At 44.6% G+C, this 70729-nt stretch overlaps 3 protein-coding genes and 2 pseudogenes across 11 annotated transcripts in view; 4 read left to right on the top strand and 1 right to left on the bottom strand.

Annotated features, from left to right (window-relative positions):
* The first annotated feature begins 9579 nt into the window (after positions 1–9579).
* LOC136465792 (probable ubiquitin-conjugating enzyme E2 23) lies at positions 9580–14484 on the top strand (annotated as a pseudogene).
* Positions 14485–19432: 4948 nt separating this feature from the next.
* LOC136465791 (pentatricopeptide repeat-containing protein At5g65560-like) lies at positions 19433–25816 on the top strand (annotated as a pseudogene).
* A 5881-nt stretch (positions 25817–31697) lies between these two features.
* LOC136463662 (uncharacterized) lies at positions 31698–35591 on the top strand. Its single transcript, XM_066462641.1, has 4 exons — positions 31698–31992; positions 32458–32686; positions 32781–32864; positions 34270–35591. Exons 2-4 carry the CDS (start codon positions 32506–32508, stop codon positions 35028–35030), a joined length of 1026 nt encoding a protein of 341 aa, XP_066318738.1. The 5' UTR covers positions 31698–31992; positions 32458–32505; the 3' UTR covers positions 35031–35591.
* An 8589-nt stretch (positions 35592–44180) lies between these two features.
* Positions 44181–48887, top strand: LOC136463661 (uncharacterized). Of its 4 annotated transcripts, XM_066462638.1 has the most exons (5): positions 44181–44356; positions 44565–44973; positions 46483–47124; positions 47304–48088; positions 48312–48887. In XM_066462638.1, the coding sequence occupies exons 3-5, from the start codon at positions 46561–46563 to the stop codon at positions 48418–48420; spliced, it is 1458 nt and encodes a 485-aa protein (XP_066318735.1). In that variant the 5' UTR covers positions 44181–44356; positions 44565–44973; positions 46483–46560; the 3' UTR covers positions 48421–48887. The 4 variants fall into 4 exon arrangements, with proteins under 4 accessions (XP_066318735.1, XP_066318736.1, XP_066318733.1 ...); XM_066462639.1 differs by lacking the exon at positions 44565–44973 and having other exon boundaries at positions 46558–47124; XM_066462636.1 differs by lacking the exon at positions 44565–44973.
* A 10993-nt stretch (positions 48888–59880) lies between these two features.
* LOC136467224 (protein PHYLLO, chloroplastic-like) overlaps positions 59881–70729 on the bottom strand; it is a 15371-nt gene continuing 4522 nt past the window's right edge. For 2 of the 6 annotated variants that reach the window (XM_066465827.1, XM_066465829.1), the window contains exons 4-27: positions 69954–70070; positions 69544–69648; positions 69306–69362; positions 68706–68774; positions 68321–68431; positions 68063–68257; positions 67696–67794; positions 66782–67348; positions 66427–66651; positions 65777–66079; positions 65395–65462; positions 65047–65205; positions 64664–64789; positions 64448–64579; positions 64259–64367; positions 63320–63472; positions 62955–63218; positions 62677–62844; positions 62145–62288; positions 61597–62058; positions 60904–61197; positions 60672–60829; positions 60421–60528; positions 59881–60206 (exon numbers count right to left, since the gene is read on the bottom strand). In XM_066465827.1, coding sequence (XP_066321924.1) covers positions 59951–60206; positions 60421–60528; positions 60672–60829; positions 60904–61197; positions 61597–62058; positions 62145–62288; positions 62677–62844; positions 62955–63218; positions 63320–63472; positions 64259–64367; positions 64448–64579; positions 64664–64789; positions 65047–65205; positions 65395–65462; positions 65777–66079; positions 66427–66651; positions 66782–67348; positions 67696–67794; positions 68063–68257; positions 68321–68431; positions 68706–68774; positions 69306–69362; positions 69544–69648; positions 69954–70070 — 4449 coding nt within the window. In that variant the 3' untranslated portion in view covers positions 59881–59950. Of the gene's footprint in view, positions 60207–60420; positions 60529–60671; positions 60830–60903; positions 61198–61596; positions 62059–62144; positions 62289–62676; positions 62845–62954; positions 63219–63319; positions 63473–64258; positions 64368–64447; positions 64580–64663; positions 64790–65046; positions 65206–65394; positions 65463–65776; positions 66080–66426; positions 66652–66781; positions 67349–67695; positions 67795–68062; positions 68258–68320; positions 68432–68705; positions 68775–69305; positions 69363–69432; positions 69494–69543; positions 69649–69953; positions 70071–70729 lie in introns of those variants that run through there. The other 4 variants (XM_066465828.1, XM_066465830.1, XM_066465832.1 and 1 more) reach the window with 4 other exon arrangements.

The following is a 70729-nucleotide window of genomic DNA, read 5'->3' as shown; positions in this document are numbered from 1 at the left end:
TTAATATCGACTAGGCTTCTCCAACTGCGTTTTGATCTAAGAAAAAAAATCAAAACCTATTGCCCTTTGATGGAGTTTAGGATGGCTGTCATGCCAACCTGATGCCGCTTTCTGCTTCCTGTTGATCTGGATCATTCAAGCCCAGCTACATCGCCTTTTAATTAAGATTTGCAGACTTTGAAACAGGTTCTGAAGTTTTTTTTTTCCTAAACAGACTCGGCCAGCGCCTGTGTATTTTTGTTTCCCGACTAATAATGCTATTTCTCCTTCAATCTGATTCTGCACATCATTACCTGATTACAGATACTGTTTCCCTCACCTAAACTTTGTCATGTTTGTGATTGGTAGTTAGCACAAGCCTTGGTTCTTCTTGTGTTGTTAGTTTACTCTTGTTTCTCTCTCTCTCTCTTTGCTGATTACCTGACTGTGGGGTGCTTCTGATGCTTAGATCGTCTATGCATTGTGATGGTCTGTAAAGGCTCAGGCATACAGTCCTATGGGATATAATCTATGAAGGCTTAAACAAGGTTGCCCTGTCAGGCTGCCATCTGCCCCTTCCTTTTGCTTAGAAATTATTAATACATTTATGACTGATGCGATATTCCTTTGCTTCAAGTTCTGTAGGCTGCCGATAGATATGTAGTTGCTGGACCACCTGCCAGAAAAGAAGAGATCAGCATGTGTGCTGCCATTTCGCCGATTGCTGCTGTAGCAGCATCCTGGTATTCTAACTTTCCTTTCTTACTTTGGTCCGTTTGCTTGATTCCCATTACCTATCCTCATCTCATTTTTATTTGTTTTGCAAGGATGTACTGGTCCAGGTCCTTTGTTTTAATAATTTTCCCTTTGTCTTTATTTCTCTCATTGGCAGGGTCTCCTAGTTTTTCGCATTGGTGTTTGACATAGCACATATGACAAAGCTTCGGTAATTACTCTGATGCCTCCTATTTGTTTACTACGCTACAGCTACGGCCAAAATCATGAATTGGCTGCTTCTAGCCTTTCACTGTATGCTGTGGACACGTTTATCTTTCGGAGGTTGGTTTAGATTTTGACTGTACTACAAAAGTAGTCAGTGACCCAAATAATGATCTTATCCAACTAACTTTATTTTATTTGTGGCCTTGTGCTTCTTTCAACTGACATATATCATATATCATCTATGCGAATTCTACAAAATTATAGTATAACATGGGTTATTTTTTTATCTTAGCACCTGCAATGAACTATGGGGTTTATGCAAGTTGACAACTTAATATTGACTAGGCTTCTCCAACTGCATTTTGATATAAGAAAAAAAAATCAAAACCTATTGCCCTTTGGCGGAGTTTAGGATGGCTGTCATGCCAACCTGATGCCGCTTGCTGCTTCCTGTTGATCTGGATCATTCAAGCCCAGCTACATCGCCTTTTAATTAAGATTTGCAGACTTTGAAACAGGTTCTGAAGCTTTTTTCCCCTAAACAGACTCGGCCAGCGCCTGTGTATTTTTGTTTCCCGACTAATAATTCTATTTCTCCTTCAATCTGATTCTGCACATCATTAGCTGATTACAAATACTGTTTCCCTCAGCTAAACTTTGTCATGTTTCTGATTGGTAGTTAGCACAAGCCTTGGTTCTTCTTGTGTTGTTAATTTACTCTTATTTCTCTCTCTCTCTCTCTCTTTGCTGATTACCTGACTATGGGGTGCTTCTGATGCTTACATCCTCTATGCATTGTGATGGTCTGTAAAGGCTCAGGCATACAGTCATATGGGATATAATCTATGAAGGCTTAAACATGGTTGCCCTGTCAAGCTACCATCTGCCCCTTCCTTTTGCTTAGAAATTATTAATACATTTATGACTGATGCGATATTCCTTTGCTTCAAGTTCTGTAGGCTGCCGGTAGATATGTAGTTGCTGGACCACCTGCCAGAAAAGAAGAGATCGGCATGTGTGCTGCCATTTCACCGACTGCTGCTGTAGCAACATCCCGGTATTCTAACTTTCCTTTCTTACTTTGGTCCGTTTGCTTGATTCCCATTACCTGTCCTCATCTCCTTTTTATTTGTTTTGCAAGGATGTACTGGTCCAGGTCCTTGTTTGGGGTCTTGCTTATACTATACCGCACCATGTAGCTGTGATATTGGCTTGGCAAGGGTTAGACACCTCCCTATCCACTTCGCCATCTCATCCTCTTTGTTTGACCCCTTTAGTATTCTGTTATGGTTTTCCCGATTCAGTTCTGCTTTGAGTTCTGCAACGGAAAAAAGACTTATGAGACTTATTTTCTATAGTCTATGCCCAATTCCCTCGCAGTTGTGGGACTTATACTCTGTGCTCTTACTAAACTCTATGCTCTTAGCTCCATTATCTGCCGTTGTTAGCATATAATTTTACAATTATTATACCCTGACTTTCTCTCATGAAACATGGCACTTAGGCTTCAATTTCTGTTGTATGCAAGGATTGCTCTGTTTTGTGGAGACTAAATACCTGCAATGTTGCTACATTTCTAAGGCATGATTATATATACTCATTTCAAATGGATACATATTATGTTCAGAACATGGAAACATTGAGACTAAATACTTGCAATGCAATGCCGCTATATTTCTGAGACATGATTATATATACTCTCATTTCCTTCCATCTTCCGTAGGTTCTATGGACTCATCGGAATGAAATGGCCTGGACATAAACTGCAGCAATAACTCACAACCATGCCGTGAGCTCAAGTGGCTCCATTTCATGGCCTCATCTATTGATGTATCTCCACTTAGTACATCTTCTACTTTAGGTTTACTATATTCTGCAGTTGTACCATACGACAGCTATTATGCATGCAATATATGAATATGTACTTGCTCCCATAAAAAATTTATATTGCAGTCTATATATTGACATTCAAAGCCTTTCCTGTTGCCTGCCTACGCACTGCATTACTCAATGATGAAGCACTTGCCTCAGCACCAACTGTAATCACCCAACCAGGCTGATCATCTCTGCACAACGCAGTATCTCAATATTATCTGTATCAAACATCTACCCATGTATATTTGAGTAATGGTATCCTATACCTATCTACTTCCACCTATACAGCCCTAGAAACAACCCAGAACTGATACTATGCTAGGTACGTAAAAACTTAACCGCAATGACAATTGCAAACGACCTCGCATCACAATATAGCTGGTATAGGAATTGCGCTGCTATTTATTTAGTGAATGTAAGAAATAGCTTAGTCATGCGTAGTCAAGTTGTGGACAGGCAGGGACGAAGCTAGGAAAAAATTTAGGAGGGGCTAAACAACGGCAATTAGCAAGAAAAAGAGGTTCAGCAAATCTCAGCCCCTCCTACCTGTACATCTACAGCTGAAATTTCAGACGGTGGCTCTACGGGGCTTCACTTGCTCGTGAGCGGTAGGGGGGGGGGCTGGAGCCCCACCGCTGGCTCCGTGCCTGTGGACAGGCCCTATGCCCTCAAAATTTGAATAAATCCATGAAGCTTGAATATTTATTCAACTCTTCTTATTTAAACAACTATCTCATGGCCTCTCGTTGGGTAGCGGACGCATTACAAGGATATACAATATGATTGATGCCACCATAGTAGGAGTTAGGATAGCAAAGATGGTCATGGTGACCTCATCTTCATCTAAGCACATCTTGAGAGTGTCAGCTTCTTGCTTCTAACAATGTGCTCCGGCTCCTGCTTGATGTTTTCTTCGATAGTCTCCAGCTTGTAGCATTTGTCTCAGGCTTCTTCTTAAAATGTTGAAATAGGTTGGCATCTGAATAGGGGGCTTATGCAGGTGATTAGTGTTGCGTGTGGAGTGCCTTGTTGTGAAGGGGGAGCTGGGGCGTTTTATAGGCGATTGACGGCGGGTTTAGAGGGTGGGTGTGCGTCATTATCGATGGCGCTGAGCAGCATTAAGGGCCGAGGGAATCAGGTTTGTGGGGGATAGCAGCGGTAGCATCGGGCCAATGGAGGTGACATCACGAGCGGTGTCGTGGGGCGGTGGTGTGACGTGCGGTGGGTGGCGGTGCAGAAGAGACAACGGCGTGACGCTGAGAGGACGACACCAGTGTGCGAGAAAAGGAGTGCGGGTGAGTGGCCACTGGCGGTGCGCATGACTTTAATTTGCATACGGTCTGCTGTGCGCTTTGCTGGTTGCATGGGTGTAGAGTAATTGTAGCTAACTCGGTCGCACCCAAGCAGCCGGGAAGTGGAGGCGACGTGGAAGAAAAACACTGGCGGGTCATGAGGTGGGGAGAGCGTCGGCCATGGTGCGCTCCCTGCGCGAGCTTGAGTGGAGGGAGGAAAAAGGAGAGAGGGGTTCACTCGATGAGGAGGCGTGCGAGCGGCCGTGCCCCAAAAGAAGAAAAAGGAGGGTCCGGTACGGGGGCGAGGGCGAGAGTCGAGAGCCGACAGGGTGCGGGAAAAGGAGAGAAAACAAACTGTGCAGGTGAACAAGGTGAGTGCGGCATAGCTAAACTAGAGCTGAACACAAGTGGGTCCCGGTATCGACAGCGTCCGTAGGTGTCGATGCGTGCGTAGCGTGGTCAAACCGGACACTAGGATTGGGACATTGCGTCAATTTAAGTGTTTCGATCACTCTAGACTACTTGAATAATAACTTTTCCACACTCGCCGTCCCCGTGCACTGTGCACTTCTCCTTTTCCTAGCCTCTGGTCCGCTCTTGATCCTCACCCTCGTCCCCCTACCGCCCCCCCCTTCTTTCTCCTTTTGGGGACATGGCCGCCCGCATGCCTCCCTCGTCGAGCGAACCCTCTCTGCTCTCTTTTATTCCCCCCTCCGCTCGCTTACGTAGGGAGCGCGCCATGGCCAACTTTATCCCCACAGTGTGAACCGGCAGTGTATTCCATCCATGCCATCTCCACTTCTAGTGCGCTGTGCCCCATCTCCGTTCGCCACTATAAGATGCCCTTGGTCCTTGCTCTTCTTCTTCATCCCCACCCCTCTCGAATCCGAAGCAGAGCTATGAGATCCAGTCGTCATTGTGGAACTAGGTTCCTCTAAAAGAGGCAATGGTATAATCTGAGAAGAAGGGGTCTAGTTTTTGAAGAAGTTCAGGTCTACTGTTGGTTAGTTTGGTCTTAGGGTTCACAATGTTTTACTTCTCAGTCTCCTGTTTTTGGATCTGTTGGTCATACGCCATGTTTTGGATAATCATTATCTTGTTGTTTCTCCATTTCCCTCGTCTATCCCGACTTCTGGAGTAAGCCTTCATTGTCCTAGGTTGCTCTTAACCATGTAACTTTAAATCCCGGTGTAATTTAGTGTTCGATGTCATGTAATCTTTCATGTAATTTTAGATTTACAAAATGTGCTGCGGTTTTGCCTAAGGGGAGTGGATCCTAATTCACTCTTTTGTAAACCCTTGCGTTAGGAGACGTACTTGTGTTGTAGTTTTCGCTCTTACCACCTATAATGTAATCCTAGCCAATGTTGTGCTTTGAATCTAGGTGTGTTAGTTGCTTGAGCCCAACTCCATCAAATACTTCTTTCCACTAACATGTCATTGATTTGCTAGCCTAGAATAGGCACCATGTAATGACAACCAACCTCTATGTTCGTTTACAACATTGTAATGAAAAAAACCAGGTTACCTTTCCTTCCCATATTTTTGCATTTAATGTACCAAATAGACCAACCTTTCGTAGCAACGCGATGAGGAAACATATTACACATATGAGTCATATTTCCCAAGATTTCTCCTATACCAAGCACATCACCCGCAGCGAAGCACGGGCAGGCACGACCAGAAGTGTTAGTTTTTTGGGGAGGAATTAAACAGTGTTGGAGTTAAAATTAGTTTATAAAAAGTGTTAAAAGAATTCACGCCGGGCCGACGTCCGACGTACGGGTCAAGTGGTCAAGGCATCACCTCAATTCTCCTCTCCCTCCATGCTACCATCAGATAAAAACAAGTTGGATAGGTGGACACATTTAATGCCTCCCCTCCATGCTACCATCAGATAAAAATAAGTCGGCCAGGTGGACACATTTAATGCCTCTCCTCCTTACCATCAGATAACAATGATTCATTGACCATGCAAGAACATTTGTACTTACACATGCATCCATGCATCTAAGACACGCCTTGGTTTGTGTGTACGTTGCTCCTAAGGTGGTCGGTGGTTGGGGTTGGTCGCCAACAGGGAGAGAACGATGTGCCAAAAAGCTGAGACCAGTTTCCCTATATGTTGGCAACAGTGAAAGGACGTATAGGACGTGCATTCATGTTGGCAACAGTGAAATGACGTATAGGACGTGCATTCATGCATATCCTGTTTGTGCATTATAGTGCCGCATTGCTGGCAGATACGCCATCCATAGGTGTCCCGCGTGTCGTATTGTGCATGACCTACTCGTTCCTATTCCAGAGTTAGGTTTGCACTGTGGTTTTGTCCTCCGCGTTCGCCCGTGGTTCACGCCTGTAGTGACCCACGTCTCCTCGTACCCCTTTTCTGCGCTCTTGTCGGACCCTTGCCCTGTAGTCGTACTACTCAGTAATGGCACCGCACGCCGCTCACCTCGAACGCATGGAATTTGATCGATTTATTCATAGTGATCCCACGTAGGAACCTTAGTGAACCGTGTAGGACCGCAGACCGCTCCGCCTTTATAAGCAGACCCTGGCTTAGCCATTGGTACCACCACTCGGCGCACTTTAGCTCGCTTAGCTTTTCCTTTGAGCACCACTGGCCTTTGTAATGGTGGAGCGGTCATTAGTCATGGTGCAATCCACTATTTAGTCTGGCACGGAGACCAATAAAAGGAAAGCGTCAGGATTTTTACGCGCACAAAACGAGCAATGTCCGAAGCTGCTCCCTAAGGTATCTAGAAATTCACTAAGTAAGTTTGAAAGCACTGGACATCTTCACCTATGCAGGGTGGGTCGATAGCAGGTGGACACATTTGATGCCTCCCCTTCATGTTACCATCAGATAAAAACAAGTCAGGCAGGTGGACACATTTAATGCTTCTCCTCCTTACCATCAGATAAAAACGATTCACCGACCATGCAAGACCATTTGTACTTACACATGCATCCATGCATCTAAGACACGGCTTGGGTTGTGTGCACGTTGCTCCCAAGATGGTCGGTGGTTGGGGTTGGTCGCCATTACTACAACTGCCATAATTGCATCTACATCCATGCTTGCAGAGGCGCTCGTTCCTTGTGGCTTTGTGCTTTGTGTCGCCTACGGTTACGCCTACCATGACCCAAGTCTCCCCGCACTCTTTTTTGGGCTCTTGTCGGAACCTTGGCTTGCAGCCGTATTAGTCATTAATGGCCTCGGACATCGCTCACCTCGGACGCATAGGACGTGCATTAATGCATATCTTGTTTGTGCATTATTGTGCCGTATTGCTGGCAGCTACGCCATCCATAGGTGTCACGCGTGTTGTAGTGTGCATGGCCTACTCGTTCTTGTTACAGAGTTAGGTCTGCACTGTGGCTTTGTGCTCCACGTTCACCCGTGAGTCACGTCAGTAGTGACCCATGTCTCCTCGTACCCCTTTTCTACGCTCTTGTCGGACCCTTGCCCTACAGTCGTACTACTCAGCAATGGCACCGCACGTCACTCGCCTCGAATGCGCGGAATTTGGTCGATTCGTTCGTAGTGATCCCGCGTAGGAACCCTAGTGAACCGTGCCAGGACCACTGACCGCTCCGCCTTTATAAGCAGAGTCTGGCTTAGCCATTGGTACCACCACTCGACGCACTTTATCTCGCTTAGGTTTTCCCTTTGAGCAAGCTTTTTACTCAGCCCTTCTTTGTAGCCACCGCTAGAAATGGCAGGAGCCTGGGTTAGTAGTTACTGCCTGAACGTTGAGGATTTTCCTAGAATCCTGCATGCCACACTGCAAAAGCTCGGAGTCAAAGATCGTCCTGAGTATGAGGACCGTGAGTATGAGAAGCATGGCACCGATCGGTGTGAGTTATCGTCTACATTGGGAAGAGTGAAGAGTTCCCCGACATCACCGAAGCCTAGAGTGTGACCGCAACCAGGTTTAGCTTCATCGACACCTACCAGGTTGTGGCCCGCAAAGCCTTGTGGTACCTTTGCCAGCTCTATGAAGAGCCTATTGCCCGTACCCCCATGAGGTTCTTTCCACCCTTGGATAGGAATCGGCGAGCATGGAGGGCTCACATGGAGGCTTTGCAAGGGCGGGATGCGCAAGAAGATAGTCCTACCGTGGTGCACTTGACCACGTACCTACTTGCTCTAGATGAGCAGTATGACCGGCAAGCCTTGGAGCTGAGGGCATGCCTCCGGCGCGCCGAAGAAGCCGAGATCTTCACTCGAATGCTCCAGGTGCAGCTCGCCGAAGCGCATGCCAGTGCTGCAGCTGCTGAGAGCCGGGAGACTGCCATGTCAGAAGCTCTGAAGGAGGCCGAAGATCGGCATGTTCATCAGCTGGGTGAGGCCTATCTGTTTACTAGGGCCAAGCGGAGGACGCTGGTTGATGAAAGGCAGGATGCCCCAATCTTGGAGGGGATCCCTATCCACCCGCCTGAAAGAAGGAGAACCGGTGATGCAGAACCGCCAGCACCTCCACCTTCAGAAGTGTTAGAAGCAGAATCCTTGGTTCCTCTCACTCAACCATTGCCACGAGAAGATGTAGATTCATAGCCAGTGCAGTAGAAGAATCCGCCGAGCACAGGAATAAAGATGCGTGGTTCCAAGGTAGATTAGTTGCCTTGGGATGTTGTACCCGTAGTAGTAGTGCTTTTCGTCGTTGTCCTTCTGTATTGTACTCTTGTCGTTGTTGTCGTCCGTAGTTGTTGGATGCGTGTTGTAGTTTCGCCTAAGGGGAGTGGATCCTAATTAACATTTTTGTAAACCCTCGCGTTAGGATAAGTACTTGTGTTATAGTTTTTGCTATTTCCACCTATAATGTAATTCTATCCAATGTTGTGCTTTAAATCTAAGTGTGTTAGTTGCTTGAGCCCAACTCCATCAAATACTTCTTTCCACTAACACGTCATTGATTTGCTGGCCTAGAATAGGCACATGTAATGACAGTCAACCTCTATTTTCGTTTACGATATTGAGACAACCTTTCATACCAATACGATGAGAAAACATATTAGACATATGAGATATATTTCTCAATTTTTTTCCTATGTCAACTACATCACCCGCAGCGAAGCGCGAGCAGCGGTGGCTAGTATATAGAATAGAGAAGAGAAGAGAAGACATTGAGAGATTTTGGCCTAAATACTCCTACGAAGTAGGAACACGTACGTGTTAGGGACTCCAAATTTGGGTCGGAGACGATATGTAACAAGCCGCCCGTACGTACGCCAAATAAATTAAAGTAAATCAACAGAAATAATAATAAATTAAATATAATTGGTAGATGGTACTTTTTTGGGTCTGATTTGATTGATTGAAGTTGAAGCTCATCAATCAGGCCGCACGGCAGGCGCTTAAGTGAATTCATGAGGGGCGGCGCCGACGCGGAAAGTGATAGAATGGTTTGACCTTGTGACGTTGAATAGAGAAGGCGGCCGGCACGGGCACGAGCACGAGCAATGCGGCGTCGTGGTGAGGCGCATGGCAGGCAACAAGCTTGGCGTGCGGCGCGCCAACGGCACCCTGTTCGCCGCCGGCCCCGGCGACCTGAGTGTGCTCGATAGGAGCCACTTCCGCCGAGGCGACATCGTGGCGTTGGAGTCGGACCGCGGTGGCCAGATCGGGGTGGTCACGGGAGCCTCCACGGCGCTGGACCTGGTTCGCTTCGAGGACGACGGACACGGACGACGACGAGCACGACCGCAGGCAGTGGCGGCACAGGAACAGGGCCTCATTGTGTCGCCGGAGTCCGAGGAGCTCCGCCGCGTCACGGAGCTCGTGTTGGGCGAGTACGTCGTGTCTGGGGCGTGGCTGGGCAGGGTCGTCGAGGTGTCCCTGGATGTGGACGTGGTGTTCGACGACGGTGCCCTGTGCAGGCTCAGTACCGGGGCGGAGCGCAAGCTGGTAGGAGCCCAAGCAAAGGAGTACGACGACCTGTGGAGCGGCCGGCAGACGAACAGCGTCTTGTACCCGGGGCAGCGCGTCGTCCGCTGCTCCCCGTCAGTGTTCCAGGAGTCCCAATGGATCAGAGGCTACTGGAAGCCCAGTCGCGTCAGGGGCACCGTGTCCAGAGTAGGCGTCGCCGGCGTGCTCGTGCACTGGGTCGCCTCCAAGCATCGTCTGGGCACCACCAAGGTGCCGAGTACATGGCAGCCCAACCCTCAGAAATTGGCACGCTTCCCTTATCCCACGGCAGAAGCGAGCCATGGCATGTAGGCGACCGCTGCTTCTTTCGTACTCCTGGTCGTATCTGCCATGACCATGGCCATGGCCGTGCTGCTGGTACTGGTGTTGATGACCATGACGACCATGGACGACTGACGAGGAGGCACATGCATGGGAACCGACGAACGAATCGCCCTAGCAGGCAGGTGCACCTGCAGACAGGGTCGTCGCTGGAGCGGCCCATGTCCGTCGCTGGCACCCGCACGACGGTGGACGTGCTGTGGCAGGACGGCACGCGGCAGTGCGGTTTGCCGTCGCGTTCTCTTGTCTTGTTCCGGGCGCGCAATGTCTATGATTTCTTCCCGGGGCAGCACGTCATCAGCAGGGCCGCCGCCGGTGAACAACGCACTGGCATCGTACGAAGCCTCAATTGCGAGGACAAGACCGTGCTTGTGTCGTGGTTCAAGCCGGCAGCGACGACGTGCCCCGGTCCGGCCGGCGAGACGGCCGTGATGACTGATGAGCGCGTATGATTTGGCCTGTGACCTCGATGCCAATTTCTTCTACGGAGATGTCGTCCTTCGCCTGCAGCATCCGAATCCAACAGAAACGACAATCGCCGAGGATGATCTTTCATGGGTCGGACATATTGTTCATCTTTGCTGTGAGGATGGACACATCCAAGTCAAGTGGGGTGACGGCAGCACGTCAAAGGTTTTGCCTCATGAGATAGCTCTCGTCAAACAGCAAAGGGTCAGTGAGATGCTACGGGAAATCGGTGATTGGTTGTATGAGGACGACGATATGGAACAAGAGGATGCCACGGCGGCGGCGGCGGCGGCGGCGGCTCATCAGGCACAGCCGGTAGTAGCAATTGCTGGCAGTGACGAGGAGGACTCTTCTGATGGTGATAGTGAGAGTATGACGATGACGACGATGGCCATGGACCGAGTTCGCTCCGTCACCCGGGCTTTGATCCGGCTGGCCGGTGACCTCTTTGCCCAAGGAAAGAGGTACCGGGCGGCGGCTGTGGCTGAAGAATCAGCTGCCTCTCCAGAGCCGGCTGCAGCCATGGAAGACGTCGCCGTTGAAGCCGCCACACCCATGTCGAGGGTCGATCCCGATGGGTCTACCTCTACCTCTATCAGCGTGGTGAAAACCGGCGGTGACGAGCCATTTCAATTTCCGCGTTTCGACGTCGTGCAGAGCCCACCGGATCACCATTTCCTTGACAGCATAGAGCAGGTACGTAGTTTTCTTTTTATTCATTATTATATTACTATACATGCATGTTTGGAATTGCATGCTTGACGAATCAAAATGCTTATTATTATTCTCCTACAACTAAAAAGAATAAAGTGTGGACATTTTTTTGTGCGACATTTGTTTTGATTCGTCCGTTTGCCCACGCCTGCGATCCCACGACATCTTAATTACTGATTGATCATGTCATTCTCCTTGATTGAATATTGCCTGTCATGTGATAGAGGAATCACGGCAAAATAGAAAGTAGAAAATTATTGTGCTATACATATACACATTGTATGTTTGCATGCACCAGCATACATGGCAACGAGCAAAAGGAAAGAGAATTAACACAGAAGAAAAGAGAATTAAGACAAAATGAACCTCTTTGCATTTCTAAGAACCTTGCCAAATCTGTCTACATTTAATTACTTCCCCTCTTTGCATTTGCAAAAGGGGCAGTTTTTTCCTCCTTTCATTTGGTTTCACGCTCACGTGTTCCATCGTCCTCGCTTGTTGTTTCTTACGTGAAACATAGTTGATGTCATCTGTCTTCCATGGCTCAGCCTCCCAATCCCAAGAGAAAGTCCCTACCTCTCCCTGACTGGAGATCCGGTCTGCCAGAGGATCTCCTCGAGTTCAGCAGGCAGCGTCTCGCGTCAGGCCACGACACGGCGTCCTTCCGATCCGCTTGCTCCCCATGGCGCGCCGCCGTCCCATTCGCGACCTTCGGGCCGCTCCTGCTGCTCCCGTTCGACCCTGACTCGGACCGCGTCGGCTTCTACTGCATCCCGGAGAAGAAGGTCTTGTCCAAGACGCTGCCCGACCTACGCGGCAAGGTGGCGTGCGGCTCCTCGTGTGGGTGGCTGGCGCTCATGGACGAGGCGGCGTCCGTGACGCTGCTGAATCCATTCACCGGTGCCCGTGCCCCCAGCATTGAGCTCCCACCAGCAGGCGAACACGTCACGGCGGCGTCCTTATCGGAACACGTGTCTAGGGTCTACAGCCGGTGGGTCCTCCATCCCACCAACGGCTACGGGGACACGGATGCCGCAGTCAGAGCCATCAAGCTAGAAGACATGAGGGACGTGTTCTTCTGTGAGATCGTGCTCTCGGCACCGCCTGACGCCGCCAGCCGCGAGTGCGTGGCCATGGCCATGCTTAGGTGCTCCACGGAGGTCACGTTCTGCCGGGTTGGAGTCGACAGCGCATGGACGCTGCTCAACACCAAACTGGAGTTCTCCGTGGGGTCCATCGTCCACTGCCAAGACAAGTTCTTGGCGATCGACTGCACTGGAGAAATCTCCGTCTACAGCAGCAACGCCGTCGGCGCTACTCCAACCGCGACACTGCTGCCATCGTTGTCGCCACCTACAGGGCTCTGCCACCGCAGCTACCTAGAATCAAATGGTGAGCTGCACATTGTGGGTGCCATGGTGAGCACGTTCCACGAGACACAGAGCTTCACCTATAGCAGCGCGATCTATAAGTGCAACCTCCACGACCGTACGCTAGAGTGGTCCAGGGTGAGGGACATCGGTGATCAGACATTGTTCGTGTCTAAACATTTCAATGAAAGCTTCAGTGGAACAAGTGTATCCAAGTACAAGGAGAATAAAATATACATGTCTGAGCCATTGTATGGGGATCCATACGACTTGGTCCATCAACTGGAGATCGTTGATATTGCTACCGGTGCATCCGAAGTGAAGCCCGTTCAGAAAAAGATGCAGGGTTCCGAGGCTCTAGGTTGGATTCGACCCAATCTCTGAAAGCTCTAGAGTTTGTGAGTCTGCGACGCCGCGCACTCCGTGACTACGTTAAATTCATAAACTTTGCTTTTTGGATTAAATGTCACTTTAACGTTGGTATTTAATTTAACAGTATTGTTATCTTATCGTGTGATCCGTGTGTTTTTAGTATAAATTGTTAGTTATCCCGTATCAACACAAGGGCGTGCTACCTAGTGTAAGTATAAGATGAAAAAAAAATCAGAACCGTACGTTAGAGTAAGTTATGTCTCTTCCAAATAGCCAACCAATTTGTACTAGAACAGTAATCAGTTGGCGCTTTATTAATTTTCAGTTTTCAATTTGACTTGGCTACTGCAGGCCACTGCTGTCGGGAGGATGTGGACAAAAAGGGTGCAAAAGGAATGGAAGACTTTGGACAAAGACTTACCAGGTAGTATGAGTTATATACGCATTTATAAACAACAAACAATACATAATGAAAAACATCTAGTACGTACTATATATGCCGGCTGATTCGTATATACATACATGCAGACACTATCTACGTGCGTGCCTTCGAGGACCGCACCGACCTGCTCCGGGTGGTGATGGTGGGAGCCAGCGGCACGCCGTACCATGACAGACTTTTCTTCTTCGACCTGCATCTGCCGCCGTCGTATCCCGTCGAGCCGCCGCTGGTGAACTACCGCTCCTTCGGCCTTCGCGTGAATCCTAACCTCTACCCCTCCGGCACGGTGTGCCTTAGCCTGCTCAACACCTTTGGAGGCCAGGGAGCCGAGCTCTGGTCACCCGAGGCGTCCACCATCCTCCAGGTCCTCGTCTCTATCGAGGGCCTCGTGCTCACCGCTCAGCCATACGACAACGAGCATGCGCATAGGGCTGAGGCCGGCACGCCGATGGGTCTACGCAACGAGCTCCCCTACCGCGCGAGAACACCTGCCTGCTCAACCTCCAAACCATGCTCCACCTCCTGCGTCGCCCGCCGGCGGGATTCGAGGAGTTTGTGAGACACCATTTCCGCCGTCGTGGCCAGCATGTGATCCGAGCGTGCCAGGCGTACCAGGATGCTGGTTGCCTCGTCGGCACGCTCGATGACGAGGGACATCCAACGGAGGCGGGCAGTAGGGAGCGACCTTGCTCGGCTGGGTTCAGGCTTGCGCTGCTAAATGTCTTGCCACGGCTGGTTGAGGCGTTCGCCAGTATCAACTGTCATGGATGCTAGCTACCAGCTCTGGGCGCTATCGTCAACTTCGTTCTTTGCAGCTTGCTACCCGCTATTACTAGTTTAATTAAGATGTATATTTGAGTAGCTACCGTCACATTTGCAACAATGTTTCTTTATACAAGGGAGTCTTGCTTTTAAGATGCTCTGGATTAATCGAGTTATGTAATAAGCCACTTAATTAACCTCTTGAACATCTTATAATGTTATACGAGGCCTCTATCGAGACCTCCACATTAATTCTCTTGATACATGCTAGCAAAGAAGTCATAGCTCATAAGTTCTACTACTAAGAGCCTGTTTGGCTGAGCTCCATCTGATTCTGATTCTCTAAGAAAGTTGATTCTTTGAAAGAAGTGATTCTGTGGCTGAAAATGATTCTCTTTGATTCTTTAGCATAAGCTCTTGAAATCATGATGGAGAATCACTTCACAGAATTAGGAGAAGCTACTTTTTTCAGCTCTCTGCCTCCTAGTTTATTTCAAAGAATCACTTCACAGAATCAGCAGAGAATCACTTCTCTCTGAAAAACTATTTGGCAGAGCTCCTGCTGGATTCAGCAGAGAATCAGCTTGGGGAGCTCTGCCAAACGGGGCCTAATACTCCCTCCGTTCCGAAAAAAAAGTAGTTCTGGAATTAGAAATTTGTCCCAAAGGAAGAGTCGTTCTAGGCTCGGCAGGCTACGATTAGCCCCTACTCCCTCCTCGATTATGGATCTAATTTCTCCCTTGGTCCCTCCCACCTCATCCTCTCCACCTCAGCATCCTCCATGGCTCCACCAAGCTCATCTTCGCCTCCGCGCTTCCGTCCCAGATGTGACCGGTCCCCGAGCAGCGCGGATCCAATGACCGGCATCGAGGTAGAGGCACCGCCGGAGACGAGGACGAGACGGGACAGAGATGTCGGTGCCTGGCACCGAGATCTAAGGCCGAGGCGGCTGAGATCCGCCCAATGACGAGGCGAGTGTAGATGTCACCACCCAAAAGTCGTGCCAATTTTTTTCACATGCATCATGAGCCTAATATGCATCTAAAATTCATATTTATCAAAAACCTTGCATATTAATTATAAAATTGTTGAGCATCATGTGCATTTTAAAAATTCAAATTAGAAATCAACTTGTGCAAAAATTAAATCAAAACTGCTCACTGTTGTTTTCCGCGAAATGTCCGTCACATTTGGCGGAGTGTCCGTCGAGCCAATTGCACAGACTGACAGAACTTGGACTCTATGAGTGCTCATCGAGGCCTGGCGGAACGTCCACCGGAACCTGCATGCCGACACCTATCCCATGCATGAGATGAGGTGTCACACACACACGCACTCATGCCCCGGCGGAGTGTCTGCCTCCTCGACGAACCGTCCGCCAGAGCACGATGACACATGTAACATGCAAAAATCGTGATGTGTCCACGCCACACTTAGCCTGGCCCCACCTGCCACTCACACCACACACCAACGCCAACACAAACACCACCAGCCCTTCTCTCCTCCACTCTCATTCCTCACGTTTAGAAACCAGAGAAGGGAGAGGAGAGGAGAAAGGAGGGGAAGACGAGAAGAGAAGAGGAGGAGGAAGGAGAGGAGGGAGATGGCGCCCACCCCCAGCTTCAGGTCGCCACCGGCATATGCTCCCTCATGCCACCACCTCGCCGGAGATGGAGGAGGAGGCCATCCCAAGCTTCATCTTCAACCTCAAGACATGGAGGAGCCCCAAGGTCGGTCTCCTTCACCAAGCATCCCCAAGCCGAGCTGTTGTAGTTAGAGGCCCCCACAAGACATGGTGAGCCTACCCTCGAAGTCCCAATCCATCTTCTCCATCTCTAGCAAGCTTTCCCTTGAGCTCCATGGTCCTCTAGTGGGTGGTTTTCACCATTGATGGGGACGAGCTCCCCACAACACATGCATGACACATCCAACACTTGAAAATAGCTTCCCCACATCACTAGAAACAACAACCGTGCGGCAGCACGAGTGGGGGGAGGCGCGACGCCGCGCCCGCAAGTTGGGGAGGCGTGGTCGCGTGGATGACGAGCTGACGGCAGCCGCGTGTGGGAACTGGGAGGTGGGATTGGGATGAATGAAACCTAGGATATGAAGGATGTATATCTGTTTTGCAATTGCCCCATATGACAATGCGGGTTTGGTGGGTTTGTAGGTATGGTTACGCTATTTTCTTACCCATCTGTCTTTGCCCGTTGGATACAAAACTATACCCACGTGGCCACGCCGTGCCCGTGCCCATCAGCACAAGTTGGCGCCCACCGGGCCTAGTGCCCACAGGTACGCAGGTTTTTACTGCCTGTTGTCGTCTTTATCCACGACCACGGGCACTCAGAATCCGGTGACGATGCTTCACCTTCAAAGGAAGCCCGAATTTAGAAATATGTCTGTGAATATGGCTTCCGTCGCTCCCGCTCTTGCTCCCCCTCCACCTCCCGGCGCCCATCCCCTCCCGTCCTCCTGCTCCACCGGCCACTCGCCGCTGCCTATTCCAGGCGTGCTGACCACCTAGCCCCCTCCCTCTCCGGCGCCTGAGGGATCCCCCTTCTCCACAGCAGGGCGCTCTAAGGACCAGCGCTGGAGGGACGCCTCCCCGTCTTCTGAGTGCTTCGACGGCGACGGGATGCCTTCTTTCAAGGATGCTCTCCTGCGTGGTGGTCTCTTGTCTGCTCTGGCTGGCCCATCCGCGGCCGCTGCACCCCGCGCGCCTGCTCCATCCATGACTGCTGTCTCGTTGGCTCGTCCTCACGCGCCGGCTCGGTTTGTCCTCAGGCCACGCGACCGCCATGTTCGTCTTGCTGGGGCGGTCGTCCCTGACAAGGATGGTTGGGTGACCTCAGAGTCTCGACGTGCCCACCGCGAGCGCCATCGGTGGGAGCTCCCTCCCCGGCGGCCTGTTTCGGAGGATCTTCGCGGGCGCTGCTTCAACTGTCTGTCCACAGCTCACATGGCCGCGAACTGCCAGTCCCATCCATTGTGCTTCGTTTTCCGGGGTCTGGGGCATCTCTCTGGTGCCTGCCCTTCCCGGCGTTCCTGGCCACTCAACGCCCGTAGGCAGCTGTGTCTGCGCTGGCGACCTATTGTCTCGGAGATGACGCGGTCACCATCCATGCAGCCTACGGAGGCCACGGGCGGCGGAAGCGGGCACTGGCGCATGCGGCGTCGCCGACCCTGTCGGACGCATTCTACGGTGGGTGCGGCTACTGTGGACGACGACGCCGGTGACGACGGGGTGCCTAGTCATCCCTCCCCGGAGCCTATCGCTGAGCTTTCTAGCCCCGCTGGGGCTCTGGCTATCCTGAGACGCATTCTAGACCGGTCGGACCGGCTTTCCCGCAGCGAAGATGCCCTACGATGCGCCCTGGTCGTCATCCTGATGGGCCAGTCTTGTGTTGGCGAGTCAGAGTTCATCCGTGCCATGGTCGCCCAGAGGTTTGAGATCACAGAGGCTCGGCTAACCCTGCATCCCTGGGGTTCGTCCAGCTTCCTCTTGATCTTGCCTAGTGAGGAGCTCGCCGGCATCGTCTACAACGGAGGCCGCCCCATCGTTACCACCACTGCCTGGCTCCATGTCATGCGCTGGACAAGGTTTCTCCAGGCCTCTACAGCAAGTCTGGCCGTGGCTGTGGAAGTGGAGCTCAAGGGCATCCCTACCCATGCTTGGGATTTGGCCTCTACTGAAGTTCTCCTGGACGACCTTTGCTGGATTGATGGGGTGCATCCTAACAATGCTAATCGTCGTGACGTGTTCATGGTGAAGGCTTGGTGCTCTGATCCTGTCCTCTTTCCCTCCGAGTTGAAGCTGTAGATCATGGAACCTCCTATCGAGGGCGTTCATGGGGTATGGACATTGCTCTATCTGATTCAGATCGCTGTCTGCCTCCTGGTTCAGCCTGGATCGAGTTATGATCGCCCTCCATCGCCTCCCCCTATTGATGCGGATCAGGAGCATCGTCGCTGGCGGTGAATTCTCACGCCGCCTTCATCTTCTTCTCTAGCTATGTTGGCGGCGTCCGGTGAACCTTCAGCTTCTAGCCAGGTTGGCCGGAGTTCGGTGCACACTCGGCTGGGCCCACGCGTTCTGGATGCAAAGACTCAGGACCCTTTATCAAACTTCCATAGCAATGTCTCAACGGCCGGGTTCGGCATTGATGGCCGGGCAGCTGCCATTGTTGGTCAGGCGGCCATGCCAGCAGGGCTTTCGCTGCTGCATGTGGCAGCGTCTGGCTTCCACACTGGAACCGAGAAGATGGTGCCTGCGGAATGTGGCGTTGATGCCGGTCTTCGGGGATCGCTGACCAAGGGGGCATGCACGCGTGCTGCTGGCGATGTTATGGCGAGCGGCGACGCGGATACGGTAGTGGACGACAAAGAAGATCCGGATGTCGGGTAGAGTAATTGCATCACTAGCATCGCTAGGCCACGGATTGAGCTCCTTCTGGAGCTCTCCTGTGGGCCTTCGGTGCATCCTGTTGCTGGTGCCGATTCTGTTGGGCCTATGGCTGCTGATCTCCACACGGGGCCTGAGTTGTTGGCATCTAGGCCTTCTCCCCTCCCCTCTCTGGTTGGGCCGATCGAGGCCCATGATTTCCCCGTGTCGGACGCCAACACTTCTCCGGCTGAGACTCTCGCCGTCCTCGTGCCGCTGGCTGAGTCGGCTCCCTCCGCGTCGGCCGAGTCCTCTCCTTCCGCTCCCTCTCCATCGAAGCTGCCGTGCCCCACCTCTGCTGCTACTTCCTCCTCAATCTCGCCACTCCCCGCCACTACTGCTCCTACCGCCTTGAACTCCACCCCCTCGCTGCGTCCACCTGTGGCTCGGCCGGTGGCTGCAGCTTGTCAGCAGACCTTGTAGGTCTACTCGCGTCACCACCCCCAAAGAAAAGAGAGGGTGGCACATTCTGTAGCAGCTGCCGAAGCTCCCCCTAGTGCGCCTCCCAGCCCGACAATGGAGTTCGTCATGGCTCTGTCAAAATTTCCTGGGGCTATCTTGCCAATTCCCCATGTGGAGAAACGGAGGAAGAAGAAGCTGGAGCCACCTAGCAAGGAGCCCCAACGGAGTCATCGACTTGCGGGCTTCCCCGCGTCTACATCGGAGGAATGCCCCTCTCACCTGAAGAAACAAGTCATGCGTGCTCTGGACTTGAATGTAGACGATGAAAGGGCACAAATTAGCCAGCAAGCATTGGATGAATATGTACGAGGATTGAACTCAATAGCAAGATAGGATGATGTTCGAGTCATGGTGGATTCCTCCAAGATTGATGTCGTTTGCTTGCAGGAAACTAAAATGAGTACGGTTTCCAGGCGTATGGTCATGTCCATGTTAGGAAGTGATTTTGATAATAATTTTATTTACCTTCCTTCGGATGGGGCCGGTGGTGGAATTCCGGTGGCTTGGCGACTCCAGCTGGGCACTATTGGAGCTACCAGGGTGGATGCTTACAGTGTCTCGGTCCAGTTCTGCCCATCTGATGGTAGTGCGTGGTGGTTGACCTATGTGTATGGTCCCCAACTTGATCATGACAAGATCCAATTTCTTCAAGAATTGAGGGATGTCAGAGTTCAGTGTTCTGGGCCATGGCTGGTAGTCAGGGACTTCAATCTTATTTATAAGGAGGAGGACAAGAACAATTCCTACCTCAATAGAGCAATGATGGGAAGGTTCAGAAGATGGATAAATGATGTGGGGGTCTCTGAAATTCCTCTTCATGGTCGTAAATATACATAGACCAGCTCCTTCACTAATGCTTCCCCTACTCTTGTTCGGTTGGACAGAATGTTTTGTTCACTGGACTGGGAAGATTAGTTTCCAGGATGTCTCTTGCAGTGTGATGCTTCAATTGGTTCAGATCATTGTCCCCTGATTCTTGGGCTGAAGGATTTTATTAGCTGCAAGAAAAGATTTCATTTCGAAGCCTTCTGGCCTTCTCTGGATGGTTTCCAAGAAGTAGTGAAGGATGCTTGGAACACTGTATAGCCTAGTACCTGCCCACTTGATACCCTCGCTCTGAAACTCAAGGCAACAACCAAGAGGTTACAAAGCTAGAGTCAGAAGAAATTTGGTCACTTCAAGTCCCAATTGCTCATGGCAAAAGAGATCGTGCACCAACTTGATATTGCTCAAGAAAGCAGACCACTTTAGCCTAATGAGTTATGGCTACGCAATAATCTCAAGAAGCATTCACTGGCGCTTTCTTCTCTGCTGAGAACAATATCAAGACTCAGGTCCAGGATGAATTGGCTAAAGGATGGGGATGCCAACACAAGGATTTTTCATCATTATGCAAGGTATAGAAAAAAGAAGAATTTCATCCCCAAATTGCATGTTGGAGATCAGGTTTTCACAAAGCATGAGGATAAGGCAGCTGTTGTTCTAGATTTTTATGATAGTCTCATTGGGACTAAGTACGATAAAGGGAGAACTATCAACTTGGACACCCTTGGTAGCCCTGGCTTTGATCTTGAAACTTTGGATTCGCCTCTCTCAGAAGAAGTGTGGAACACCATAAAGGGGATGCCGCCTGATAAGGCTCCTGGACCGGATGGGTTCACTGGCAGGTTTTATAAAAGTTGTTGGGCAGTTATCAAGAATGACGTCATGGCAGCACTTCATTTTCTTTGGACCGGAAATTTTAGAAATCTCAAAAAACTGAATTCTGCATACATCACTCTGATTCCAAAAAAGACCAATGCTGTTCAAGTCAAGGACTATAGGCCAATTAGCTTGGTTCACAGTTTTGCCAAACTTGTGACCAAAATCTTGGCTAATAGGCTCGCTGATCGGCTAGATGAGTTGGTGTCCTCTAACTAAAGTGCTTTCATTAAAAAGAGGTTCATTCAAGATAATTTCATGATGGTCCAGCAGACAGTTAAATTCTTATACTCTCACAAGCAGCCTAGAATCCTCCTGAAGCTTGACATTACCAAAGCTTTCGACTCTATGTCTTGGGCCTTTCTTTTGGGGGTGCTTAGAAAAATGGGCTTCGGCAATCGCTGGTGTGACATGATCTATGGCCTCCTATCATCTTCATCAACCCAAGTCCTCTTGAATGGCATCCCAGGAGAAGGTATTCTGCACAGAAGGGGTCTAAGATAGGGAGATCCGCTATCCCCTATGCTCTTTATTCTTGTTATGGATGTATTAAATCAGATGTTCACAAGGGCTGCTGAAGTGGGGCTGCTACAACCTTTATCAAGGAGGCCTATCCAGCATAGAATCTCCCTATATGCCGATGATGTAGCCATCTTCCTTCAGCCTAACGCAGCAGATATCAACTTGTCCTTACAGCTACTGGATTTTATTTGGTGATGCTTCTGGCCTTAGGACCAATGTTCAAAAAAGTAATGTGCTGCCAATCCATTGTGCTGAGGAAAATTTGGACCTTATTCAGAATTTGTTGCCCTGTGAGATGTTGGATTTCCCTTGCAAATATTTGGGGCTGCCACTGACCATCAAGAAGCTGACTAAGCAGCAGGTCCAACCCATCATCGACAAAATTGCAGATCAGCTTCCTGGGTGGAAGGCTGATTTGTTGACCAGAGCGGGCAGAGTTATTCAAGTGCAGTATGTTCTCACAGGAATCTTGATTTATGTGGCCATGGCAACAGATCTCCCACCTTGGGCTCTCAAAGCAATTGACAAGATCAGAAGGGCCTTCTTGTGGAGAGGTCGAAAAGAGGCAAAGGGTGGTCACTGTCTCATTGCCTGGCCTAGAGTTTGCCGCTCACGCGAACTTGTTGGCCTTGGGATTGCTGATCTAAAGGCTTTGAGTATTGCTTTAAAAGCGCGATGACCGTGGCTCAAGCGGAGTGAGCCCAACAAACCATGGGCAAATCTACCTATCCAAGTCAGTACAGAGGTAGCTGGCCTCATCTCCGTGGCTGTAATAACTAAAGTTGGAAATGGATCTAATACACTCTTTTAGAAGGTCAAATGGATAAGTGGCAAAAGTCTCTAGGACATCGCACCTCTAATATATGCATTGGTTCCTAAAAGAAGGTCAAGTACACGTACTGTGGCGGAAGCTCTAACGGGGAAAAATGGATAGAGGACATACAGGGTGAGATCGGTTCTACTGCCTTGTTCCAGTATCTTCACCTCTCAGATATTCTGAATGCTGTGGAGCTAAATGAGGAAGTTCCTGATAAGCACATCTAGAGGCTATCTGCTTTAGGAAAATATACGGCAAAGAGCGCCTACGATACGCTCTTTCAGGGTGCAGTCGCCTTTGAACCTTATGAAAGAGTATGAAAATCTTGGGCTCCACCCAAATGCAAATTTTTCATGTGGCTTGTCGCTCATAATAGATGCCGGATAGCGGACAGATTGGCAAAGAGGGGGCTCCCTCACCCAGATCAGTGTCTTCTATGTGATTAAGAGGAGGAGGACATTCACCATCTTCTTGTGGGCTGCGTTTTCTCAAGAGACTTCTGGTTCTCCCTCCTATCTCGCTTTGGTTTCGCAGCACTTGCTCCTCAGCCTTTCGACCAATCCTTTGATAATTGGTGGAGAAAAGTTGACAGTGCTGCTAGTGGAGACTTTAGGTTGGGATTGAACTCTCTGGTTATTTTGGGAGTCCGGAGTATTTGGCGGTATAGAAATGATTGTGTCTTTAATGGGGCAACCCCAAATGTTAACTTGGCTCTGGTTTTGACTAGGGAGGAGGCGCATTGGTGGAGCATGGCAGGAGCCGAGGGACTTTCCATGCTCACTGCTGGAGGTTCAGCCTAAACGACTGTTGTAGGGTCGTCTTTTTAGTCTGTCTTAACTGGTGATCTAGTGTCTGTGTAATGGCAAGGGGTGTGTGTGGGGTTTGGGTCTATGTATGACTCTTTTTTCTTCTATTAATATAATGATACGTAGTTCTCCTGCGTGTTCGAGAAAAAAAACATCTCAAAGAGTACCCAAGAAATTCTTTCCAAGTCGTCAAAAAATATTGGGAGCACCAAAGAAAGGTTTCTCCAATAGTTTCTAAAAAATTACTACTAAAAGATAGAAAATAATTTTACATCAGAAATCCCAAACTATTTCTAAATCACCGTAACCACTTTTATACTTTCATTCCCTCTTATACATTTGCATCAGGAACTTGTCCTGCTTCTTATTCTTTTTCACATCCGCGCCCCGCCTGCACCTACGGGTGCTACCTACAATGCACTCATCCGTGCCCTCTGCCGCCACGCCGATCTCCGCCGCGCCCAACGGTACCTCAGCCTCATGGTCCGCTCCAGTTGGCGCCCCGACGCCTTCACCTTCAACTCCCTGATATTGGGTTACTGCCGCACGCAGCAGCTGGAAGTAGCCCAAGACCTGTTAGACAAAATGCCGTTGAGAGGGTTCTCACAAGATGCAGTCGCTTACACGGCTCTAATCGAAGGATTTTGTGAGTCAGGGAGGATTGATGAGGCACTGGAGTTGTTCAGGGAGATGGAGCAACCAGACATGTACACGCACGCGGCCTTGGTAAAGGGGCTGTGTGATGCCCGGAGAGGGGAGGAGGGTCTATGTATGCTGCAGAAGATGAAGGAGCTGGGATGGAGGCCAACCACCCGTGCCTATGCAGCACTGGTCGATTTATGGTATAGGGAACGGAAGGCTGAAGAGGCTGAGAAAATGCTGAATGAGATGTTTGACAATGGGTTGGTGCCTTGTGTTGTAACATGCACCGCTGTCATGAATGCATACTGCAGGGAGGCGAGGATGAGTGATGCATTGAGGGTGTTTGAATCCATGAAGTTGAAAGGGTGTGAACCAAATGTCTGGACATACAATGCAATGGTGCAAGGTTTCTGTAATGTTGGGAAAGTGTACAAAGCAATGGCTTTGTTGGACCAGATGAGAGAATGTGGAATAGAGCCAGATGTTGTGACATACAATTTGTTGATTCGAGGCCAATGCATTGATGGGCGTATAGAGAGCGCTTTAAGATTACTCCGTTTGATGCAAGGAAATGGTTTAGCTGCTGATCAGTACACTTACAATGTGTTGATTGATGCTCTTTGTAAGACTGGGAAAGTCGATGAAGCTTTCTCTCTTTTTGATGGCCTAGAATATAGAGGCATAAGACCTAATTCTGTGACATTCAATACGGTGATAAATGATTTATGCAAGGCTGGTAAATTCGATGTTGCTTGCACATTTTTGGAAAAGATGGTTTCAGCAGGTTGTGCACCCGATACCTATACATATAGTCCATTCATTGAAAATCTATGCAAGACGAAGGGATCACAAGCAGGATTATCCTTTATAGATGAGATGCTACAAAAGGATGTCAAGCCTTCGACGGTTAATTATACAATTGTAATTGACAGACTTTTCAAGGAGATGAACTATGGATTAGCCACAAGAATTTGGGGGCAAATGGTGTCACTGGGGTGCAGTCCTGATGTTGTCACTTATACTACTTCTGTGCGTGCACAATGCAATGAAGGCAGGCTTGATGAAGCAGAAAATGTTGTGATGGAGATGAAAAAAGGTGGGATCATTGTAGATGCAATGGCATATAACAGATCATGCAGTTACAATCTTGAAGCACATGACGGGTGTTGCTTCTATGCCAAATCATTTTACCTTTTTTATCTTGCTTAGACATCTTTTACAGAGGAGGCTAGCAGAACACGTACCTTTGAAAACAACTTCTGTGTGGAAGACTATAGAGCTTGCCGATGTCTTTGAATTATTTGAGCTAATGAAGATGAACAGCGTTCCTTCTAGTGCAAGAGCTTATTTGGCCATCCTGGAGGGGTATTCTGAAGATAGAAGATGGATGAGGTGACTTCCTTGGTTTCTTGTATGAAAGAAGATAATCTACCTCTGAATGAAGATATATACACTGCTCTTATTAATTGCTTTTGTAAATTGAGGATATATCCTGATGCTTGGGCATTGCTTTGCTCCATGATTGGACATGGTTTTTTACCAAACTTAATATCTTACCAGCAACTGCTTTCTGGGCTTACTGCTGAAGGACAAGCAGATAGAGCTAAAGAAATATTCAGAGGTTTGAGATGGAAAGAGTACAATACCGATGAAATTGTATGGAAAGTTATAATTAATGGCTTGATAAGAAAGGGTCATCCAGATATGTGCCATGACATGATATCCATATTAGAACAGATGAAATGCAAACCAAGTGATGAAACGTATGCAATGCTGACAGAGGAATTGTCCACCAGGGAATAGGTTGTCAATGTCAACTAAAACATTCAGAGCTCACAGCAAACTCTCCATCAGTCAATCTGTGCTCATCAGGTGCTTGTTTTTTCAAGCACAGCCTGTGTCAAGCAATGCACGCCAGAATCGCATAGATCGTGGATTTTTGGATGCACAGTCACACTGTGTTCATGCCCTCAAAGGTAATTATTTGACTCTTTATGCTGTAGTGTTGTGACGTCTCATTGTGTGTTTATAATGCCGTGCTGAAAGCTTTTGAAGTAGATATATGATATCAAATTCGTTTTGTTCCACATATGACCTCAAGTAACATTTAATATATGTTGGCTAAGCAATATGAAAGTAAAGGTCCAGGACCATGGAGAAATAGTCCAGTAAGGCCAGTCTCAATGGGGATTTCATAGAGTTTCATGAGCATTAAATATGCTGACATGGCACTGTCTTGATGAAGAGAGAAAAGATAAAAGTTTCATGGGAGTAGAGAGAGTTTCATGGGGATGAAACTCTTCTACACTGTTTCCAAAATATGGGTGTATTGGAAACTGGGAGATGAAACCTCCACTGAGACTGGCCTAATGGTGCATGAATTCTGACATTTCTTTAAAAAACAACATAACTTCTTGACACATGTTTCATGAGCTTTCCAGACCACTCCTTGTACTCTTTTTGTCCGTATGGTACAATTTTTTTTAGTCAAAGCGTTAGTTATATAAACTTATCTATTAACTTTATTTTGAATTTAAACTGCGAAGAATATATTTGTCTATGGAATCACAATCATCAATCTGGAATTATGTTTATTTTTTCTAGAACTGTGCATCGTTGGAGTTCTGTAGAATGGTGCTGCTGACTGGCCTGAGAAGCTGAACATGGGACTTCTGACTGTTTATTTATGCATTCTGCTGGAGCCACAAGAGCATATCAGGTTTTCACTTCCTAAGAAATTTTGTCAAAAAAAAGAAGATTGGTAGAGGATCTTTATGGTTTCAGAACATCCCTTATCTAAGTACCACGTGTTAATCGAACCATTTTGCAGGTTCAATTTAGAAAAAAAAAATGTGAGGGGCTTGCTATCTGCGCATCATACACTCAGTCTGAGAGATTTGTAGATGGACACGTGCATTGCACGGTTTAGGAAAAAGAGTTTGTAGCTGTGCTTTTTTATATAAAGAAAGGCTATCAGTTTTGTGTAGAGCATCACGATAACAAGAGAGCCAATGGGGCGTCTTCGGCTTGTACAGTTTTGTGGGGAAGCATTCTTACTCTTTTCTTCTTGTTCAATGCTAAGAGCAATATAGGATGATTTGTGCAACTGGGTACATAATTTGTGAGAGAGAATAAATACTAATTGGTCATTTGGTTTAATAAGGCATATAATGGGTGTAAGAGTAAATGGCTGATCTTATATATTGCAATCATGTGTACACTTGTTGTCTTTTGGTTAATATTTATGACCGGATTTCCTATTATAATAAGTCTATATGCTGGAAGAGTGGAAGTAGCCATTAGTGAATTTCACCTCCACGACGGAAGAAATCAAGAGCAAGCCCGACTGACCTTTTATGATTCCTTGGTGAGGTCTAGATTCGAAAGAGGCCTGATATATTCACGAGTCTCTCAACAGAGACGTAGGATTCTTCCTGAATCTGAATTTAGGGAAGCAACCCTTATGTCCTCCCTCTTTGATTTGACTGCTCTTAAACTCAATGAAGTTTTTATCATAGTTGCCTAATCTACTTGCTCATGCATCTGATTACAGTGTTCCACTGAAAAGTTTACAAACCTCATCCAAAACATGCAGTAGCATTCCACTTGAGCTAGAATTTGCTCAGGCATGCCTTTTGTAGTCGGACAATCCAAGTGGACTTGAAAGTTCCCGGTCTTGGTCGACACTTTGGGTGTTAAGTCGGAACTTCTAACGTCTAATTCTTCTGGTACGAGTTTTATGATTTCAGAGGAGAAGACACGTATTCAATCTCCCTCTAGCTAGGCAACATCTAGAACTATCGGGTATGGCGGTACGTCCTTTCACACATCTAGGCTAGCATAAACATCAAGACTAGACATACGGGCCCTAGTCGTCCATGTGCGGAGAGAACCCAACGCAAGGCCTCCAAAATCTTCCCCTTTTTTTTTTTGCCTTATCCAAGAAGAAAGAAGCTAGAGCTTCCTGCCAAGTCACCGTGTGCTGATTCCTGATTGCAACGCCTCCGACGTCCAGCCGGCCTACATGACGACTGCATTGCCGGGTCGATCGCCACTAGCCCTCGATACTCACTCAGCAACAGGAATGGTCCAAAACAGGAGCACTCCGAGCAGACGGGCAGTAGCGTTTCCGGGCTCCGGCCGCTCCACACGTGACAGAGTACTCCTACTCGTACAGCAGAGGCAGCCAGGCCTCCGGTCGCGGTCGGCGTCGGCCCGACGGCCCCAAGCAGAACAAACAAACTACCCGACGGTCGCTGCCGAGGCGGGGCCCCCGCACGGTCAGTCGTCTTCTACTCGTCGACTCCCACTGCTGCGGAGCGGAGACAAGGCATCAGGTGAAGTGAATGCATCGTGGACCCCTGGTCCCGGCCGGCCGTGGTGTGGTTAATGAGGACGTGCAAGTTGAGGCCTTGATTGCACGCCACGATGGCTTCCGATCATCTGTTGCTGCTGTCTTTTTCTTTCTTTTGAGAAATCAGAAATGATCCTGGGAGTTTTATTCGTACTAGTACGTAACAACAGAACGGAAGACTACGGTCATGATGAATAGAGTACATGCCGTACCAACACCTCTCCGTCTTGGAACCAATACACAAATGAGTCATTTTTATTTTTATTTTCAAAATATAGACTAAAAGTTAGAGAAACTATAGTATCTTTTTTTATTTCGTTGGCTCCAACTTGTTCGTGGATGGCATATAAGGTGGTGTTTAAATCCAGGGGCTAAAGTTTAGGAATGTTACATATGAGTGTTCGGATAGTAATAATAAAACAAATTACACAAGTCATTAGTAATGTGCGAGACGGATTTATTAAACCTAATTAATCTATCATTAGCACATGTGTTACTGTAGCACCACATTGTCAAATCATGGACTAATTAGGCTTAAAAAATCTGTCTCGCAAATTAGTCACAATTTGTACAATTAGTCATTTTTAGTCTATATTTAATACTACATGCATGTATTTAAACATTCGATGTGATAGAGACTAAACTCTAGAGAAAGGAACTAAACAATGCCTTTGACTTTGAATGAAGAAAACATAAAGAGAATTCATCCAAGGTTGAAAATGTGGGCAAGGGTATTTAGCAATTAGCGGTACCTTGCTCAAGCCGCTAGGACAGCTATGGCGGTCGCTAAGGCATTTACCCTTTTAGCAAAGTACATGCGATTTATAGGACATGACATCCATTATTCTAGCAGAAATGTAAATGATTGCTCACATAACACAAATAAGAGATAAATAGTAGATAAGATATACTCCATCCATCCTAAATTTAAATCAACTTCTAGAATTGTCCTAAGTGAAACTATTTCAAGTTTGACCAAATTTATATAAAAGAATACCGATATTTATGACACTAAATTAGTATAACTAAATATATCATGGAATATATTTCTCATTATGTACTTATTTGGTGTCGTAGATGTTGTTAACCTTTTCTAAAGTTGGTCAAACTTAAGACGGTTGACTTAGGATGATTCTAGGAGTTGGTTATTTTAGGACGGAGAGAGTATATAATATTAGCACTTGTCCAATAGCTTAATACATAAGTAAACACCAACTGACCAACTAGACAATCAAATATCGGTTGTTTAAGTTCTTAACTTAACATAACATGTGTAATCTATTTAGTGCTGCTAAATGAATAGCTTGCTAAGCTGTTTAGTGTCGCTATCACCTAATATAGTGACAATGGCGGCCATAACGTAGGAAAAAAAGAAAAAATGTAGCAGGGAGAGGGTATAGCCGCTGTAGTGCTGCTATAGCTCGTTATTTTCAATGTTGGATAATTTTATAGAATAATTAGAATTCTATTAAAAATTTTCCTCTCTAACACTGTGAAAAAAATGGGTCAAACAAGAATAATCTACTGCATACGAATCTTACCAATTGCCTCCAAGGGCAGATACACGGCTGTCAGCTACTCAGCTGTAAAAGACGCCTATGTGCACAAAAAAAAAAGAGACGGGTGAAACAAGAATTATCTATTGCATACGAATCTTTAGTATGGTGCCCAGCCTTTTGAAGAAAATCATTTGTCTTTCATGCATGTGCGCTCCATCCAACTTGCAGCTTCCATGTGTGTTCTTTTTATTTTGGTTGCCTCAAGATATCGGGATACTATGTGTTTTTCTATTCGTGTATTTTGTGGCACACTGATTTATCAAATTAAACTTGGCTAACTATATCTAGATTTGTACATGTGTTGGACCTCGGTTCTTTGCTTTGAACATATATTGGGGATTTTGGGAGTTTTAGTTGAATCACATTTGAGTAAACTAAATTAGACCCCTTTAAAAAGGACGAAAGATGTAGTATAACATGAACAACAGTTCTTAAACCTTTTGTATGAGCCTTTAAACTTGTCAAATATGCTGGTCACAATAAAAAATATTCCTAACAAAGATGCATGTAATAATAAACCATGTAGTACATCAAGCTTAACATGTGCGCTCATTACATGCGGTCTCTTCGCTTGAGGCTCCGCAATGGCCTCACAAATGAGCAAGCACTAGGGATGGCAATGGGTTAGTAATTATGTGTTTGGTTTTTGAGGGATGATTGGGGATGTGATGGCTCAATCCAAGTTTAGACTATGTTTGGTTGAGGGTCGACTAATGAGATTCACGGACGTCCCTGTCCCCACAAATTGATCGGATGTAGCGGTCCCTTGTGCACGTTGTTGCTCTTCCGTCCATGATCGTGCGGAGGTAAGCGGGGTGGGAGGTGCGTGAGGCATGGTGTGAGCGGCGTGAGTTGTCGTTGGCGCGGGTCAGGACCCATAGGCGGACGGTTGGAGTCATCCCATAAAAAAACAAGAATGAAATTATCCCACCGTACCAAGGTATGGGTGGAGTAAATATCTCCCGCCATGAATTGCCTAATAATAAGTAAAATTTTATACCAGTATTTATATCCGTGGATAAGATTTTATACCGATGTCTACACCTATCATGTATAGAATAGATGGAATTCTTTGTATTTTAAACACTAACAGTTGAAATGATATACTCTCATTCGTACCTAGGAGAAGATCTCCATCGACTCCACTCCTTGTCGTTCTACAAGTATCGCTGGTGTCATAGCTCATCAAAGTTTCAAGCCCACCTCTCCCGCGGGGGCTAGGTTATCAAGGTTATTAAGTTGTTTGACTAATTATGATTAGTCAGGTTTACTTGTGCCATGGCGATCGGTTATACACAATAATTAGTCACGATCAATTATGATTGGTCAGGATTAGTTAGGCTTATTGATACCATGGTGACTAGAATCGATTAGACTATTTTGTAAACATTGGGTTAATAGGAGATGGCAGTGTCATTTCCCTACCCCACCATCGAAACATGGATTAAAACCTATCTCATCTCTTATCTCCTTATCCCAGCCCGTAAGGGCACCACGCTAACACTTTTAGTAATTCTAGTACAAATAAAATGATCCATGTAGACTAGGAAATATTAAGACTACTATTCACACAATGCAAACTATTACTGTTTGGGGTTTGCAAAGAAATTTTTTCTTTTCATTATGTCTCACCTTTATTTTCTCTCATTCTTCTATTTTAGTATGAACCACTTTCTCTCCCCCTAACCATACCTAGCTTGTGCAAGGTACTACTTTTTTTTTATCCGATCCGCACTTGGGGCTTAAAAAAAAAGTTAGCGTGGGGAAGGCCTAATTCGCATGAACCAACCGTCCAACCGCCAGCTATGGTGTTTACCGTGCTTTTCCGTAGTCCCATTGGCCAAAGGAGGAAAGAAAAAAATCCAAAAAGAAAAGGCAAAGAAGAAGGGGGCAAAGTGGGAAAGTGGGAAACCATCAAGTTCCACAAAGTCTAGCATCTGCTTCGACTCCACCGCCGCCTCCTTCTTTCCTTCCACTCCCATCTGCTCTCCTCGCCGCCACCTGCGCCGTCAGAGCACCGAGCAGTCCGCGACCGCGCTGCCGCTCTACGACGGGCGACGGCGCCGCAGCCCTAGTCGCAGCCGCCTCCGCTGAATTCGGGGGGCTCGCCGAATACCGCCTCCAATCGTCTGCGTCCGGGTGCAACTGAATCCGGCATCACCCTGTGCCGCCTGGCATGGCACTCCCGAGAGGAGGGAGGAGGGACTCAACAGGTCAGAAAATTTTCAGACGAGTGTCGGTGGTTATGGGTGCATCTTTAGTCGATCGATTCCCTTAAAAAGGAAAAGACCTAGGTCGATTCCTTTATCAGAGTGGATACTTTACTTGCTGTCATGGTTGTTGACATTGGGTAATGAACCTGGATGGGGCTGTGACTATTAGCCTTAATGGGAAACCTAAATCCGCAGACCCTAGGGGAGGCTGTCTTGAAGGTTTATGAAACGTTGCTGTAACCTTTCCCATTTCTTAGACGTACGGTTGGAGAAATTGATAGATTACCGTGTTTTTAGCTTTCATGGTTCTTCCACAGCGAGATGAATCTGCATTCTTCCTGCGCATCCATTAATGCCATATTATTTAGTTTCCTTCACTTCAGAATCTTATTAGGTCCTTATGGTTATTAGGTGAAACTATTTTTCCCCCTTCACCAATATGGAGGTTGTGGTTCATTTCTGCAGGTTAAGGTACCATCTTTGTAGACTCGGCTGAACAAATTGGTTGTCGGTATGATGAAGACTAAGACGAGTAGGAGCTTACAGAAATCTGGGAGAGGTAATCAGGTCCAAGGAGAAGGGCCAAACTGGGTTCTTGTTGCTGGCGGGATTTTGCTTAGCACGCTTTCAGTCAAGATTGGGTGCAAACTAAAGCAGTTGTTCGATGGGAAGCAGCAAAATAATACTTCCAAAGGTCTTATGTCATCTCATGCCCCTATCTGCAGTTGCAATCTTGATCTAGTCTCCATATTCTTTGTACACTGGTTGCTTACTGTGCAAAATTGCAGCTAAAAGAAGGCCTGAAGCATGTGAGCTGCACTCAGATCTCTACCGTTTCAGTGACCAAACTGGCTGCTACTACTGTATGTCAGGTGCTTTATCTGTAACTTTTGCTCTGTTCTGTTTCCTGTTACTCACTTATTTGTGAACATTGTAGTTTATATCGCACTGAATTTAGTGCTAGAATACAGATCTGGCATGTTTGGGGGCTAACCTGGACTATTGGTTGTTTCCTGCTTATTGGTGGACCTTTTAATCTGAAGGGCTTGGAATATTTTCAGCACACATTAATTTAGTGCTAGAATACAATTTTAGAATGCAAGTTTTTAGACCTGTGTTATATGTTTGGCTCTGTGTTAACTTGTAAACAAAATGCCCATTGTCGTGCTCCTCTAACCTTGAAGTTATCTGATGGAGTTTTGTAGTTTCTTTCATTAATGCAATAGGGGGAACCTATGTAGCAAGGATATGTATACGTAGATACATTTTAGTATATTTTTTAAAAACATAATAATGATGACATGAGCTAACAATGGAGCCCTGATGTTGATGGAGCTTTGAGAAGCTGCAATGGCACTACTTGTTGCTGCCATTTCTGGATTGGAAAAGTTAAGCAAACGAACACTAGATCTGAAAGAGAAAGAAATAAGCCCTAGCAAAATTGACTATGGGAGAAGCCGAGAAGGGATATAGGAAGAAAAATGGAATATGGGAGAGGGAACAAATTCATTGCCAGTCACTGCTGACTATGTGGCCTGTGCGCCCCGATTAGCTCCCGGGGCTATTGTGCGGCACTGTGGCATGTGGGAGGCCATGCAGGCCTGTGCATCGCTGGCTCACTGCTGTCTTGCTGGCAGCAGCAGGTTGCCAGGTTCTAGAGGTTGCGGCCTCATGGAATCGTGTGTGTACCATGTGCATGTTGCGGTGGGGTGGACTGGAGGTTAGGGCAAGGCAGGGGGATGTGTGCAAGGGTAATGAAGTGTGCTGGGCTGTATCTCCGAAGCAGGCCAATACATCTCTGCCCACATTTCTGTCTCTCTTCTTTTATATGTAGTTGCTGTGTATGCGTATCTGTCTCCTCTGCTCTCTTGCCCTAGAGACAGTGTGTGTGTGTGTGTGTGTGTGTGGGGGGGGGGGGGGGGGGGGGGGGGGGGGTGCTTACTATTTTGGGGTGATTGGACTATTTTTTGGGGGTTGGACAATTGCATTGCAGGTCTCCGGTGTTTGCATGCATAAGAGTACATATCCACAAAGTAATAGTCTGACTTAATGATTATGTCATTCTACCAAATTTCCAGCTTTTGATACGAGTTTGGCATTTAGAGACATTGAAAGTTTCATTGTTTCTGGCTGTTGCTTTCACTGTGCTGATTGAACTGAATTAATAAATTTAGTTCTTGGGTTGGATTTTACACTAGTTCATTATTGTTTCTTTTGTTGGTGGCATGAAAGTTCTTTCCAAAACTTGTTATTACTAATTCCTGTTACCATGTGCAGGGCTTGCAAATGGTGGAGTGGAAGTCAAGCAAGCACCTGCAAGTCCTGTACCCAAATCAGTTGAATCCTCACTTCCACTTGTCAAGATACCCACGCCAGAATCAAGCAAAGAGAACAGCGGTGTTATGTGGATATCCTCACCTGATCGGCTTGAAGATCCTCGAAGGCCATTTCAGTACTCTAACAGTTCTGGCTCTCCCTGTGTTTCAGAATCAGGATCTGACATTTATAGCAAAAGAGAGGTCATACAGAAGCTAAGACAGCACCTCAAGAAACGTGATGAGATGATCATGGAGATGCAAACTCAGATTGCTGATCTTAAGAACTCTCTTAACATTCAGGTGACACAGTCCACCAATCTGCAGTCTCAATTGGATGCTGCCAATCGTGATCTGTTTGAATCCGAACGAGAGATTCAGCATCTAAGGAAGATTATTGCAGATCATTGTGTCGCAGAAGCACTCTCTCTTGAGAAACCTTTGCAAGCTGGACATTGGCAGTCAGATGCCGCAAATGGGCATTCCAACGGCTATGCTGATGGTAGTGTTGATGTTGCTGACCTGCATTGTGTTAGCATTGAGAAGAGGAAGGGAGAGGTAGAGAGGGTGGAGATGCTCAAGAAAGAGGTTGTTGAACTGAAGGAAGTCATCGAGGGAAAGGACTTTGTGCTTCAGAGCTACAAGGAACAGAAGGTGGAACTGTGCTCAAGGATCAGGGAGCTGCAGGAAAAGCTCTCAGCACAAGTGCCAAACATCTTGTAAGATCTATGTGTGGTGCTTTTTAGAAGATTGAATCTAAGCATAATGTCGCCATGTCCCATGAGCAGCAGAGGGGGTCCTGCTTAAGTGAGGATTGCAGGAGCTCTTGGCATTTGGCAATCGTCAGGCATGCCAAACACCATGCTAGGATCTTTTTGGAATTCTTCTCTTTTCCTTTTTAGAGGGGATCTCTGCATAATGTTAGGTTGATTTGTTTCTTTCTTGGCTGTCATAATGTTAGGTTGGTTTGCTTTCTTCCTTTTTCAATATCTGGCCCTTCGTTGCTCAAAGTTTACAAAGGGTTTCTTTTTTCTCAGTTGCTAGGCCTAGGGTAACTCAATTGAACTTCATGCTCAAGTTGCTGTACAGGTTCTCAGATTTCAGGAGACAAAAAAATCTGTAGTGTGCCTCTGCCTCCTCTTTCAGGGCAGTTCTGCTTTTAGTGATCTTTGGAATGTTGGGTCGATGACATTTCTACAATGAGATTTGCAAGAACTATGGCATTGCTCTTGTTTGTGATTCCTTCTGAATGAAAAGCAACTTCGTCGATGACACGCTGTATGACATTGCTCATTGTTCATCTGATAGTTATTGGGGTGTGGGCAGTTGCAGAACACAATGCATGTGATGGGGCTATAGGTAGCATGCAGTGTTCTAGCTTTATGCTACATCAGTCGCCAGTTCATGCGAAAACTCTTGCTCCTCTTGCTTTCGCTGCTCACTCAAATCTGAGATCGTACGCAGGAAAATACTAGAATGAGCAATGTACTTATACTTTAAGTTTGATCAAATAGATGTGTCACATGATACATTCTTGGTAGTGTGATCCCCTATTGTGTCCCTATTGAAAGTGAAGGGTTGGTTTGAGCCAAGCTTACATATCTTTCAGATGGTGCATCAAATTATCAGTCACTAAAATTTAAAGAATTATTCTAATATATATGTAGTCAAATCACTGTCATATACTGTACACTTGTCCTACACTGTACACTTTTAGAGCAGCTTTTGGCAGTGTTAGGTACAGTACATAGAGGTAAAAATCACTCAAATGGCAGTAGAAAGTAATAGGAATTTTTCTTTCCAGGAAACCTAAAGTCTACAGCCACATGATGCAAATCTAGCTAGTAAGCTGAATCCGGGCATTGTAAGCCTTGTCTGGGTCAGTTTTAATATTCTGCTCGTAGAATAAGACAGGCCAGATCATATAACCTAGCTCTAGCTTATTAAAGAAGCTGATCTTGTTATGTTGACTTTATCCCTGATTCCATCACTGTCAGTGCAAGATAAAGTGAAGTGGATATACAACTGGATCTCTGACTCTGTCGCAGAGGACAAGGAAGATGATTTTGTTTTAATTTTCTTCTCAACACAACAGAGGAAAAGATATATGCATGGTCCCAGTTAATCGATTAATTAGTTGAGCAGCCTATTCTTGAGAACTTTATGAGCCTTTGAAGTGTCGTTGCTCAGCATGAATTTGAAGTTTGTAGGCTGGCGCTAACGTTTTATTGTTTCCATTGAATACACAAAGATTTACACATTGTTTTAATTAAGGTAGAAGAGTTTAACCATATCAACGACGCGTTTCTATCGAGCGCCCTAGGAGATCGACAGGAAGACAGACAAAGGCTGGACCGTCCTAGCAAGCGAATTCAAGTTTCGATATTACACAAATGGTATACAACCGATATAAGCACAGTGGTGCAACATAAGAGGTGCCTTTGCGTCTCCGCTGCTGCCTGCAGAGCCTTTCTCGCCATCCGCGAAGAGAGCGTCCAGTGGTTCGATGTTGGACGCAGTCAGCTTAGCGTCGAAGAGCCCCTCGTAGGCCTTTTGTCCTGACACGCTTGACGTTGATAGACCAGTGACGAAGCCCATACATTGCATGATAAAGACCTCACCCTGCCTGCAAGCACGTACTCAAGAGAGGCTCTGAGCCACCAGATGCTCGCTCCGCCGCGAAAGCGCCGGCTTAACGTGCACAATAAGATTATGCGTCGTCATGACTCCTGCTGATAAAAGAGACTCGTGAATCATGATGGAATACTGTCTCTAGTCACCATATGATGCATACTAATTAGAGTCGACCGGTTTATAGGGACGTCTCATAAATGACTCCACTAATCCGTTCGGTGGGAACGAAATAAACGATGGGCAAAGTGCGGTTGACATGAATTTGCATGCACATTGTGTTTCCACTCTCTATGTTCTTTTTTTAATAAAAAATAATGCATATTGTTTCACTTTATCATACACAGCTAATGCACGTTCAGGTGTTTGAGCCGTCGATCTTTGGTTGGCTCACATGATAAGCGTTCCTAGTCCTTTATCCCAACTCCAGCGAGCTGGTTAGGGTTGATACCAGTGTGGCCTGCATTGGCGGACTACCAATGAAGAAGGTTGGATCAAAGGTTGTAGGCCCTGTTCGTGTGCCCTTAAACCCGGACTTGATCCATTTTTTTTTTCATTAAGAACAGTGTTTTTCTTTCACAAATTTCTCCAGATTCATCCAAATTTCTCCAGATTCCTCCAAAATTCCTCCAAGCAAACGGAGCCCAATGGCGTCCGACACAACGTCACTATGTGTTCATGCGTGTCAAGCTACTGGCTGCTGGATTAGGCGGCAAGCACTAAACCGCTCACGATAACAATATCGACGTGATGAACTGACGATGTGGTAGGACTTCAGACGATTGTTAATCGAAGCGCTTAGGCCCCATTTGGCAGTACTTTTCCACCGGCTTCAGGAGCCGTTTGGATCCGTTTTCTACCAAACGGGGTAAAGTAAAATAGCTTCACTTGTGAAGCCCCTAAAAACATGCTCTTACAGTGATTTGGGGTGGAATAGAGCCAAAAAAAAAAAAGTGGCTTCTCCCGGTTCCTCCTCCAGGCCTCTAAAAACATGCTTTCACAGGGAAGCCATTTTGCCAAACGGTTTACCAAAACCGCTTCAGCTCCACCGGTGGAACTGTTCGTGGAGCTGAAGCAAAAAAAATAGCTTCACTAGTGAAGTGAAGCCCTGCCAAACGGGGCCTTAGTTATTGTCATACTCCTATGTGTAGCAAAAAGTTATACCGGTCTGATTTGGCAGTATCGCAAACCACATGTACACCTAATAACCCGCTAACCGCACACTCTATTTAAGTTGGTCAACACCATTTTTAGCGGACAAATTCTATCCCGCATCTTTGCTCTCTGCGCCTCTACGATTCCATAAATAAGCATGGCCATGGCATAATCTTGCCCACAAGGCGTACGTGGACAGGAGACACATGCATAGTGTTACTACTAGAAAAAGAGGGGAGAAGCCATATATAGAAAGAGAGAATCTCTATCTTCCTTCTTTATATATAGTCTATCTATATCTATACATGATATATATATATATATATATATATATATATATATATATATATATATATATATATATATATATATATATATATATATATATATATATATATATATATATATCTAGTAGACTAAAAAAACACCAAACGCTATCGTCGTTATCACTCCCCTCGACTTGCCTTGGGATTTCGGCTTGCTCGGTCTCCAAATACGGCAGGACTGGCGCTCGAACGTCCGGACGAACACCCGCGGCTGCTCTGTTTCCCGAGGTACGCGTGGATGGCACGAACCTGAGCTTACTGCGGGGCCACCACTTGAGCATCGTGCCCGCCGTCAACCTAACCAGGGCCACCACCTCCCGCGCGCTCGTCGGGCCACCACATCCGCGGGCATCACGCTCAAACTGCTTGAGCGAAGGGAAGGGGAGGGAGGGGAGGGAGAGGAGAGGAGAGGGCGATGCGCGCCGCACGAGGAAGGAGCCGAAGCCCTACGGCAGGTCGCTGTCCGCTAGCCACCGATGCCATTACAATGTGCAACATTCGATTTACTTTTGAAACGTCCAAATGGAACATTTGCAACATACGTCTGAAGACACATAAAGCACTTGAAACATGCGTCTGAAACACTTGAAAAAAAATCTGAAACAATTGAAAAGTTATTAAAAACATATGCAACATTCAGATACCACACTTGCAACATATGTGTGAAACATATGCAACATCCAAATAAATACATTGCAACGTATATCTGAAAAAAACAGATGAAACATTTGGAACTTTTGTAATATACATGTATTACCATTGCAACATATGCAACATCCCGATCTACTTTTGCAACATCCATATGAACACTTGCAACATACCTCTGAAACATCTGAAATAGTTGAAACATACATTTGGAACATACGCTTTCAGCAAACCCTGACAGACGGGTGGGTGGGCGGAGCACTACACAGCAGGATCCGGCACTATGTCATGGTGGAGAAGGAGGATGGAGCCACAACGCCGCGGAGGAAGTGGGGCCCGGGACAGAGATGGCGACGGAGAGCGCTCAGGGCCCGCCGCGTAGGTGCGGGAGGAAGGAGCATGGTGGGAGGAGAAGACGTTGTCGTGTTGACACTGCAGGCGCTACTGACCGAGAGACAGGACAGCTGGAGAAGAAGACGCCACGGGTGAGGCAGGGAAGGGTGTCGGCGCCGCGAGCTTTCTTCATGGAGCTGCTGCTCAATGCCCGGGTGACGCTGCTAACGCCGCCGTCCAACATGCCTTCAGGCTGCGGCTCCTGGATCCCTTTGTTCTCGGATGGCTGCGCCCAGAGTAGGCATGAGTAACTATCGAACGAGCCTTAAGAGTTTTAGATGGACCGTGAACGGGAGCACGCCGAGCTGGTCTGCAGGCTCAGGAGGCGCGTCCGGACAAATGGATGCCCTGACCAGATCATTATCGCTCCTACTGACGTGCGCTCCGAACAGGAAAAAAACCAAATCAAATCAGAAAAAGGAAAGATGAGAGAGACGTCGTTTAGATTTTGCGCGTTATCGTTACCTACACAAACTACTCCCCCGTCCTCATCCTTTTTTAATAAAATTTCCGCGTACCTTTTCGCGGCGTCTGCAAAGTCTCGTTCCAGAATGACCAAATCCAATACGGTCTGCTCACGTTTTCACCATCAATCAAAGAGAAAAAATTGAGCAACAGGGGTACGGTGGCAACAAAAAAAAATAACCCAAAGCATCGAAATATTGGACTCCATGCCTAGGCAAAACAGCTCCTACCAATTATCTATACTCAAGTTATCCGAACCCGAAGTACTCGATCCCAAATTGGATAGCGATTCTGATTACCCGAAATTAGTTTGGGTAATTCGGGTAATATCCCTCGGTGCCTGAAGACTTGTCAAGTGTGCACTGGACCAAAACAGGACTGGGCACAGTACTCCAATGGTCGGCAACGGCTAGTCCAACGGCAGGCTGAGGGAAGGGCACCGGACCTGCCCGATGTGCATTGGACACGTCCGGTGCCTGTGCATAAAGCTGTTGCAACTTTGAACGACTAGTTTCAACTTTGGGGCTATATGTGGTGTGTGGGAGTTGGAAAACATGCCAAGGAGCTGAAGCTTCACTCTAATGCTCTCCACATTAATAGAGCTTAGTAAAACACATGATGATTAGTGTAGGTGCTCTGTGAAGTGCTTAGACTAGTTAGACCACTGCTAAATACGTTTGCTCTTGGTTTAGGTCTAGTGTTTAGTGATGTTTGCATACTTCTTATCACTCGGTGCTTGCGCGCACCATTATTGTACTCGAATGGACTTGCAGTCTTGCGAGATCATACCAAACACGGTTGTGGTGTGACCATCACCATGTATCGGAGGGAACGAGATCCGTGGCGTTTTGGCCGGAAGCTTGATAGTGAAGACAGCAGGAGCGGTCTGAGAGAGGCCATCTCAGAGATCCACTCACACATGAAGAAGGTCCGGGGGCTATCCACAAAGTTATCCGAACGGGAGCTTGGCCCTTGCGAGGTCATCCTTGCGAGATGCTCCAATAAAAACTAGAGAAAGCTTGCGCGCTTCTCAATACCTCGATAAAAATACCGGAGTCGTCTACAGAAGTTTGCATCTCTATCTCAGTTAAGCTTCTGTATTTACATTGTGTACTTAGGTTATGTGCTTTATCTTTCTAGCTTCGTTGATAGGCTAGTTGATAGGTTTGGAACTTAGGTTGTATAACTCTTTTGCGGTAGAGATAGCAACACACCTAGCTAAACCTTAGTTGCACATTTAGATGGTTTAATTCTTACATATGTTTGACTAGAAGAAAAATAGAGGCCTTAGTTTAGAAATAGTTTTTAGGTTGTCTAATTCACCCTCCTCTTAAAGCCCCTTTGGCATCGTTTCGAGCCTCAGCTTCACTCTCAGCTTCCACGGTGCCCTACCAAACACTTAAAAATACAACTGAATTCTGGTGGAGAGCTGACGAGAATCACTTCTCCATTTACATTATGAGCTAGGAGCTAAAAAAAATCCACTCTCCATCGCTTCCCGCTCTTCGCATTCATTTGCCTCAGGAATCACTTTAGAATTAATTCTCGCCTGCTCTCCACCTTGCTCTCCTACTAGAATAACTCTCTCGGAAAGTGAAGCTCAAGAATCAAGAAGTGAAGCTCTACAAAGTGGCCCTTAGTCATCACGGTCCCTTCATGACTATTTAAGTTAGCCGTGAATATGTTTAGCACCACTATTATTGATTGAGGCAAATATTCATTCCTGGCTATTGATGACTATAATCTATGCATTTCGTTGTGATCTTTAATTAATATAAATGATGTATTGAATACTTTTTAAATTATTTGATTTTAAACATTAATTGAAGTGTTGCGACAATTATAATACATAAAAATAACTGCTTTAGTAGCTTCTGGTTCCACCGTTTGGTTAGCATTCTATTTTTACCAATAAAAAGATTTTTGGAAGCTGTATCAAACACAACCTAAAAAGTATGCATGGATGAGGTTTAAAAAGCAGATATATATGGATGGAGTTCAAAGATAAATTTTGAACTCATCGATACTTTACATTTCAAAAATCTCTTCTTTTGCTCGAAACTATTGTGAGAAAACCTTTCCTTCTTAATATCTTTGTTTTCTACAGTATTTTTTCTTCCAGAAATGCTTCGTTGGTTCTTGTGTGCGTAATAAATATTGGGTCCGTGGAGGTGGTTTGGAATTTAGAGTACTTAAATGCGGGAGAGCTGTCGTCTCCAGCGGTTTGGTTTTTGCTATTACCCCCCATATTTAATGCCTTCTTTCCTTTGACTTCTCTTGTATCATTTCGCGACTGCACCCTCTTCATATGACGTTATTGCCTCTAAGCTTTTGGTACAGATTCTTCTGCTAGTGCTACCATTTTTCATTTACTCAAACGGGTTCATTGATTGAAAATGTAAGGACCATTTTATCATACCTTCAACGTTCTGTACAGTTACTAGTTTTAGAGCGTGTTTAGTTGGGTGAAAGTTGGAATTTGGGCTACTGTAGCACTTTCGTTTTTATTTGACAAATAATGTTCAATCATGGACTAATTAGGCTCAAAACGTTCGTCTCGCAATTTCCAACCAAACTGTGCAATTAGTTTTTTTTATTTCGTCTACATTTAATGCTCCATGCACATATCGCAAGATTCAATATAATAGGTACTGTAACACTTTTTGAGATTTTGGGTGAGAACTAAACACGCGCTTACCAATGTAGAGCCCTCGAATACTACCCTGGCCATATAGGAGTAGTTCCACAGGGTGTGAAGTGCTGGCCTCTAGCTATACTGCCAAATGAGTGCACACATATATGTATTCTTTGGCTAGTAGATGGATCTATTTGATACATATAATTAGTTATCAGTTGAGGTTAAAAATTAGGTTAAATTAGCTATGGTTGACTAGCCAACTAGCTAATGGCCCTGTTCGTTTCTCTTATAAACCGTCTTTTTCAGCTTGTTTTTCCAAGTGGAACATTGTTTTTCTCTCACAACAAATCAGCTGGGAAAGTGTTTCGGCTTGTTTTTTCAGCGAATCAAACAGAGCCAATAACGAGTTGAAGACTTGGCTAAACAATCAGCCCACCTATTCTCTCTTCTATTTGGATGTAACTGATCCTAAGTATATTTTGTTCTTGGCCATATCTTCTACACTTTATTTGGTGATGTTCTCCAAAGTATAAGTTTGGAACACCCCCTATTCATATATTTGTGATATTTATTAAAAATTGCTATGACATCATGAAAGTGTATTTTAGAAAAAAAAATAGTATATGATTTTTTATAATTGTAGCATGACTATTTTGAAAAAGATAGTATCTGAATTACCTTTGGAATGTTATATAACTAGGGCACGTTTGGCAGGCATTGGCAAAGCCTGACTCGCAGTCAAGGGGCCAAATTGTCCAATATGTAGCTGTCTAGACGAGCATTTATACTTTGCAAATATAAGTATATAAACCTTCATTAATCTTTCATAGCAAGGGGGTCGGAGCCTAGTATGGCCTGCACTAGGCTCCGCCAGTGTTGGCAGGGTGCCAGATTCTTGTAGAAATATTTTGGATCCAGATTTTCTTTAGAAACGTTTTCTGATGGATCAGAATTACTTCATGGAACCATTTGACCAGCTCACTGGATTCTTAAAACCATAACTAAAATCAGGAGAAACCGGGTTTCTGGTGTTTCTCTAGACTAGTAAAAATGAGAATTGGTTTCAAGTGATTCTCCCTGAAATATTTCCCTTTGTGACGTTTGACAACGATTCTACTGAGAATCTGAAATGTTTTGCCAAACACATCTTTAATTGGCCTCTTGACCAAAACTATATAAAGTCATAAACATAAATGAAAATTAAGAGACAATACACTTGTTTCTTTTTCAAGCAAGTATACATAGCAAAGCATTTATTCTGGACACTGTAATTGAATACATATTTGTTGAAAAAAATGGAGAAGGCCCAAATGTTAGAATTTCACTACTCAAGTTTTGAGCAAATGCATAATATCAAGAGGTCCCCTGAAGTTCAGCATAATCTCAACACCTGAACGCTAACAGACCTGAAATCCAGCAAACTTGTGTACCTCCTAGCAACTTGTGGTTTAAGCAATCCAAGGACCCCGTTTCATGGACCTCGAGGGGCCTAATTGTAAATACAAATCGAGAGAGAGAGAGAGAGAGAGAGAGAGAGAGAGAGAGAGAGAGAGGTGCATACGAAATTTATTGCGCAGCTCTGCCTCTCATGCCTTTTATTTAAGAGGCCACCCCCCGGGGTTTGGAATTCTTTTCCCAACTCCGAATTCTCCTGGTCGTTGGGCCTGTGATCGGCTGATCCCCTCCTCATCCCATTCTCGCCGAGCTCCTGCCAATCTCCGCTCGCGGCGCCGTCTCTTTCGGCTTCGGAAGCGGCGGAGGAGCAGAGAATTCCGTTGGGTTTTATCCCGACGCAGGTGAGTTCTTGATCCTTCTCCTCTGTTCTGTCCTGTTCTTTCCCTGGCCCTCTTTTCTTCGTTCTGGATTTCAGCCAGAGTTTCGCGCTAGGCTCTGTATGGCGTTCATGATTCGGAAAGGGCTTTGTTCCTTTCTGTGCCCTCGTCTAATCTTGTCGACTCACCACGACCTGCTCCTTTTTGTTTGGCATGCTTTCTCAACTCCAAGATTAGAACAGAAAGACCACTGCCGATCTGAGTGTCATGGTTTCATTTTTCCTCGCATGAGAAAACCCTGTGATTTGCTATAAGATCAGCTTCTGGCGCGAAATTTCTCCGAGTACCACAGCTTCCTGTGCCTGTAGCTACTACTGTGGGGGGAGGAGACAGGCACAATCTGATGCATGCATTGAAGTTTCCTTGGGCTGTGCCAGTTCCTCCACCTGCCGCGCTTGGTGGAAACTGGAATTGGCGCGCACCTCATTCCTGCGCCCGGCCAGTTGTGTATGATTGATGCGTTTGTTGCAGTTCTTCTACGTAAGCTTTCGTACCGATGCAGTGCATGTACGTCTGCGACAAGAGGTACTCCTGTCGATGTGTTCTAGGTTATCAAGATCACTAAATCGCCGATGTTTTAGGTCTGTATTGTACTGTATCCTATATATTATGCTGTTTAGTGTGTTGACCCATGAGTCAGGGAAGGGGAAAGAAATGTTTTTTTAATATTTTGGGGCGTACGAGTCTGAATCTTGATGTGCCTGTATGCCTGTATCGTACGTCTCTTTGGGTGGAGTGTATATGGGATGTGCGTGCCTCCCTGTTCTGGTGCCAACTCTGTAGTTAGTTTGGCGTGTATCTGCTTTCTGTTGCTGTGTCAGTTTCTACCGATCATGCAAAGATTGTGAGGTTTCGTAGCCTTAATAGGACAACTTACAGCTGTGTTAAGGACTTGCGGTTACAAGAAAGTGCAGCATTTCTGCCATCACCAGTAAACACTTCTTTTCACTGGTGAACACCAAAACATCAGCACTCCCTTCCCTTCGCTGCTTCTAGTTCTCCATCATGAAGCTAGGTGACTGAAGCTAGTTTCAGCTGCATCTTTTACCTATTCCCAATGCTTCTGCCTGCATACCAAAAAAAAAAAGTTGCTACTGAAACTAACCGCAACACATTCGTCCAGTCGGGGGCTTTAATGGAGTTTAGGAATGATTTGCTATTGTTAGCCATGTTTAGTTAGTGTAGAATACTCCTTACCTAGTTAGCTTTGTTGGGCAAACTATTCTATGTCTAGATCAGTCAACTTAATTGGTAAGTTGAAAGATCCACTGGATCAACAATATGTATAACTCGGTTTCTCAGTAGGAACTCATGTTGACGATACAATACCTAGAACCTAGTTTTATTAAAGTTCAGATTTAACATTTTTTTACATATTCAGAAGGATTATAAGAAATGTTAGATGTGTGACTCTGTCTGAACCCTCAAGTTAATGAAATCTCCATTACTTCAGCAAGTCGTGGACTCTGAAGGTCATATGCACATCCAGTCTCAAAAGGTGCCATTAGGTATTCAGGTTGCTATCGATCTCAGTTGCTGTTGTGGTGTTGCCTGTCCTGTCCAAATTGACTCTGCTACCTATATAACCTGAAAGCTGCTCGTCTTGTTCATGTCAAGTGGGAAGGCTGTCGATTCTGATTATGAGATTTTGTGCCTTGACTTGGCCCCATGATATTAATTTCACCAAGACCGCCACTGGTCTCTTTGTTCAAACCATAGAAGGAACTGTCTCTTTCAAGGCCATCATGAATTTAGGTCGATGTAGTTGGAGTGACAAGAAATTTTAATGCCCTGCACTTGATTAAAGGGATGTGCCAACCATATTGAATAGAAGCAAAACTGCGAAATATCTTAATTTAGTCGAATTTACACTATGTTCTGTATGGATTGCCAATATATACTTAATCACTAATTTATCATTTGTTGGGCATTCATTGTATGTCAAATCAAAAGAAAAAAACATGTTAGTTCTGATGCAAGATTTGTTCACAACATCTATTTTTCGCCTTCTGAAAGTCTTAGTGTTGTATTTGTGCAAAGATGATTCAAGAGTTCCATGCTGACAATACCTCTCATGAACTTGTGTGCAGGACAACACTATTTGATGCTTTGTGAAAGTAGATAATAGAACTTGATGGTAAAATGATACTGAGTTTTTGACACAGAAAATGGTAGAAGACAAAAATTCATCACAAGATACAGTACAGAAAAGTGGACATATTGTACTTCAGAATGTTTCTTATGACAAGGATGTTGTGGAGATAAAATTGGCAGATGATATTGATTCTGATAATTATGGCGATAATTTTGTCAAGGATGTCTGTGTTGATGAAGGAGCACTACTTCATCGGATGACATCAGAAGAAAAACCACTAGACAGAAGGTCATCCCCAAATTTCAGTTGCCAAATGATTGATGCAGATAGTGACATAAGATATGGGAAGAAAGATTATTCTAGAATATCTGTACACGAACTAAATCCAGAAGTAGTTTCACCTGTTGACTTTGCTCCTCATTGTAACAACGAGAAACAGCACTCTTCTGGCAAAGAGTATGATCTTGAAGATCGGATTGATACTGGTTTCGTTGCAGGCAATCCTAGTGAGCAGAAGATAAGTTTGCAAGAGTTACTTCTCCTTGAAAGCGCAGAAGAATCCCGACATTCAGGCATAATAAACTCCGAGAGCAGTGAAAAACACAAGTGCCCTCTAAATGAAGAAGCAGTTGGACAGGTATACCACTAGTCTACCATTATATATGACTTACGGATTGTTCAAATTGCTTGTCTCATTACCACTATCATTGTGCTGTATATATATCCACATGTTCTTCCCTCTTGACTCAAAATTTAGCAGTAAATTCTTCCATATTTATGCTTCATCAAAACTTATTTTTTTTTTTGTTCTTACAGACTTCCAAGGATGGCGATCCTAATGTTCAGACTAGTTTGGCCAACACCAGTGAGTATGTTAGTAGTGGTATGTCAAGTAAGGAGAATGCCAGTGGTTGCCCCGCAACGACGCCTGGAGACCATGTTACAGCTACAGCATTAGATGTGCGAGAGCCACAAAAAATTGATCGGTACAACCCTTTCGTTGATCATAGGTCACTGGAGGATACATCGGTACCTGAGTGCTCTATACCAGGAATCACAGGTGCTGCCTCCACAGATTCCACCTGCTCTATTCACAATGTGACGGGTGGCACCACAGGATTAGATGAAGTTGAAGCATCTGAACCAGGGGCGGATACTCTTAGCAGTAGTTCAGACATTCAATCATCTGAAAAGAGCAATGATCACAGCGAAAGTATTTTTAACAAGGCAATCACTGGTCCAGTGGACGAAACCGCAGTTGCTACATCTTCAACCCGTAGCAGTGCTGATCATAGCGATGCATATGGGAAGAATCAAGGAAAACATTATCAGATAGATGAGGAGCACAGAATAGGCACAGACGACGCAGCTAGTAAGAGTTCTACCCTGGCGCAAGATGGATCTGCGGTCGAACAAACCATGCCTGGTAGTTCGAAATCAACAGCTCGCGTCGGCAATGAGAATACCTACGAACCGAACTTCTCTGGTCCCAGTATAATGTCCGGCCCAGTGTCGATGTCAGGTCATATAGCATATTCTGGCAGCATCTCTCTCCGGTCAGATAGCAGCACAACTAGCACCCGGTCCTTTGCATTTCCAGTGTAAGTCAAACAACTCTACATACTCATCCACCTCAGTCAGATATCAAAACAATCTGTATAAGATTGTAATTACTTCTGCATTTGTTTCTGAAACAATCATCTGAGGACCTACAACTAGTTGATCTTCTCTTATCTTTTAAGCAGTTTCAAGGAATAGACCACAGAAGTATTGTATGATTTATAGTGGACATTTTCATCAAACTGTTAAATTTTCAATGAACAGGTTGCAGAGGGAGTGCATCAGCAGCCCCGTAAGGATGGCAAAGGCAGAACGGAGGCGCAGCAGACGGCATCGTGTCTGGAGGAAAGGAATTATCTGCTGTAAATTCTGATCGATCATGGTGGCCCTGGCATCTTATTTTCCTCCGAAATCCAGCCATCTCCTGTGCTTGCCGTTCAGAAAGAAAACGCCTTTGGGGCCTATTTGGACCGATGGTATTTCCTTGGAACGTTTGAGCTAGCCAGAGACTGAACATTCCAATGAAATACCACTCGTCCAAACATCCCCGTTGGCGCTCTCTCGTTCCTTTTATTGGTTCAGGAGCAGGAGGTTGACGGCCATAGCTTGCCGGATTTCGTAGTGGCTCGAGTGAGAAGGTGTATATATAGCTGTAGCCTAGTGACGGTGCTCCTTTTTTCCCCCTCCTCCGAGAATATGCTTGCCACGTTTTTCATTAATTATTGATTAATTAAGGTAGTATTAGTAGTGATCACGCTTGGTAGATCGAGGTGATTATTAGTTTTTGTACATTCTTTGGTGGATAAAATTAAATTAAATGCTGTGAAAATCGGTTCCACTGGTCGAGTCGTTGGTGCATGCCATTTTTTTTTTAAATAAAGAGCTTGCAAGCATGTTTTTTTTTTTATCGGATGGTTGATGGATCGCCTCCCCAACCCCAAGTTGATCCCAGCCGTCCGTCCGTTCCACGGCAAACTGCCCCCGTGTATGTATGTACGGCGTACGATTGTACGAACCCTCCTCGTACGCACTGCCAGCCGTCGAGACGTACGCCGTACCATACATCCTTGGGATTTCGTCTGACAGCAATGGATCTCGTCACGAACCAACCGTAGAACCCAAGAGATTTGGAGTACGGAACAGGAGCACCCGTGCGGCGACGACGACTCCATGCATCTGACCGAGAAACGGAGAAAGGCCTCTCTTCCGCTGTTGCTATCTATTATTAATCGCTGCATCGTACGGTACGGTAGGCTTTTTGCACGCCAGTCTGCGCTCTGCAGGCAACCACTCGTACCGTACGTGCTGGCTGGTACCACACTGTGCTAGTAGGCCCCAAATCATGAGGTACGTGGGCCGTGCTGGTTAAGGCCCAGATATTTGTCTATCGACGATCTGCGAGCAGCGACCACCCCGGCGGCTAGGCCCAAACCAACAAGCTTGTTTGCTATGGGAATTTCTTTGCTAGTGTATGTTCGGCGGCCTAGTAAACATGAGATGCTCCATGGTGTATTTTACTTTGTTCCCACAGTATCCATGAGATATTCCATGTTGTATTTTAGATTGTTCCCATACTATGCATGAGATGTCCCATGGTGTGTTTGTGATTGTTCCCATATTATCTATGAGACATTCAATGATGTATTTTCGATTGCTCCCCTAGTATTAACAGATGTCCCATTGTGTGCTTTGAATTGTTTCTATATTATTATCCAAGATTCGATTGTGTATTCCTTATTGTTCTCATGCACACTATTCCAAGATGATCCATAGCATTTGTGTCATTCCCATGTTATTGATAAGATATTTCATGGTGTACTTCTTATTGTTCTTGTAGTGTTCCATGAAACGTTCCATGATGTCATTTTTTATTGTTTGCACATTATTCATTAGATGCTTCATGTTTTCTTGAGATGCTCGATGCATTATAGATTTTTTTTTTCAAAAGTATTCATGTTCCTAGCGAATTTTGCAATGTTTCTATAGTACCCATGAGATGTTCCATGGTGTATTTTGAGTTATTCACGTAGTATCCATGGGATGTTCCATAAGTATCTTTGATTGTTTCACACAATAGCCATGAGATGTCCTATGTTGTATTTCCGGTTGTTCGTAGAATATTCACGGAGTGTTCGACAATATGTTTTAACTGTTCCCACAATACTCGTGAGATGTTCACTTATTTATACTAAACACAAATGCTAGGGAATATCATTCACCTTAACCTACTATTTTATTCTCTTAAATTTAGAACATCAATCTCCAGAACCTAGAACATTTTTCTTGAGAAGGTAGATCATTTTTTCCCCGAAGAACATTATGCCTGCTCAATAGAAAGAAAGTGTTATGTTTTCATGAGAAAGAACGTTTTTCAACAAAATCTTATCTAAATATACCCCCATCATATTGTTTTGAAAGATTTATTGTAAAAAAATATAATGATGAAATTAGAATTTAATTTTGATGTTTAGTTTGAAAACTATTACTTTTAGCTTCATAAAAAACCCTAACATCAACAAATTTGGTTTTTTACATCGTCACTAGTCAATCCACTAAGGAGCAACAAAGAGTCGGTTTGGCAGAACACCCAAAAATAGCTTTTGGATTGAATCCACGAGGAGCTCTGTTAAATACTTTTAACAAAGAAGTGACTATATGTTGATTCTTTTTACTTATCTAAAATAAATTAGGAGTTGTAAACTGGAAAAAAGTACATTCTATATTTACTCCATGCAGAGAATAATTTTTTCCGTAGAGTTCGTTCCAAAGAATCATTTCTTATAGAGAATTAGGAGCCAAACAATCTCTACCAAATGGGCCCCAAGATGCTAGGGTGGTCACACACTGAGATGGATGCGATGGGCTGCTTCACTAGACCTTTTTTTGTTATTATTTGGGACCACTTTTATACAATTCTTAATTTTTTCATTAGGGTGAGTATGGTACCGACTCCAGCTAAAACAACTCTGGCTCTAACATCTTTGGTAGAGTAGCTTTGTTTTGCTCCGGACAGCTAAACATTTGGTAAAATAGCTTCTGCTGATAGATAAAAGTGTGAAATATCCATAATACCTTTCTATTTTTTCTTCCTTTATTTATTTTTTCTCTTCTCTTATCTCATTTCTGTCCTTCCCTCTCTCCCTTATCCCATTCACCACCGCGCCAGTCGTCCTCCCCTCCTGCTCCACCTCCAATCGCCGCCCCTCCCCTCCATTGTGACGTGTCCTCGGCTGCAGCTCCTCGGCCGCAACTCCTCTGTCGCCCCTCCCTCACGTGAAGCTCCTCTGCCGTCGTCCTTGCCGCTGGCGCATGAAGGAGGATAACAGCATTGGGCCCAAGGGCATCAGTGTCCAATCGAGCATCCTACGGAGGAGCCAATGCAAGCTTAATTCTTTAGCTCCTCTAGCTCCCGCAGACCTTTCTCAGCGTGACTTGAGGAGCTTCGTCCACGGAGCTATTTGTCTTGCCCCGTTTGGTTGCATATCATATGTGGTGCTGCTCTGAGAACTGTAAAAAAAAACACTACCAAACGCGCCCTTACTTTTACCTTTTTTCCCCCTCTCCCTGAAACTTCAACTTGACTCTTAATAATGTGGGAATCCTCACGGCTTAAGCTCGACAGGTGACTGAAGCGGCAGGAAGCTTTACATGCTGCGCTACTGGATGCGTGGGATCAATGAATGATAGTGGACGTATATATATATATATATATATATATATATATATATATATTTACTTATATATTTGAAGGATTATTAATTCATCATTCAACGCGACTCCATAACACCTAAGTGAAAATCACCCCACTGTACTTGTTCACCGCACCACAGCCCAACTCAGGAACGAACCTCCGCCTCTCTCCCCGGTCCACCGAAAAAGAAAGGGAAAAAACTTAGGGAGAAAAGGAGAGATGAAAACAAGCTAATATTGAAGGTGCGCTGTTTGAAATAGTGAGGGCTTGAGTTAAGCTGATCGCTCCACGAGTGATTCAACCGAAAGGAAGCATCAGTACTGTTCTATACGAGATGAAATTAATAACTGGCTAGTACACTATTATGCATGATCTATGGAGTAGTTTGATCCTTCCTATCCTATCTTCCCTGTTGAGACGTACAGAACCTAAAACAGTGAAGGAGAGAAACTAACTAGGCTACAAGAAATACATACAGCAACACTTGAACGGGCACCTAATTAAACTTGATTAGTTGTGTTTTTTAGGGTGAGGCCTGGGTCCTCCGTATCTCGCGACCACCACTACCTTGTCGGCAGAGGCGGGACTGTTGTTTCCTCCGCGGCCGAAGCTTGGTTGTTCAACCCTTCGTCCAACCACGCCTGCTTCTCCCGTTGATCCCGGCTTCATGTGCACGGTTTCAGTGCTGCCCTTGGTGTGCTCCACGCCGGGCTTCCTCGTCGTCGCTTGCAGTACTTCCTTTGTTGACGGATGCTCGCCGGTCGACATGGACGGGCTCCTCACTGCAATGATAAATCGGCAGCAAATCGGATGAATAAACACAGCAGGAAACTTTAGGGGCGGTCGGAAAAAAAGAAAGAAAGAAAGCAAACACCAGCTACAAACTTTGCATATATAGTAAAACAATGCAAATATGATGTAACTTACCCTGGCGCGCATGAGCAACGGAATGGTCAAGTGCGAGCAAGAAGATGGCCACGATGACCATGAGAACAGTTGAAGAGGCCCTTCTGCAACCCATGCCGATCCGTATGTGTATGGACACCAACACACCACCAGTCCACCACCACTCCAAAATGAAGCCACCCTCAAGCTTAAGGAAAATGAGGTGAGGGAGTGACGATGCCTTTTTGTTATTTGTTATAGTCAGGCAGTCAGCTCGAGAATCGATTGGTGGTCAAAGCTGAAGCTCGCGAGATCTCTTACACCACTCATTATATATATTATGCATACAAGAGCAGTCCTCTAAAACATCTGTGCCCGCCCGTACTGATGTCCAAGCGTTCTTTAGCAAGTCCGAGGCGTTCCTTTGCACCGCATAGTCCTACTCCTGCTAAGCTAGCTGCACTTGTACCGTGAGGCACCACGCCACGCACGGTGCACGCACTGGCGCGGCACGTGTGGACTCTGTGCGCCCGCGTGCGCGGCCTTCCGCCGGGTGGTGGCCGGGCTTCGGGAGTAGAGCTCCCTGTTGGCCGGGCGCCCTGCCAAACTGCCGATGCCACGGGCGAGACGGTGCGGGCAGCGTGACTGTGCGTACGTACACCAGAGGCACGTCTGCAGACTGCAGGGAGTCAGCAGGTGCCCGATTAATAAAAAGCCGTCTCGCATCGGGGTCGTTAAGGACCAAGATCCTAAGCTGCTAAGGAGGGTTTTAAAATTGACAGTCAGGAATCGCACAGAAAAGCGCAGTTGGTCGACAGTCGGCCGGTTCCCGGATCCCAACAAGACCAAGAAAAATGAGGCCACCTTTTATATTACACAAAGGATCGGCACGAAGGTCTTCTTGAATCGCCGCAGCTCAGTAAGATTTTGACCAAACGCCTCAAAGAACCCCAGAAAAAGAATCCTCGTACAAACGGCATACGAAGTACTCCAGGCCTGAACATGCTGAGAATTTATCTCTAGTCTCTAGGACTAGGAAATTCAGAACCCTGACAATCACGAAAGGAAGCCAGTTCATTGGGGTTCAAAAACCCTCGGATGCCGTAAGAGGCATCGCCAGTTGGATCTACCAGCCACGCGTTTGTGCTTTTGCCTATTAACTATAAGGTCAAACGGGAAAAGTTACTGCAACGACGACGACGATAGGAATTGGATGAGACGTAGACCAAATTTCAGTTCTTTTTGGGCAGCACGAACTTGAAACCTTTCTTCACCTGCATGTGAGGATGTTAGTTGATCTCCACCAATAGGCCCAACGGTTTATTGGGCCCTTGCCTCTGCTCCCTGATCGGGGGAGCCCAACCCTAACTGGTTGGTGGGCCCCTGTCGCACAGCACATACAAATAGAGAAGGTGGGGATCGGGGCTGAGACTACCAGGTTCACTAGAGCCGCCACACCCACCTACAGAAACCCTAATACCGATCTAAAGAGCTGCTGCCAGTGACGGGATGTGCCCCAACCACCGCCGTCTCCCACTGCAGGACACCGCCGGCGTCACTAGACTTCATCTCGCCGGCGCTGGACGTCTTCTACACCGCGACACTGGCTGCGGTGCATCTACTGAAGGGCTAGGAGCCTACTCGGATCTACGGGTTACACAGAAAGGTACTCACATCGATCCTAACAATGGTACCAGAGCAGGTTACCTCTGTGTATCCCTAACCCTAACCGGGTAAAAGCAAAAGAAAGAGAGACCGGCTCACGGTCTACCGGTCATCACCGCCACCGCGCGTGGGGGAAAGGAGCCGCACCGTTCGACGGCGCACGGCAAAAGTAAAGAAAAGAACAGATCCTTTCGGATCAGAGAAGAAATAGGGCCCTAGGCTCACAGAGCCGAAACCCTAACCCTAGAACGGGGATAATCTGTTCGGGTAAACAAGGGAAAAGAAAAGAAATAAAAGAAAACAGAACCTAACCCTAGATCCATTCGGATGTCAAAGAAAAGAAAGGAAAAACAGAAAAGAAAGGGGAAAAGAACAGGGTCGGCATACGAACCCTAAACCTAACCCTAGACGGATCCTCATCCCTAACCGGTTGAATCCGAGAAGAAACAAAAGAAATCAAAGAAAAGAAAGGAAAGGAATCAAAGAAACCCTAACCCTAATCCCCTCCTTCGGTTCGGTTCGGATAAGAGGAAAGCGAGATCCAAATCGAAAAGAAGGGGGTGGGAAAGGAGAAAGGGAAGGGGACGGATCCACCCTCGCCGGCGCGGGAAAAGAAGAGCCGGGACAGCCTTTCGCCGGCGCGGGAGAAGAAGAGCCGAGCCGGGGGCGCCGCGGCCAGGCCGCTCGACGGCGGCGTGCTCACCCGTTGGGGAGCACGCGCGCCGGCGAGGGGGCCGGCGACAGCGCCAAGGCTCGCTCCACCGCCCGCTCGCTCGTCGTCGGTCGCTCGCGGCTGCACTGAGGTAGAGAGAAGAGAGAGCGGCGAGCGAAGAGAGAGAAGGGCAAGTGCCGAATGAGACTAGGGTTTCGGGGCCCGCGGCCGGAGTCGTTTTTTATTCGGCCGAAACAATCGGACGGCCGTCGGATCAGATCCAACGGCGCCGGATGCACGGGCCCGCGAGCGGCCCAGGCGGGGGGAGCGCGTCGCGGCAGTTTGCCGGCCCAGGCCCAGGTTGCGGCCTGGGTGCGGCCTGCGCGCGCGGAGAGAGGCGGGCCGAGCTGGTTTTACCAGTTGGGCCGAAAAAAGGGAAAGAATCAAGATCAGTTTTTTCTTTTCCAGTAATTGCTAATTTCTAGAAAATGAAAAATATATCAAAGAAAATATGAAAAGTGATTTTACCTGTGGGTAAAATTCAAGAAATTGAGCATATGTTTTCCGCTGCGAAAGAAAAGTACATCCTCCAGTGATTTTGAACCGACATGATATTTAACTGGAGAAAAGAAAAGATTTTCCAGAAAATGTTTATTCCCTGGAAATTGATTAATGGATTAAAGAAAATAGAAAAAGAAATTTTCCCTGTGGGTAAAATTAAAGGAAAAGAGAGTTTTCCCACAGCTAAAGAAAAAGTATATTCTCCAGTTATATTGAACCAACATGCTATTTACTTGGAGAAAAAGAAAAGTTTTTCCGCTGCTAAAGAAACTATTGATTCTCCAGTTATTTTGAACCAATGTGGTATTTAATTGGAGAAAAAGAGTTTTGATATAATTACGATGTTGTTATTTTCTGACCAACGTTGTTAATAACAATATCGTAATGTTAATGATTTATGCATTAATTCTGCTTCTGCCCAACGGTGATGTAGAATTAGTGTATAAGAAAAGTTGATAATTTTAATGATTTATGCATTGATTCTACTTCTGCCCAATGGTGATGTAGAATTAGTGTGTAAGAACAGTTGTCAAAGTTAAAGATTTATGCATTAATTCTATTTCTGCCCAACGGTGATGTAGAATTAGTGTATAAGAATAATTGTATGTTTTGATTTTGACCAACGTTGGAATCAAGACATGCAAATGGTGTTAATTTTATGTTAAGAAAAGTTTTGACCTGATTTTCATCTTGTCTAAGATGAACTGGGTAGTCACCTCACCATATTCCACTGAGATTGTGGCACCGGTGAGGGAGACAAAAAAGAGAATGATGCCACTTGAGCAACTAAAGAAAGGGATTTTGAATCCCAAAAGATATCCTATGGCTTTTGAGCATAGGAAGTGGGTCACTGCAAACAAAAAATGTTTGGCTGTGATAAAGAACATGATTGGACCTGCAATTATGGGCTCAATCCCAGAGTATGACACAGTCACCGAGTACCTCGATAGAATAAAGAGTCAGTTCACTGGCTCTTCAAAGACATGTGCTATCCAGCTGATAAAGCAGCTGGTGACAGATAGTCACTCTGGAAATGGTGGCATAAGAGAGCTCATGATGCGTTGTCGAAATTATGGCACTATCGTTCAGGCTATATTTCGAGGGGGAGAATAGAAAGACTAGTTAAGAATGATATTCTTCCTCCATTAGAGCTCTCAGATTAAGAACAATGCAGAGAATGCATAAAAGGAAAGTATATAAAGAAAGATGACAAACGAAGCACAGGAATTTTACTGATTATCCACACTGACATCTGTGGTCGGTTTTCCTGTAAAGAGTGTGGATGGTTATGATTCGTTCATAACATTCACAGATGATTACTCCTATTATGACTATATTTATCCAATCAAAGAAAGAAAAGATGTATTGGATAAATTTAAGATATTAAAGATTAAGATAGTCAGGTCTGACCGTGGTAAAATACTACGGTCGGCATACCCTAAAAGAATGGCATAGTAGCCCAGTATTCTATACCGGGCGAACCTCAGCAGAATAAAGTAGCTAAAAGAATCAATCGTACCCTGATGGATATGGTGGGCAGTATGATAAGTTACTCCACCTTACAGTTGAGCCTGTGGATGGAGGCGTTAAAACCTCCATTCATATTCTCAATAGAGTATCAAGAAAGTCGGTGCTCAAAACACCGTATGAGTTGTGGACAGAAAGAACACCCTCACTTAACCACTTGCATGTGTGTGGGGAGCCCTGCTGAGGCTAAAGTGTTTAACCCAAATATTGGGAAGTTATATCCCAAAACAGTAAGTTGTCATTTATTTGGCTACACAGAAAAGTCAAAATGTTTTTGTTTCTACTGTCCAGAGAGATATACAAAGGTTGTGGAAAACGAGACATGCTGTCTTCCTAGAGGACGAATTGATGAAGGGGAGCATGGTAGCTTGAGAAATTGACCTTGAAGTGAAGCGGGTGTATGCGCCCACTCCAATGATTCATGAGTCAACTTTCTCACTACATGCTGTCGCTGCACCGACAATGCAAGATACTATGGTGTCAGCACCTGTTGTTATTCCACCTGTGGCAAAAATGAATGAAAATGAGAAACCTGTTCTTCAGGATCCTATAGAACCTATTGCCACACATGAGGGGGAGCAACAACAGCCTCAAAGAGTAGATGTGCCAAATGTGGAGGCCCCTAGAAGGTCTCAAAGAATTAGAAAATCAGTTATTTCTGCTGATTATGAAGTGTATAACACTAAGGATTTTCAAATGGAGGATGATCCCACCTCATTTAAAGAAGCCATGAGAAGTGATCATTCATCAAAGTGGCTTGAGACCATGGAAGATGAATTGGAAATCGATGAATGAATATAGAGTTTGGGATTTGGAAATAATTCCTGAAGGAGCCAATACAGTAGGCTGTAAATGGGTCTACAGAACAAAACTTGACTCTCAAGAGAATATAGAAACATATAAAGTGTAACTTGTGACAAAAGGCTTTATGCAAAGAGAAGTGATTGATTACAATGAGACCTTTTCTCCAGTCTCATGTAAAGTTTCCTTCAGAATCATAATGGCATTAGTGGCAATTACGATTAAGAATTACATCATATGGATATAAAGACGGCATTTCTCAACAGAGACTTGGAGAAAAATGTTCATATGGCACAACCGAAAGGTTTTGTTATGGAAGGAAAAGAACGAATGTGATGCCGCATAAAGAAATCCATTTATGGATTAAAACAAGCTTCAAAACAGTGGTACTTGAAGTTTGATCAGACAATAAAGAATTTTGGGTTTTAAAAGAGAATGTAGAGGACAATTGAGTCTATGCAAAGTTTAAGAATGGGAAGTTTATCTTCCTTATCCTGTATGTAGATGATATCTTACTTGCTAGTAGTGATGTCAGTCTACTACTGGAGACAAAGAAATTTGATATGAAAGATCTTGGCGAAGCCTCGTTCGTTCTAGGGATCGAGATTCACCAAGATAGAAGAAAAAGGGTATAAGGACTGTCACAAAAGGCATACATGGAAAAGATCTTAAAGAAATTCAGTATGCACAAATGTAGTCCCTCACCTGCTCCTATAGTCAAGGGCGACAGATATGGGGATTTTCAATACCCCAGGAACCAATATGAGCTCAATCGACAAAGTGAAAGTGGTTCCATATGCTTCAGCTGTCGGAAGCTTGCAACATGCTCAAGTATGTACGCGCCCCGACTTTGCATTTGTTACCGGGTTTTACTTGGCAGATTCCAGAGCAATTCTGGAATAGAACACTAAAATTAGTAAAGAAAGTCTTGCATTATTTGCAAGGAACGAAAGGCCTCATGATGACATATAGAAGATCTGATTCACTCCACATGGTGGGATATTCAGATTCTGATTATACGAGAGTGAATGTATATCCAGACGTGGATTTTCTATCATCTCGCAAAGGAGAGCTATTTCATGGAAAAGCTCAAAGCAAACCGTCACTACATCGTCCACAATGTATGACAGTTTGTAGCGTGATATGAGGCAACGGGCAGGTGAACTAACTAACGAAGTTCATACCCGGTTTGAAGGTGGTTGACGACATCTATAGACCACTAAAGTAATACTGCGATTATGATCTGGCAGTACATGATGCTCACAACATAAGTCAAGTGGTGCTGCTAAACACATTGACATAGAGTATTATGTTGTGAAAGATAAAGTCTAGGATCAAGTCATAAGTCTTGAGCATATAAGAACAGAAAGGATGCTTGCGGATCCGCTTACAAAAGGCTTACCACCCAACATGTTCAGAGGACATGGTGTTCAGAGAACATGTAGCTAGCTTGGATTTAAGGGAAAGTCTAAAATATTCCTGGACAAAAGAAGGCCCAAAGATAAGTACCTATTTCAGAATAGAGTAGTGAGTTATAGCTGTTAAGTCTATCGGCAATGGACCGTGACGATGAGACATGCTCTATGAACTAATCTGTAATGGAATGAACAAAAGTAAATGATATGAAAATGAAAGATAGAATGAGATCAAGGGGGAGAATGTTAGTTGATCTCCACCAATAGGCCCAACGGTCTATTGGGCCCTTGCCTCTGCTCCTTGATCGGGGGAGCCAAACCCTAACTGGTTGGTGGGCCCCTGTCGCACCGCACATACAAATAGAAAAAGTGGGGATCGGGGCTGAGACTACCAGGTTCACTGGAGCCGCCACACCCACCTACAGAAACCCTAATACCGATCTAAAGAGCTGCTGCCAGCGACGGGATATGCCCCAACCACCGCCGTCTCCCACTGCAGGACACCGCCGGCGTCACTAGACTTCATCTCGCCAGCGCTGGACGTCTTCTACAACGCGACACTGGCTGCGGTGCATCTACTGAAGGGCTAGGAGCCTAATCGGATCTATGGGTTACACAGAAAGGTACTCACATCGATCCTAACAGAGGACAGTACCAAAAGACCTGATGCTCCATTTACCGGTTCCACTCAGAGTCTCAGATGTTCTCAATACAGCTTTAGTAAGAACTTCCTCACGGCTCTCACCAAAGGAAGAGGGTTCTCAACATGCACAGCATGGCCGCTATCTGGGATAATGATCATTTCACAAAGTTCCTTCCCTTTAGGACCATCAGATCCACATTCTGCGTGGTTCATTATCTCCATGCGCATTTTCTGCGAGATGTCTTTAAACTTTGCGTCCTTTTCACCAGCAACGATGAGTAAAGGCCTCTTCAAGTGCTTCAGGTCTTCCCACAGGGACCTGGTACATTGAAACTTGCATGAGACAGGATCACATGAATAATTTCTAATCTAATATAGCACAAAGTAACAAAGTGCAACTGGTCATTTGCTTATCAACTCCACTATCAGTTTGGCGTGTCAGTAGTACTCATTGACCATTGGTACTGATAAAACAGAAGACACAAAAACACTGTAATGAAAATCTTACTATGAGTACAGTAAGGCGGTCTTACTTTTGTCTCCCCACACTTGAGTCTGCAAGAACCTTAGCTAGAGCTTTGATGTTTTTGTGTTTACTGCGTGTCCTCACTAGAGAGTTGAACTCAGGATGCTCTCGTAGACTGAAGGTTTGGTCACCCATCAACACAAGAGTTCCATACAGCGAAATAAAGAAAATTGTCAAACGAGTGCTAGCAATGCATATAATTTTACCATTTCGTACAGGCAATAATCAAACAAGCTAGTTCCTTCATCAGGTTATTACCTGTTCCACAGTTTTCCAGAGTACCATGTCTGAAGGAAACATTCAAGTCCACAAGACATCAGGAACTGGGCTCTTGATTTATCAATAGCGACACGACGTCTTCTGCTTGCTTCATCTCTCAATCCAGGACTTCCCGATATTGTAACAGCTCCACGAATCTGTTTGGCACAACAAGCTTTATAGAACATTCAAAACAGAAAGAAGTTCACACGAAATGTAAAAACACAGTTACCTTGTGATCTTGATTTAGTGCCATGTGAAGTGCAATCCTTGCACCCATTGAATAGCCAACCACCACCACCTCACCATCAGTTATGTGGCACATCAACTTCAACAATAAATCTGCAACTAGTTGAACTGTTACAATGAATTGTTCTGAATTTTTGTGACGTTGCATTATCTGTGACTCGCCATGACCAGGAAGATCAATTGCAATTACTCGTGCACTGGGGGCAAGAGCTTTCATCATGGGAACCCAATCTTCACTCGTACCAAGAAATCCATGAAGTAAAAGAACAACCTTTTCCTGCATAGGTTAAATCGTGGGTCATGGCACTAGTTACTGCAGCAGCAGCATATCAAGTAAAATGCAGGTAAAAAGCGATTTGGAGAGAGAGAGAGAGAGTATAACTCTTATACTCCCTCTGTTCCAAATTGTAAATCGTTTTGGTTTTTTAGATACGTAGTTTTTATTATGTGTCTAGACATAGCATATATCTAGGTGCATATAAAAAACTATGTATTTAGAAAAGCCAAAACAACTTATAATTTGGAACGGAGGGAGTACATACCAAGGGGCAGTAAACCCAGAATTGAGAAAGTTTTATATATGTGCTATCACTGGTCAAATACACAGAATAAACTCTTATACAGCTATGTGAGGAAATACGACATCTGATTTTCAAAAGAATAGAAGAATTCTTACATTTGTATGATCACCAGCCTCTCGAAGTTTGACTAGATAAGAACAATCGTCCGCATCAACTTGGATAGAATATGACCTAAGTTTTTCTTCACCATACGTCCTTTCTATCTTGTCATTGTTTATGTTTAAATGGTGAAGATAACCATGGGCATCTTCTACTGAGGCTCGGATTCCATCACCAAGTGGGGATGCATGGATCTTTAACTTTTGTTCTGATACATCTTCCCTTAACCACTGATACGTTCCAAGTCCATGTGCGGCAGCTCTACATTTATCTTTGTTTCTTATTCTGGAGACTATAGAGCTCTGTTGGTCAACATAATGTGCTAACTGTATATAGGAGGCCAAACCTATAGAACTCTCATACGTGCTACTGATGACAGCCATCTTATCATGTAGCTGTGCCCATTTTGCAATATGAGCTGCATTCTCAAAACCTCCAACAACACTAGGTTTTATAACCTGAGCATGACAATTAAAGCAGGTTAAATATAAAAAAGAATAAACAACCTTCAAAACTAGCACACAAAGTTTTTCTCGGTACTCACAAGAGCAACTATTCCTGGATGAACAAATTGATGAAGCTTAGGAATTATATCCCCCTTAAGGTTGTCAATAGTCTCATCAAGTGCAACAGGCAAGACACTGTTTTCACAGAACTTGATGAGATCATTTACAGAGCTCACTGGTTCCTGTAAAGTAGAAAAAGAAAAGTGAAAGAAGGTTCTCAAGAAAGAACAAGATGGAAATATGCATTATGAAAAATGGAATGAATCCCAGCCCTGAATAACAGTACTATAGAACAAGATGGAGCGGTAGCCAAGTTTCTTATTTTATGCACCCAACCACCTGGGCACAGGTGCTCCTGTTTTCTGAATAAATGGCACTATTAATTTAGTGGTAAGAGATGTGGCCATTGACAGTGAGACACCCGTGGTGACTTTGTCAATCTCAAAAATCTACCGGTCTCTCGCAGGTGTCACAAGGGAAGTGTCTGCGTATGTGCATTCATAGGGTGAGTGCATGATGTGTATGTGAGCGAGCCTTTAATACATAGCTTATGAAAATACGGTATATTACCTCAATGTATTCCAAACGAAGACTTTTTACCCTAGATCCAAATTCAACTGCCTGTTCATATGTCCATTTCTGATTTGCATCAACACGGATATTGATCTGGTACCCAACAACTTCTCTTATTTTGTGAAGAGCAGTTGCATCCTCAATGGGGCTTTCACGGCGGCCAACCTTCCAAAGAGAAATTGGAAAGACATTATACTATACCTCGAATTAGCAAAAGAAACTATAAAAGCATTAACTTCCATGTCTTATGATTATGGAACAAGTTAAATAGTTACCTTCAGTTTAAATGTGGTAAAACCTTCAGCAGCCAGTTTGGCAACAGCAAGTGCTACTTCCATTGGAGAGCCATTGCAATCTACGAGTGCACAAATTTGTATGCTTCCAGAACTGTTCTGACTATATTCAATAACATTCTCGTCTCGGCCCAAGGGGTCACAACCAGCGAGAACTTTGAACAAACTACATTTCTGTTGTGATGCAAGTAAATTAAGAATAGCCATCTCCAAACCGCATTTAACACTTGGGAATATCGAAGAAGGCTGAGATGAAGGCAAAACGAGGAAAAGTTTAATCCTCAATGGGACTTTCATGGCGCCCAATCTTCCAAAGTCAGTATTAACAAGTTTGACAAGTTACTTACAGGAATCCCGAGGCTTGTCCATATCCAATTGGAAAAGGACCCTCTCAGTAAGGGAATAACATCTAGCACAGAATCTTTCACCCTGTGGAGAAGAAACCTAAGTTGCTCTTCAACATCCAACAGATCCTCCTCATGAATTTCGATTGGTGCAACCTGTTACAAGAAGTCGATAAGGACTAGAAATATGGAACACGCTCTAAGATGTATTACCAAACAAAATTAACTTGACCACCACTTTCTGGACATGCAAAATCAGAGCTATAGTTACTCCAAAGCATATTTAGTAGCGCAAACCAATTGCTATGTGCTACCATGCAAACACATGTGAACTGTTGGGATGAGAATCGGACACATCGGATCGGATCCAGTAAAACTTGAGCCATTTTCTATATTAATGATTTTTCAAAATATTTTAGGGTTATTTGCAGGTCCTTCTGTTAACTTAAATCTAGTCAGTCTGCATGGCATCCATTGGCCTACATTGGAACCGCACATGAATACATGATAGCAACAACAAATGATTACATCGTGGTAGGTGAGTTTGGTCAGTATATGTAGTTGGTCTTTTCCCCAAAGAGCAGTTTGTTCTGTTTATTAGTGATGGTGTGGCCAACATGTCAGCAAGCGATATTTTTGTATGGAAGGAAGAAGTGAAAGGAGCAACACTACCAGGTCCACAATTTATAGTAGTAAAGTATACTTAAATTAGAGAATGGTAACCTAATGTCAAAATATTGTTTTGTCCAGTACAGTCACTGTGTTATCGGCCATATATACTATTACACTAGACTTTCCCCTTTTTTGAGAGGACACTGTACTTTCCTCAACAACATAGGTTTATCATAATGCTAGTGGCCTGCTTCATTTACAGCCAATTTAATAGCAAAAATGTGCAATATGCTAGTGGAACAGCAGAATGGAAAAGTGGTAAAGACAAACCTCACCAAATCCTACAATGTTATCATCCACACGAAGCTTCAGAACAAATCCTTCATGAATGAATCTACCATCAGATAGCCCTGAAGTACGTGGTGCAGAAAGCTGGATTCTGTGCAAATGATGATTTCTAAGGCACATCGTAGAGAAGATGTGGGCACTACATTCATTGGTACAGATTATTACATATACCTGTACAACATGCATTCCACTGAATCAATTCTGTCAACAGGTATGGCATCTACCTCACTCTTAAGACATGGAGCTTCTAGAAGATAGGCCAGATACTGACTTGTAGAATAGTTAGAGAACATGCTCATGATCCTGCAGAACTTGTACAAATATATAAACATGATGGAGAACACAGTTGTAAAAAAAAGATAAAAGAAATTTAGTTTGGATATGAACCTATGAAAGTTGGCATTGCTATCAATACTATTGTCTACTTCTACCAGACAATCAACCTGTTCCATATTGGATTTCACCAATGCATCATGAAGCTCCGCTTTTGTTTGAACTAGAAAATGTTTTACCCTGCAACACAAGTAATGAGAGTGCCGAGAAGAAAACTCAGCAATAGAACATAGCAGACAACATAAGCAACAATCTCAACACCTTTAGAATCACTAATTTATTTATATATGTTGGCTTCAGGCGAAAACAATGATAAAAGTTAACTTTACAAGCATAAGGTTGAAGCTAATACACAGGTTCAGAGGAATACCAGCATAATTTTGTTACAACCAGATGGGGCTTTGTAAGCAGAATAAGTGAATAGCAATTGGTGTTACCTGTGTGCAGCACATAGTTTGGAAATTGATATGTCATGAGAGGCGTAGAAGAATTTCTCCAAAATCTGTGGTGAAGCAGTTTTTGCAACTGGTAGAAAGCTGAAGATTGCACCACCATGGTTGTTGACAACAATTATTGTCATAGGTTTCCTCCATGCCCTTCAATAATGTCAATAGCATTATCCATAATGAATATACTGTTCAACATCATGACAATACAGGAGTAGCTTGGGTAAATAGTGTAACAACATTTTTGTTGACTGTCACTAGGTTGATCTAATAGGAATTGGTCATGTCTGAGATGATCAGGTTAATGGACAGGTGCAGAGAAGGGTTCAAACTACAAACCTTTGGTTGAGAAGTGCCAATCCATTTGTATCATGAAGAAAAGATATGTCACCAACCACACAGAATACCTGAAAACATGCAGAGTCAAGTTCTGCCAAAAGCCTAAAAATTCATTCCTCATTCCTCAAGTGAATGATTAAGTACAAATGTACTGATAAGAACACCACCCTTTTTTAAGAAGAACAAGCATGTCTTAAATTAAATGAAGTGCTATAATATGCCTATACTAGTATGAAAATTATTTTAAGTCAGGCTTAAGTCTAAGATAAATAGAAAATGTACAAAAATATATTATCATTTAATCAGAAAATATACAAAATTCATTGCCTCTAATAGGAATAATTTCCCTAGAACGTGGACTTTAACTAAAGAAATGACTTACATGCTTGTTTGATCCAATAGCAAATCCGATTGCTGTGCTGATTAAACCATCAATGCCACTTGCTCCTCTGTTCCCAGCCACTGCTGTGCCAACAAAGTCTGGAAAATGATGTGTCATCACATTATTTCCATTTGTAGTGTAATCCATCCAACCGCTACCAAACATGTCTAAGTCTCGGATGACCATGCTGTTCCCAACAAACATGACAGCATCACCATAAAGTGACTCCCCAATTATATGAGCAACATATGGTTCTGTAAGTGAGCACTTTGCATGTATCTGAAACATTATCTCCTGAGAAACCTGGAGTGGGCAACAGTTTGTGAGAACAAAACTCAATAGCATAAGGGCCAAAAGACCTTTTCAGTTATTCCCAGGGAGAGGGAGCTCTAGCACAAATAAAATATCCAGTTATGCCATGATAGCAAAAAAAGGTACATGACAAAAACTGTTTACTACATTGGAATTTCAAGGTGCAGTGAACCTTTTTATCCATTATAAAATAGCTGTATTAGTGCAAGATTGATGGATTAAAGGCTTATAACAAATGGTTAAGTGCAGAAGGATTAATTATCCATATATGGCCACGTTCGTATGTTTATAAAACATGTTATGTCTTTACAAGATAGCTACCATGTTTCAGCTCATACCACTGAATTAAGAATGGTCAAAATTTCTGTCCATCTGCTTCTCTTTCTTTGAAAAGTACACCGGCACAAACTAGCAGCAAATTCTGCTACATTAGCTTGTATTCTGTGAGTGACAACATGTGAAGGATCATGACGACACGGATGTCTATCGATCAAGATGTAGGAAGATGGGAAGGAAGTCTCTAGAAACATTCCCACTCGTTTGCTAGTAATACGGCTACCAATCTGCCAATCAAACAGCATCAACTTCAAAAACTTATGACATATTAAATACACCGCATAATTACTGAAAAAAAAGAAAGATATAGGGAACAGTGCAAAGAATATAGAATCAATGAGGTTTGAGAAGGTAAACCTGAACAATGACATCCGGGCTTATCCAGTTTTTAGCAGAATCAGACAATAGAATTTGATCAATGTGGTCTATAAACAAAATGCTCTTATCAAGCCCTGGCAATGAATTTACAACTTTCCGCAATCGCAGTCCAGACAGAATATCTGTAGCAACTGGCCAGGATAGGTGCCTAGCTAGTAAAGCTACAGCCCACATATCTTCATCCGTATGAATAGCACCCACTAAAAGAAGCCCTTGTTCTGCCTTCTCTATGATCTCCAGGACCTCCATTACTGAGCAAGAGTAATTACCAAATGCAGAAACTGTTTTCATTCTTAGGTATCTAGTATATGGTTCGCTATTTTTAAACCACTTATCCAAACCTCGCAAACAGTCAACATTCCAATGTTGATTAGTGTAATCTAGTGGTTCTCTAAAAGCACAGTTTATATGCACTGGGCCTTGTGGTGCTTGCATTGCATAGTAGGCTGCTGAATCAAGTGTAGTGAGAACCATTCTTGCATGGATTTGGTCTCCAGGTGGGGGGAGATTAAAAAAATATCTTACAAAGGTACCGAAATGATTGACCTGAAAATGGAAATTAAACTGTTGAGACAGAAAAAAAAGAAGACAGAACCTGGTAAATGAGTTTACCTAGAACAAAAATAAGAAAAAGTCAAGTGCCAAAATTGCAATCCTAACAAGTGCAACTTTATTTATTGGTGTTTCCTTATGTGGGGGGTATAATGGATCTTAGGGTTCACTTGGCATATAAAACACATTTACACAATAATACTGTTGAGAAAATGGCAGAACCTACAAATCTTAATGTGTCATAAGAAATTCAGAATTTTAGGAGTGCTGAAACCCATGCAGACAAAGACAAATGTTATCAAGAATTTTGCATTTTAGAATGTATATGCAATCAGAGGTACCTGATTGATGGCTTGGTTAGCTCCAGCATCATGCAACTCAGGAGGACGGTCAGCTGTGAGTAATATAATTGGTACGAAATCTTGACTTGCCTCAACCACCTACACTTGAGTGACACAGTGAAACTTTGATTTAACCCAGATAATATTGTCCTTGATTCATAGAACTACGTGCACTACCACATCCAAATCATTTTTCTTTTATTTTACGGGAATTACTACCATATGCCTTCCTAAAGGTATACAAAGCACTACTATATGCAAAAACTTGTTGGGTTATGGAACAGAAAAATTACGTGTATTTATGAAGGCTCGTAGCATTAGAATAAGGAAAAGGTGCATTTTTTAGTGAAACAAATCTGCCACTCACTGAAGGAAGAAGATTTGATACAGCGGTTCCTGATGATGTGATTACTACTGCTGGCTTTCGAGAACCTCTCCCATAGCCAAGAGCATGAAATCCAAGTGAACGTTCATCATAACATGATATGCATTTTGTCAAAGGATGGCCTGTAGCAGAAAGTGCAAGCGGGGATGATCTCGACCCTGGAGCTATACAAAAGTACTAAAGCAAAATGGATTAGAATAATTCTAGACATGCTAAAGGTACTAAGTCGGTTAAGCTTACCGTGAAACCGAGCCTAACACATTCTTCAACTATAAGGGATGCCCATGCCAAATTTATGTTAGAGCAACTCTTGATGAAAAATTCAATCGTGTTGCGTTGCAAATATAACTCCTACAGATGGTACAGAACAATATTAGCTATTTTGGTATAGCTCTCCCTCCTTCCTTCCCTCCCTCCCTCCCTCCGTCTCCGTCTCCCTCTCCCTCTCCCTCTCCTTCTCCTTCTCCTTCTCTCTGCCTTTTTGAATTGGTAAGTGATGTAGACTGCAGTGAATCCTAATATACCAAGGTTACATACTTGAATAATAAATTGTTGGCCATATGCAGCTAATGAGCTAAAGATACTTTTTTAACGTTCAGCTAAAGATACTTGGGCGGTATCATACCATGTTCGAATAAAGGAATAGCTGTGGTGAAAATCTAACAAATGACTGATCAGAAGTCAGAAAGTTCTCCTGCAAAAGAAGAGTGTCAGATGTGATCAGGGATATAATTTAATGATACAAAGGACATAAATTACACTTTCAAAAAGAAGGTAAATTAACAGGAAAATGTTTCTTTGTCCCCCAATTTTGCGGGCCCATTTCTACTGCAAAGTTTTAGTGCCCAGCCTTTTGGTCTGAGAACCCTAGGAGTAGGTCAAGACAAATGTACCAAGTTAGCGCCAGGTGGCACCAACATGTTAGTCACCCCAGTACCCCCACCAATTTAGTGACTCAGAGATTTAATGGATTTGGCGTTTTTATGGAAGGTTTACTTTCGAACTGTAACAAATATTTAGGGACGAAAAATAAACTTTACACATTCTCTGATTCCACGTGGTAAGATTATAAGATGTGTTTTCTACCATGATACAGGCCAAACATCTTCTGTAAGAAGCATGATATTTTTCAAGGAGGGCAGAAGTCTTTTTTTTGGAAAACAAATCAATCTCAAACAAAGCATGGTATAATGTTCCAGGAAGCTTACCAAGGTTAAGGGGATACCTTTTGCACACTAGCTTTGGCATCTATTGAGGCTAGCACTTCTGCATCCAAATACACCTGTAAGATGGATCCAACAAATCAGAATTAACAACCAAATGCCATAGGGTATTAGGAAAATTGTGGTTACCCTGGATGGGGTACTAGCTGCATCATCCTAGCTATAATGCGGGGTTTTCCTCCAAATTTCCAACATTTAAATTTGCAATCCGTACTATGCAATCCAAGGCAGAAATATTACCAACTGAGCATTTCCAGTCTCTGACAAATGTGCATCTCCAGAAATGTAACTTGGTACCAAGCCTTTGTGAGAAATGCTAGCTGAAGAATCATAGCTATTTTGTATCTGTTTCAGATGGGAAAAATAAATATTAAATTGAATAATAAGCTACTATATTTGTTTTGACAAAGTAATGAAGTTCTTTAGATCAGATGATACAGAAGCATAATGTAGCATAAAAATTAAAAAGTGAAGTCCATCAAATAACATGTTATACTGAGTCTTTGTAAATTTGGTCAAATGAAATAACAAAATCATCAAAGGAGAAGTTACAAAAAATACAATAACTAAGTGAGAAATAAGAAAAGACAAATCAAAATTATTTAGCAATAAGTTGAAAAACTGAAAAATTGTTATCTAGTTCCACATACCTGATCAAAACAAGATTCAAATAAAGAAACCGCATCCTCGAACTTGTGAGAAATAGAATCGTCCCAAACCAGGGTAGATGATAATATGGAACAACTATCAAACTCACTCAACTCAACCTGTAAAATAAATGTGCTAAAGCATCAGAAATGCTAGAAGTCAAATATTTATGTGATGCCTGCAAACAATAACTGAAAAACAAGAGTCTGTGGATTGTGGGTTAGATTACAACATGACTGGTTTGCAGAAAATACATAGAAGAAAAAAACATCATTCAACATTTTTCATCATCCCTCAACAGGGTTGATTTCTACTTTGGACTCTTTTTTGTAGCATTGCTTTTGCATGAGTAATACTCAAAATGGATATTGAGATCTAAAATTATACAACATAAAATCTTAAATTGTGCAATGTTATGGCCATAATACTCACCCAGACATTTCCATTCACCAACTTTCTTCGGGGGACAAGTCAGGATCCCTTGGTAGTCAATCAAGCAAAGTTGTACTTCTAGCATTTTTTATTTACATAAGTTAAGCTCAGCACTGTTTATATCAGCGCAATTGCACTACTACTGCATGTAAGAACTAAGAATAATGTTGCTTCAACAAAGAATCATCCTGCACTTAACATTACTTTGAGGAATTAAGACTAACACTACAAAGGGAACCCTAAGTTTTTCAGCTTTGTATCAAACTATCAATGCAACTATATGAGCCATAGCCATAAAGATCAAGTATATCACAGATTGTACATAAAACTTGAGGTGTAGAGTTGT

Source organism: Miscanthus floridulus, chromosome 7 (assembly GCF_019320115.1).
Source record: "Miscanthus floridulus cultivar M001 chromosome 7, ASM1932011v1, whole genome shotgun sequence".
In the NCBI taxonomy this organism is placed as follows: Eukaryota; Viridiplantae; Streptophyta; class Magnoliopsida; order Poales; family Poaceae; genus Miscanthus; species Miscanthus floridulus.
The sequence above is the reverse complement of the archived record's forward strand: the minus strand, read 5'-3'. Positions and strand labels throughout refer to the sequence as shown.

What these genes read in the sequence shown, in the direction of transcription:
- LOC136463662 (XM_066462641.1), top strand. Translation starts at nt 32,506, where the DNA reads ATGATGAAGACTAAGACGAGTAGGAGCTTACAGAAATCTGGGAGAGGT. An exon ending in GCAAAATAATACTTCCAAAG is followed by an intron (nt 32,687 to 32,780) that starts GTCTTATGTCAT and finishes GCAAAATTGCAG; the next exon opens with CTAAAAGAAGGCCTGAAGCA. An exon ending in CTGCTACTACTGTATGTCAG is followed by an intron (nt 32,865 to 34,269) that starts GTGCTTTATCTG and finishes TACCATGTGCAG; the next exon opens with GGCTTGCAAATGGTGGAGTG.
- LOC136463661 (XM_066462639.1), top strand. Translation starts at nt 46,561, where the DNA reads ATGGTAGAAGACAAAAATTCATCACAAGATACAGTACAGAAAAGTGGA. An exon ending in ATGAAGAAGCAGTTGGACAG is followed by an intron (nt 47,125 to 47,303) that starts GTATACCACTAG and finishes TTGTTCTTACAG; the next exon opens with ACTTCCAAGGATGGCGATCC. An exon ending in CGGTCCTTTGCATTTCCAGT is followed by an intron (nt 48,089 to 48,311) that starts GTAAGTCAAACA and finishes TTCAATGAACAG; the next exon opens with GTTGCAGAGGGAGTGCATCA.